The sequence below is a fragment of the Hydractinia symbiolongicarpus genome, chromosome 11 (assembly GCF_029227915.1).
Source record: "Hydractinia symbiolongicarpus strain clone_291-10 chromosome 11, HSymV2.1, whole genome shotgun sequence".
NCBI lineage: Eukaryota > Metazoa > Cnidaria > Hydrozoa > Anthoathecata > Hydractiniidae > Hydractinia > Hydractinia symbiolongicarpus.
In genome coordinates this window covers 92,937-165,025 of record NC_079885.1, presented here as the reverse complement: position 1 = coordinate 165,025, position 72,089 = coordinate 92,937, and positions in this window count along the sequence as shown.

The following is a 72,089-nucleotide window of genomic DNA, read 5'->3' as shown; positions in this document are numbered from 1 at the left end:
TCGTTCGGGAAATGAGTTTACACCCTGGGTACTTTCTTATTATACTTTTGACTATACGGGCCGAGTCCGGGATTTACGGGAAATCGCAGGGTTTCGTTTGCCGGCGATTAAACTTCTTTCATTCAGCGTCTCATCAAAAATGAAAACATTTTGAAAACTACAAGTCTCATGCGTTTTAGTGGTGAAAAAATAATTTAAAAAATCGTTCGGGAAATGAGTTTAATCCCTGGGTACTTTCTTTGTATACTTTTGATTATACGGGCCGAGTCCAGGGTTTACGGGAAATGGCGGGTTTTCGTTTGCCGGCGATTAAACTTCTTTTATTCAGCGTCTCATCAAAAATGAAAACATTTTTAAAAACTACAAGTCTCATGCGTTTTAGTGGTGAAAAAGTAATTTAAAAAATCGTTCGGGAAATGAGTTTACTCCCTGGGTACTTTCTTTGTATACCTTTGACTATACGGGCCGAGTCCGGGATTTACGGGAAATCACAGGTTTTCGTTTGCCGGCGATTAAACTTCTTTCATTCAGCGTCTCATCAAAAATGAAAACATTTTTGAAAACTACAAGTCTCATGCGTTTTAGTGGTGAAAAAATAATTTAAAAAATCGTTTGGGAAATGAGTTTACTCCCTGGGTACTTTCTTTGTATACTTTTGATTATACGGGCCGAGTCCAGGGTTTACGGGAAATGGCGGGTTTTCGTTTGCCGGCGATTAAACTTCTTTTATTCAGCGTCTCATCAAAAATGAAAACATTTTTAAAAACTACAAGTCTCATGCGTTTTAGTGGTGAAAAAGTAATTTAAAAAATCGTTCGGGAAATGAGTTTACTCCCTGGGTACTTTCTTTGTATACTTTTGACTATACGGGCCAAGCCCGGGATTTACGGAAAATCGCGGGTTTTCGTTTGCCGGCGATTAAACTTCTTTCATTCAGCGTCTCATCAAAAATGGAAACATTTTTGAAAACTACAAGTCTCATGCGTTTTAGTGGTAAAAAAATAATTTAAAAAATCGTTCGGGAAATGAGTTTACTCCCTGGGTACTTTCTTTGTATACTTTTGATTATACGGGCCGAGTCCAGGGTTTACGGGAAATGGCGGGTTTTCGTTTGCCGGCGATTAAACTTCTTTTATTCAGCGTCTCATCAAAAATGAAAATATCTTTAAAAACTACAAGTCTCATGCGTTTTAGTGGTGAAAAAGTAATTTAAAAAATCGTTCGGGAAATGAGTTTACTCCCTGGGTACTTTCTTTGTATAATTTTGACTATACGGGCCAAGCCCGGGATTTACGGGAAATCGCGGGTTTTCGTTTGCCGGCGATTAAACTTCTTTTATTCAGCGTCTCATCAAAAATGAAAACATTTTTAAAAACTACAAGTCTTATCCGTTTTAGTGGTGAAAAAATAATTTAAAAAATCGTTCTGGAAATGAGTTTACTCCCTTGGTACTTTCTTTGTATACTTTTGACTATACGGGCCGAGTCCAGGATTTACGGGAAATCGCAGGTTTTCGTTTGCCGGCAATTAAACTTCTTTTATTCACCGTCTCATCAAAAATGAAAACATTTTTAAAAACTACAAGTCTCATGCGTTTTAGTGCTGAAAAAATAATTTAAAAAATCGTTCGGGAAATGAGTTTACTCCCTGGGTACTTTCTTTGTATACTTTTGACTATGCGGGCCGAGTCTGGGGTTTACGGAAAATAGCGGGTTTTCGTTTGCCGGCGATTAAACGTCTTTTATTCAGCGTCTCATCAAAAATGAAAACATTTTTGAAAACTACAAGTGTCATGCGTTTTAGTGGTGAAAAAATAATTTAAAAAAACGTTCGGGAAATCAATTTACTCCCTGGGTACTTCCTTTGTATACTTTTGATTATACGGGCTGAGTCCAGGGTTTACGGGAAATGGCGGGTTTTCGTTTGCCGGCGATTTAACTTCTTTTATTCAGCGTCTCATCAAAAATGAAAACATTTTTATAAACTACAAGTCTCATGGGCTTCAGTGGTGAAATAATAATTTAAAAAATCGTTCGGGAAATGAGTTTACACCCTGGGTACTTTCTTATTATACTTTTGACTATACGGGCCGAGTCCAGGATTTACGGGAAATCGCAGGTTTTCGTTTGCCGGCGATTAAACTTCTTTCATTCAGCGTCTCATCAAAAATGAAAACATTTTTGAAAACTACAAGTCTCATGCGTTTTAGTGGTGAAAAAATAATTTAAAAAATCGTTCGGGAAATGAGTGTACTCCCTGGGTACTTTCTTTGTATACTTTTGATTATACGAGCCGAGTCCAGGGTTTACGGGAAATGGCGGGTTTTCGTTTGCCGGCGATTAAACTTCTTTTATTCAGCGTCTTATCAAAAATGAAAACATTTTTAAAAACTACAAGTCTCATGCGTTTTAGTGGTGAAAAAATAATTTAAAAAATCGTTCGGGAAATGAGTTTACTCCCTGGGTACTTTCTTTGTATACTTTTGATTATACGGGCCGAGTCCAGGGTTTACGGGAAATCGCGGGTTTTCGTTTGCCGGCGATTAAACTTCTTTTATTCAGCGTCTCATCAAAAATGAAAACATTTTTAAAAACTACAAGTTTTATGCGTTTTAGTGGTGAAAAAATAATTTAAAAAATCGTTCTGGAAATGAGTTTACTCCCTGGGTACTTTCTTTGTATACTTTTGACTATACGGGCCGAGTCCGGGATTTACGGGAAATCGCAGGTTTTCGTTTGCCGGCGATTAAACGTCTTTTATTCAGCGTCTCATCAAAAATGAAAACATTTTTAAAAACTACAAGTGTCTTGCGTTTTAGTGGTGAAAAAATAATTTAAAAAATCGTTCGGGAAATCAGTTTACTCCCTGGGTACTTTCTTTGTATACTTTTGATTATACGGGCTGAGTCCAGGGTTTACGGGAAATGGCGGGTTTTCGTTTGCCGGCGATTAAACTTCTTTCATTCAGCGTCTCATCAAAAATGAAAACATTTTTAAAAACTACAAGTCTCATGGGCTTTAGTGCTGAAAAAATAATTTAAAAAATCGTTCGGGAAATGAGTTTACTCCCTGGGTACTTTCTTTGTATACTTTTGACTATGCGGGCCGAGTCTGGGGTTTACGGAAAATAGCGGGTTTTCGTTTGCCGGCGATTAAACGTCTTTTATTCAGCGTCTCATCAAAAATGAAAACATTTTTGAAAACTACAAGTGTCATGCGTTTTAGTGGTGAAAAAATAATTTAAAAAAACGTTCGGGAAATCAATTTACTCCCTGGGTACTTCCTTTGTATACTTTTGATTATACGGGCTGAGTCCAGGGTTTACGGGAAATGGCGGGTTTTCGTTTGCCGGCGATTTAACTTCTTTTATTCAGCGTCTCATCAAAAATGAAAACATTTTTATAAACTACAAGTCTCATGGGCTTCAGTGGTGAAATAATAATTTAAAAAATCGTTCGGGAAATGAGTTTACACCCTGGGTACTTTCTTATTATACTTTTGACTATACGGGCCGAGTCCAGGATTTACGGGAAATCGCAGGTTTTCGTTTGCCGGCGATTAAACTTCTTTCATTCAGCGTCTCATCAAAAATGAAAACATTTTTGAAAACTACAAGTCTCATGCGTTTTAGTGGTGAAAAAATAATTTAAAAAATCGTTCGGGAAATGAGTTTACTCCCTGGGTACTTCCTTTGTATACTTTTGATTATACGGGCTGAGTCCAGGGTTTACGGGAAATGGCGGGTTTTCGTTTGCCGGCGATTTAACTTCTTTTATTCAGCGTCTCATCAAAAATGAAAACATTTTTATAAACTACAAGTCTCATGGGCTTCAGTGGTGAAATAATAATTTAAAAAATCGTTCGGGAAATGAGTTTACTCCCTGGGTACTTTCTTTGTATACTTTTGACTATGCGGGCCGAGTCTGGGGTTTACGGAAAATAGCGGGTTTTCGTTTGCCGGCGATTAAACGTCTTTTATTCAGCGTCTCATCAAAAATGAAAACATTTTTAAAAACTACAAGTCTCATGGGCTTCAGTGGTGAAATAATAATTTAAAAAATCGTTCGGGAAATGAGTTTACACCCTGGGTACTTTCTTATTATACTTTTGACTATACGGGCCGAGTCCGGGATTTACGGGAAATCGCAGGTTTTCGTTTGCCGGCGATTAAACTTCTTTCATTCAGCGTCTCATCAAAAATGAAAACATTTTTGAAAACTACAAGTCTCATGCGTTTTAGTGGTGAAAAAATAATTTAAAAAATCGTTCGGGAAATGAGTTTACTCCCTGGGTACTTTCTTTGTATACTTTTGATTATACGGGCCGAGTCCAGGGTTTACGGGAAATGGCGGGTTTTCGTTTGCCGGCGATTAAACTTCTTTTATTCAGCGTCTCATCAAAAATGAAAACATTTTTAAAAACTACAAGTCTCATGCGTTTTAGTGGTGAAAAAGTAATTTAAAAAATCGTTCGGGAAATGAGTTTACTCCCTGGGTACTTTCTTTGTATACCTTTGACTATACGGGCCGAGTCCGGGATTTACGGGAAATCACAGGTTTTCGTTTGCCGGCGATTAAACTTCTTTCATTCAGCGTCTCATCAAAAATGAAAACATTTTTGAAAACTACAAGTCTCATGCGTTTTAGTGGTGAAAAAATAATTTAAAAAATCGTTTGGGAAATGAGTTTACTCCCTGGGTACTTTCTTTGTATACTTTTGATTATACGGGCCGAGTCCAGGGTTTACGGGAAATGGCGGGTTTTCGTTTGCCGGCGATTAAACTTCTTTTATTCAGCGTCTCATCAAAAATGAAAACATTTTTAAAAACTACAAGTCTCATGCGTTTTAGTGGTGAAAAAGTAATTTAAAAAATCGTTCGGGAAATGAGTTTACACCCTGGGTACTTTCTTATTATACTTTTGACTATACGGGCCGAGTCCGGGATTTACGGGAAATCGCAGGGTTTCGTTTGCCGGCGATTAAACTTCTTTCATTCAGCGTCTCATCAAAAATGAAAACATTTTTGAAAACTACAAGTCTCATGCGTTTTAGTGGTGAAAAAATAATTTAAAAAATCGTTCGGGAAATGAGTTTAATCCCTGGGTACTTTCTTTGTATACTTTTGATTATACGGGCCGAGTCCAGGGTTTACGGGAAATGGCGGGTTTTCGTTTGCCGGCGATTAAACTTCTTTTATTCAGCGTCTCATCAAAAATGAAAACATTTTTAAAAACTACAAGTCTCATGCGTTTTAGTGGTGAAAAAGTAATTTAAAAAATCGTTCGGGAAATGAGTTTACTCCCTGGGTACTTTCTTTGTATACCTTTGACTATACGGGCCGAGTCCGGGATTTACGGGAAATCACAGGTTTTCGTTTGCCGGCGATTAAACTTCTTTCATTCAGCGTCTCATCAAAAATGAAAACATTTTTGAAAACTACAAGTCTCATGCGTTTTAGTGGTGAAAAAATAATTTAAAAAATCGTTTGGGAAATGAGTTTACTCCCTGGGTACTTTCTTTGTATACTTTTGATTATACGGGCCGAGTCCAGGGTTTACGGGAAATGGCGGGTTTTCGTTTGCCGGCGATTAAACTTCTTTTATTCAGCGTCTCATCAAAAATGAAAACATTTTTAAAAACTACAAGTCTCATGCGTTTTAGTGGTGAAAAAGTAATTTAAAAAATCGTTCGGGAAATGAGTTTACTCCCTGGGTACTTTCTTTGTATACTTTTGACTATACGGGCCAAGCCCGGGATTTACGGAAAATCGCGGGTTTTCGTTTGCCGGCGATTAAACTTCTTTCATTCAGCGTCTCATCAAAAATGGAAACATTTTTGAAAACTACAAGTCTCATGCGTTTTAGTGGTGAAAAAATAATTTAAAAAATCGTTCGGGAAATGAGTTTACTCCCTGGGTACTTTCTTTGTATACTTTTGATTATACGGGCCGAGTCCAGGGTTTACGGGAAATGGCGGGTTTTCGTTTGCCGGCGATTAAACTTCTTTTATTCAGCGTCTCATCAAAAATGAAAATATCTTTAAAAACTACAAGTCTCATGCGTTTTAGTGGTGAAAAAGTAATTTAAAAAATCGTTCGGGAAATGAGTTTACTCCCTGGGTACTTTCTTTGTATAATTTTGACTATACGGGCCAAGCCCGGGATTTACGGGAAATCGCGGGTTTTCGTTTGCCGGCGATTAAACTTCTTTTATTCAGCGTCTCATCAAAAATGAAAACATTTTTAAAAACTACAAGTCTTATCCGTTTTAGTGGTGAAAAAATAATTTAAAAAATCGTTCTGGAAATGAGTTTACTCCCTGGGTACTTTCTTTGTATACTTTTGACTATACGGGCCGAGTCCAGGATTTACGGGAAATCGCAGGTTTTCGTTTGCCGGCAATTAAACTTCTTTTATTCACCGTCTCATCAAAAATGAAAACATTTTTAAAAACTACAAGTCTCATGCGTTTTAGTGCTGAAAAAATAATTTAAAAAATCGTTCGGGAAATGAGTTTACTCCCTGGGTACTTTCTTTGTATACTTTTGACTATGCGGGCCGAGTCTGGGGTTTACGGAAAATAGCGGGTTTTCGTTTGCCGGCGATTAAACGTCTTTTATTCAGCGTCTCATCAAAAATGAAAACATTTTTGAAAACTACAAGTGTCATGCGTTTTAGTGGTGAAAAAATAATTTAAAAAAACGTTCGGGAAATCAATTTACTCCCTGGGTACTTCCTTTGTATACTTTTGATTATACGGGCTGAGTCCAGGGTTTACGGGAAATGGCGGGTTTTCGTTTGCCGGCGATTTAACTTCTTTTATTCAGCGTCTCATCAAAAATGAAAACATTTTTATAAACTACAAGTCTCATGGGCTTCAGTGGTGAAATAATAATTTAAAAAATCGTTCGGGAAATGAGTTTACACCCTGGGTACTTTCTTATTATACTTTTGACTATACGGGCCGAGTCCAGGATTTACGGGAAATCGCAGGTTTTCGTTTGCCGGCGATTAAACTTCTTTCATTCAGCGTCTCATCAAAAATGAAAACATTTTTGAAAACTACAAGTCTCATGCGTTTTAGTGGTGAAAAAATAATTTAAAAAATCGTTCGGGAAATGAGTGTACTCCCTGGGTACTTTCTTTGTATACTTTTGATTATACGGGCCGAGTCCAGGGTTTACGGGAAATGGCGGGTTTTCGTTTGCCGGCGATTAAACTTCTTTTATTCAGCGTCTTATCAAAAATGAAAACATTTTTAAAAACTACAAGTCTCATGCGTTTTAGTGGTGAAAAAATAATTTAAAAAATCGTTCGGGAAATGAGTTTACTCCCTGGGTACTTTCTTTGTATACTTTTGATTATACGGGCCGAGTCCAGGGTTTACGGGAAATCGCGGGTTTTCGTTTGCCGGCGATTAAACTTCTTTTATTCAGCGTCTCATCAAAAATGAAAACATTTTTAAAAACTACAAGTTTTATGCGTTTTAGTGGTGAAAAAATAATTTAAAAAATCGTTCTGGAAATGAGTTTACTCCCTGGGTACTTTCTTTGTATACTTTTGACTATACGGGCCGAGTCCGGGATTTACGGGAAATCGCAGGTTTTCGTTTGCCGGCGATTAAACGTCTTTTATTCAGCGTCTCATCAAAAATGAAAACATTTTTAAAAACTACAAGTGTCTTGCGTTTTAGTGGTGAAAAAATAATTTAAAAAATCGTTCGGGAAATCAGTTTACTCCCTGGGTACTTTCTTTGTATACTTTTGATTATACGGGCTGAGTCCAGGGTTTACGGGAAATGGCGGGTTTTCGTTTGCCGGCGATTAAACTTCTTTCATTCAGCGTCTCATCAAAAATGAAAACATTTTTAAAAACTACAAGTCTCATGGGCTTTAGTGCTGAAAAAATAATTTAAAAAATCGTTCGGGAAATGAGTTTACTCCCTGGGTACTTTCTTTGTATACTTTTGACTATGCGGGCCGAGTCTGGGGTTTACGGAAAATAGCGGGTTTTCGTTTGCCGGCGATTAAACGTCTTTTATTCAGCGTCTCATCAAAAATGAAAACATTTTTGAAAACTACAAGTGTCATGCGTTTTAGTGGTGAAAAAATAATTTAAAAAAACGTTCGGGAAATCAATTTACTCCCTGGGTACTTCCTTTGTATACTTTTGATTATACGGGCTGAGTCCAGGGTTTACGGGAAATGGCGGGTTTTCGTTTGCCGGCGATTTAACTTCTTTTATTCAGCGTCTCATCAAAAATGAAAACATTTTTATAAACTACAAGTCTCATGGGCTTCAGTGGTGAAATAATAATTTAAAAAATCGTTCGGGAAATGAGTTTACACCCTGGGTACTTTCTTATTATACTTTTGACTATACGGGCCGAGTCCAGGATTTACGGGAAATCGCAGGTTTTCGTTTGCCGGCGATTAAACTTCTTTCATTCAGCGTCTCATCAAAAATGAAAACATTTTTGAAAACTACAAGTCTCATGCGTTTTAGTGGTGAAAAAATAATTTAAAAAATCGTTCGGGAAATGAGTGTACTCCCTGGGTACTTTCTTTGTATACTTTTGATTATACGGGCCGAGTCCAGGGTTTACGGGAAATGGCGGGTTTTCGTTTGCCGGCGATTAAACTTCTTTTATTCAGCGTCTTATCAAAAATGAAAACATTTTTAAAAACTACAAGTCTCATGCGTTTTAGTGGTGAAAAAATAATTTAAAAAATCGTTCGGGAAATGAGTTTACTCCCTGGGTACTTTCTTTGTATACTTTTGATTATACGGGCCGAGTCCAGGGTTTACGGGAAATCGCGGGTTTTCGTTTGCCGGCGATTAAACTTCTTTTATTCAGCGTCTCATCAAAAATGAAAACATTTTTAAAAACTACAAGTTTTATGCGTTTTAGTGGTGAAAAAATAATTTAAAAAATCGTTCTGGAAATGAGTTTACTCCCTGGGTACTTTCTTTGTATACTTTTGACTATACGGGCCGAGTCCGGGATTTACGGGAAATCGCAGGTTTTCGTTTGCCGGCGATTAAACGTCTTTTATTCAGCGTCTCATCAAAAATGAAAACATTTTTAAAAACTACAAGTGTCTTGCGTTTTAGTGGTGAAAAAATAATTTAAAAAATCGTTCGGGAAATCAGTTTACTCCCTGGGTACTTTCTTTGTATACTTTTGATTATACGGGCTGAGTCCAGGGTTTACGGGAAATGGCGGGTTTTCGTTTGCCGGCGATTTAACTTCTTTTATTCAGCGTCTCATCAAAAATGAAAACATTTTTAAAAACTACAAGTCTCATGGGCTTTAGTGGTGAAATAATAATTTAAAAAATCGTTCGGGAAATGAGTTTACACCCTGGGTACTTTCTTATTATGCTTTTGACTATACGGGCTGAGTCCGGGATTTACGGGAAATCGCAGGTTTTCGTTTGCCGGCGATTAAACTTCTTTCATTCAGCGTCTCATCAAAAATGAAAACATTTTTGAAAACTACAAGTCTCATGCGTTTTAGTGGTGAAATAATAATTTAAAAAATCGTTCGGGAAATGAGTTTACACCCTGGATACTTTCTTTGTATACTTTTGACTATACGGGCCTAGTACGGGATTTACGGGAAATCACAGGTTTTTGTTTGCCGGCGATTAAACTTCTTTTATTCAGCGTCTCATCAAAAATGAAAACATTTTTGAAAACTACAAGTGTCATGCGTTTTAGTGGTGAAAAAATAATTTAAAAAATCGTTCGGGAAATGAGTTTACTCCCTGGGTACTTTCTTTGTATACTTTTGATTATACGGGCCGAGTCCAGGGTTTACGGGAAATGGCGGGTTTTCGTTTGCTGGCGATTAAACTTCTTTTATTCAGCGTCTCATCAAAAATGAAAACATTTTTAAAAACTACAAGTCTCATGGGCTTTAGTGGTGAAATAATAATTTAAAAAATCGTTCGGGAAATGAGTTTACACCCTGGGTACTTTCTTATTATACTTTTGATTATACGGGCCGAGTCCGGGATTTACGGGAAATCGCAGGTTTTCGTTTGCCGGCGATTAAACTTCTTTCATTCAGCGTCTCATCAAAAATGAAAACATTTTTGAAAACTACAAGTCTCATGCGTTTTAGTGGTGAAATAATAATTTAAAAAATCGTTCGGGAAATGAGTTTACACCCTGGATACTTTCTTTGTATACTTTTGACTATACGGGCCGAGTACGGGATTTACGGGAAATCACAGGTTTTCGTTTGCCGGCGATTAAACTTCTTTTATTCAGCGTCTCATCAAAAATGAAAACATTTTTGAAAACTACAAGTCTCATGCGTTTTAGTGGTGAAAAAATAATTTAAAAAATCGTTCAGGAAATGAGTTTACACCCTGGATACTTTCTTTGTATACTTTTGACTATACGGGCCGAGTACGGGATTTACGGGAAATCACAGGTTTTCGTTTGCCGGCGATTAAACTTCTTTTATTCAGCGTCTCATCAAAAATGAAAACATTTTTGAAAACTACAAGTCTCATGCGTTTTAGTGGTGAAAAAATAATTTAAAAAATCGTTCGGGAAATGAGTTTACACCCTGGGTACTTTCTTTGTATACTTTTGACTATACGGGCCGAGTCCGGGATTTACGGGAAATCGCAGGTTTCCGTTTGCCGGCGATTAAACTTCTTTTATTCAGCGTCTCATCAAAAATGAAAACATTTTTGAAAACTACAAGTCTCATACGTTTTAGTGGTGAAAAAATAATTTAAAAATTCGTTCGGGAAATGAGTTTACTCACTGGGTACTTTCCTTGTATACTTTTAACTATACGGGCCGAGTCCGGGATTTACGGGAAATCGCGGGTTTTCGTTTGCCGGCGATTAAACTTCTTTTATTCAGCGTCTCATCAAAAATGAAAACATTTTTAAAAACTACAAGTCTCATGGGCTTTAGTGGGGAAATAATAATTTAAAAAATCGTTTGGGAAATGAGTTTACTCCCTGGGTACTTTCTTTGTATACTTTTGACTATACGCGCCGAGTCCAGGATTTACGGGAAATCGCAGGTTTTCGTTTGCCGGCGATTAAACTTCTTTCATTCAGCGTCTCATCAAAAATGAAAACATTTTTAAAAACTACAAGTCTCATGCGTTTTAGTGGTGAAAAAGTAATTTAAAAAATCGTTCGGGAAATGAGTTTACTCCCTGGGTACTTTCTTTGTATACTTTTGACTATACGGCCAAGCCCGGGATTTACGGGAAATCGCGGGTTTTCGTTTGCCGGCGATTAAACTTCTTTTATTCAGCGTCTCATCAAAAATGAAAACATTTTTAAAAACTACAAGTCTTATGCGTTTTAGTGGTGAAAAAATAATTTAAAAAATTGTTCTGGAAATGAGTTTACTCCCTGGGTACTTTCTTTGTATACTTTTGACTATACGGGCCGAGTCCAGGATTTACGGGAAATCGCAGGTTTTCGTTTGCCGGCGATTAAACTGCTTTTATTCAGCGTCTCATCAAAAATGAAAACATTTTTGAAAACTACAAGTCTCATGCGTTTTAGTGGTGAAATAATAATTTAAAAAATCGTTCGGGAAATGAGTTTACACCCTGGATACTTTCTTTGTATACTTTTGACTATACGGGCCGAGTACGGGATTTACGGGAAATCACAGGTTTTCGTTTGCCGACGATTAAACTTCTTTTATTCAGCGTCTCATCAAAAATGAAAACATTTTTAAAAACTACAAGTCTCATGCGTTTTAGTGGTGAAAAAATAATTTAAAAAATCGTTCGGGAAATGAGTTTACACCCTGGGTACTTTCTTATTATACTTTTGACTATACGGGCCGAGACCGGGATTTACGGGAAATCGCAGGTTTTCGTTTGCCGGCGATTAAACTTCTTTCATTCAGCGTCTCATCAAAAATGAAAACATTTTTGAAAACTACAAGTCTCATGCGTTTTAGTGGTGAAAAAATAATTTAAAAAATTGTTCGGGAAATGAGTTTACTCCCTGGGTACTTTCTTTGTATACTTTTGATTATACGGGCCGAGTCCAGGGTTTACGGGAAATGGCGGGTTTTCGTTTGCCGGCGATTAAACTTCTTTTATTCAGCGTCTTATCAAAAATGAAAACATTTTTAAAAACTACAAGTGTCATGCGTTTTAGTGGTGAAATAATAATTTAAAAAATCGTTCGGGAAATGAGTTTACACCCTGGGTACTTTCTTATTATACTTTTGACTATACGGGCTAAGTCCGGGATTTACGGGAAATCGCAGGTTTTCGTTTGCCGGCGATTAAACTTCTTTCATTCAGCGTCTCATCAAAAATGAAAACATTTTTGAAAACTACAAGTCTCATGCGTTTTAGTGGTGAAATAATAATTTAAAAAATCGTTCGGGAAATGAGTTTACACCCTGGATACTTTCTTTGTATACTTTTGACTATACGGGCCTAGTACGGGATTTACGGGAAATCACAGGTTTTCGTTTGCCGGCGATTAAACTTCTTTTATTCAGCGTCTCATCAAAAATGAAAACATTTTTGAAAACTACAAGTGTCATGCGTTTTAGTGGTGAAAAAATAATTTAAAAAATCGTTCGGGAAATGAGTTTACTCCCTGGGTACTTTCTTTGTATACTTTTGATTATACTGGCCGAGTCCAGGGTTTACGGGAAATGGCGGGTTTTCGTTTGCTGGCGATTAAACTTCTTTGATTCAGCGTCTCATCAAAAATGAAAACATTTTTAAAAACTACAAGTCTCATGGGCTTTAGTGGTGAAATAATAATTTAAAAAATCGTTCGGGAAATGAGTTTACACCCTGGGTACTTTCTTATTATACTTTTGATTATACGGGCCGAGTCCGGGATTTACGGGAAATCGCAGGTTTTCGTTTGCCGGCGATTAAACTTCTTTCATTCAGCGTCTCATCAAAAATGAAAACATTTTTGAAAACTACAAGTCTCATGCGTTTTAGTGGTGAAATAATAATTTAAAAAATCGTTCGGGAAATGAGTTTACACCCTGGATACTTTCTTTGTATACTTTTGACTATACGGGCCTAGTACGGGATTTACGGGAAATCACAGGTTTTCGTTTGCCGGCGATTAAACTTCTTTTATTCAGCGTCTCATCAAAAATGAAAACATTTTTGAAAACTACAAGTGTCATGCGTTTTAGTGGTGAAAAAATAATTTAAAAAATCGTTCGGGAAATGAGTTTACTCCCTGGGTACTTTCTTTGTATACTTTTGATTATACGGGCCGAGTCCAGGGTTTACGGGAAATGGCGGGTTTTCGTTTGCTGGCGATTAAACTTCTTTTATTCAGCGTCTCATCAAAAATGAAAACATTTTTAAAAACTACAAGTCTCATGGGCTTTAGTGGTGAAATAATAATTTAAAAAATCGTTCGGGAAATGAGTTTACACCCTGGGTACTTTCTTATTATACTTTTGATTATACGGGCCGAGTCCGGGATTTACGGGAAATCGCAGGTTTTCGTTTGCCGGCGATTAAACTTCTTTCATTCAGCGTCTCATCAAAAATGAAAACATTTTTGAAAACTACAAGTCTCATGCGTTTTAGTGGTGAAATAATAATTTAAAAAATCGTTCGGGAAATGAGTTTACACCCTGGATACTTTCTTTGTATACTTTTGACTATACGGGCCGAGTACGGGATTTACGGGAAATCACAGGTTTTCGTTTGCCGGCGATTAAACTTCTTTTATTCAGCGTCTCATCAAAAATGAAAACATTTTTGAAAACTACAAGTCTCATGCGTTTTAGTGGTGAAAAAATAATTTAAAAAATCGTTCGGGAAATGAGTTTACACCCAGGGTACTTTCTTTGTATACTTTTGACTATACGGGCCGAGTCCGGGATTTACGGGAAATCGCAGGTTTTCGTTTGCCGGCGATTAAACTTCTTTCATTCAGCGTCTCATCAAAAATGAAAACATTTTTGAAAACTACAAGTCTCATGCGTTTTAGTGGTGAAATAATAATTTAAAAAATCGTTCGGGAAATGAGTTTACACCCTGGATACTTTCTTTGTATACTTTTGACTATACGGGCCGAGTACGGGATTTACGGGAAATCACAGGTTTTCGTTTGCCGGCGATTAAACTTCTTTTATTCAGCGTCTCATCAAAAATGAAAACATTTTTGAAAACTACAAGTCTCATGCGTTTTATTGGTGAAATAATAATTTAAAAAATCGTTCGGGAAATGAGTTTACACCCTGGATACTTTCTTTGTATACTTTTGACTATACGGGCCGAGTACGGGATTTACGGGAAATCACAGGTTTTCGTTTGCCGGCGATTAAACTTCTTTTATTCAGCGTCTCATCAAAAATGAAAACATTTTTGAAAACTACAAGTCTCATGCGTTTTAGTGGTGAAAAAATAATTTAAAAAATCGTTCGGGAAATGAGTTTACACCCTGGGTACTTTCTTTGTATACTTTTGACTATACGGGCCGAGTCCGGGATTTACGGGAAATCGCAGGTTTCCGTTTGCCGGCGATTAAACTTCTTTTATTCAGCGTCTCATCAAAAATGAAAACATTTTTGAAAACTACAAGTCTCATACGTTTTAGTGGTGAAAAAATAATTTAAAAATTCGTTCGGGAAATGAGTTTACTCACTGGGTACTTTCCTTGTATACTTTTAACTATACGGGCCGAGTCCGGGATTTACGGGAAATCGCGGGTTTTCGTTTGCCGGCGATTAAACTTCTTTTATTCAGCGTCTCATCAAAAATGAAAACATTTTTAAAAACTACAAGTCTCATGCGTTTTAGTGGTGAAATAATAATTTAAAAAATCGTTCGGGAAATGAGTTTACACCCTGGATACTTTCTTTGTATACTTTTGACTATACGGGCCTAGTACGGGATTTACGGGAAATCACAGGTTTTCGTTTGCCGGCGATTAAACTTCTTTTATTCAGCGTCTCATCAAAAATGAAAACATTTTTGAAAACTACAAGTGTCATGCGTTTTAGTGGTGAAAAAATAATTTAAAAAATCGCTCGCGAAATGAGTTTACTCCCTGGGTACTTTCTTTGTATACTTTTGATTATACGGGCCGAGTCCAGGGTTTACGGGAAATGGCGGGTTTTCGTTTGCTGGCGATTAAACTTCTTTTATTCAGCGTCTCATCAAAAATGAAAACATTTTTAAAAACTACAAGTCTCATGGGCTTTAGTGGTGAAATAATAATTTAAAAAATCGTTCGGGAAATGAGTTTACACCTTGGGTGCTTTCTTATTATACTTTTGATTATACGGGCCGAGTCCGTGATTTACGGGAAATCGCAGGTTTTCGTTTGCCGGCGATTAAACTTCTTTTATTCAGCGTCTCATCAAAAATGAAAACATTTTTGAAAACTACAAGTCTCATGCGTTTTAGTGGTGAAAAAATAATTTAAAAAATCGTTCGGGAAATGAGTTTACTCCCTGGGTACTTTCTTTGTATACTTTTGATTATACGGGCCGAGTCCAGGGTTTACGGGAAATGGCGGGTTTTCGTTTGCTGGCGATTAAACTTCTTTTATTCAGCGTCTCATCAAAAATGAAAACATTTTTAAAAACTACAAGTCTCATGGGCTTTAGTGGTGAAATAATAATTTAAAAAATCGTTCGGGAAATGAGTTTACACCCTGGGTACTTTCTTATTATACTTTTGATTATACGGGCCGAGTCCGGGATTTACGGGAAATCGCAGGTTTTCGTTTGCCGGCGATTAAACTTCTTTCATTCAGCGTCTCATCAAAAATGAAAACATTTTTGAAAACTACAAGTCTCATGCGTTTTAGTGGTGAAATAATAATTTAAAAAATCGTTCGGGAAATGAGTTTACACCCTGGATACTTTCTTTGTATACTTTTGACTATACGGGCCGAGTACGGGATTTACGGGAAATCACAGGTTTTCGTTTGCCGGCGATTAAACTTCTTTTATTCAGCGTCTCATCAAAAATGAAAACATTTTTGAAAACTACAAGTCTCATGCGTTTTATTGGTGAAATAATAATTTAAAAAATCGTTCGGGAAATGAGTTTACACCCTGGATACTTTCTTTGTATACTTTTGACTATACGGGCCGAGTACGGGATTTACGGGAAATCACAGGTTTTCGTTTGCCGGCGATTAAACTTCTTTTATTCAGCGTCTCATCAAAAATGAAAACATTTTTGAAAACTACAAGTCTCATGCGTTTTAGTGGTGAAAAAATAATTTAAAAAATCGTTCGGGAAATGAGTTTACACCCTGGGTACTTTCTTTGTATACTTTTGACTATACGGGCCGAGTCCGGGATTTACGGGAAATCGCAGGTTTTCGTTTGCCGGCGATTAAACTTCTTTCATTCAGCGTCTCATCAAAAATGAAAACATTTTTGAAAACTACAAGTCTCATGCGTTTTAGTGGTGAAATAATAATTTAAAAAATCGTTCGGGAAATGAGTTTACACCGTGGATACTTTCTTTGTATACTTTTGACTATACGGGCCGAGTACGGGATTTACGGGAAATCACAGGTTTTCGTTTGCCGGCGATTAAACTTCTTTTATTCAGCGTCTCATCAAAAATGAAAACATTTTTGAAAACTACAAGTCTCATGCGTTTTATTGGTGAAATAATAATTTAAAAAATCGTTCGGGAAATGAGTTTACACCCTGGATACTTTCTTTGTATACTTTTGACTATACGGGCCGAGTACGGGATTTACGGGAAATCACAGGTTTTCGTTTGCCGGCGATTAAACTTCTTTTATTCAGCGTCTCATCAAAAATGAAAACATTTTTGAAAACTACAAGTCTCATGCGTTTTAGTGGTGAAAAAATAACTTAAAAAATCGTTCGGGAAATGAGTTTACACCCTGGGTACTTTCTTTGTATACTTTTGACTATACGGGCCGAGTCCGGGATTTACGGGAAATCGCAGGTTTCCGTTTGCCGGCGATTAAACTTCTTTTATTCAGCGTCTCATCAAAAATGAAAACATTTTTGAAAACTACAAGTCTCATACGTTTTAGTGGTGAAAAAATAATTTAAAAATTCGTTCGGGAAATGAGTTTACTCACTGGGTACTTTCCTTGTATACTTTTAACTATACGGGCCGAGTCCGGGATTTACGGGAAATCGCGGGTTTTCGTTTGCCGGCGATTAAACTTCTTTTATTCAGCGTCTCATCAAAAATGAAAACATTTTTAAAAACTACAAGTCTCATGGGCTTTAGTGGGGAAATAATAATTTAAAAAATCGTTTGGGAAATGAGTTTACTCCCTGGGTACTTTCTTTGTATACTTTTGACTATACGCGCCGAGTCCAGGATTTACGGGAAATCGCAGGTTTTCGTTTGCCGGCGATTAAACTTCTTTCATTCAGCGTCTCATCAAAAATGAAAACATTTTTAAAAACTACAAGTCTCATGCGTTTTAGTGGTGAAATAATAATTTAAAAAATCGTTCGGGAAATGAGTTTACACCCTGGATACTTTCTTTGTATACTTTTGACTATACGGGCCTAGTACGGGATTTACGGGAAATCACAGGTTTTCGTTTGCCGGCGATTAAACTTCTTTTATTCAGCGTCTCATCAAAAATGAAAACATTTTTGAAAACTACAAGTGTCATGCGTTTTAGTGGTGAAAAAATAATTTAAAAAATCGTTCGGGAAATGAGTTTACTCCCTGGGTACTTTCTTTGTATACTTTTGATTATACGGGCCGAGTCCAGGGTTTACGGGAAATGGCGGGTTTTCGTTTGCTGGCGATTAAACTTCTTTTATTCAGCGTCTCATCAAAAATGAAAACATTTTTAAAAACTACAAGTCTCATGGGCTTTAGTGGTGAAATAATAATTTAAAAAATCGTTCGGGAAATGAGTTTACACCTTGGGTGCTTTCTTATTATACTTTTGATTATACGGGCCGAGTCCGTGATTTACGGGAAATCGCAGGTTTTCGTTTGCCGGCGATTAAACTTCTTTTATTCAGCGTCTCGTCAAAAATGAAAACATTTTTGAAAACTACAAGTCTCATGCGTTTTAGTGGTGAAAAAATAATTTAAAAAATCGTTCGGGAAATGAGTTTACACCCTGGGTACTTTCTTTGTATACTTTTGACTATACGGGCCGAGTCCGGGATTTACGGGAAATCGCAGGTTTCCGTTTGCCGGCGATTAAACTTCTTTTATTCAGCGTCTCATCAAAAATGAAAACATTTTTGAAAACTACAAGTCTCATACGTTTTAGTGGTGAAAAAATAATTTAAAAATTCGTTCGGGAAATGAGTGTACTCACTGGGTACTTTCCTTGTATACTTTTAACTATACGGGCCGAGTCCGGGATTTACGGGAAATCGCGGGTTTTCGTTTGCCGGCGATTAAACTTCTTTTATTCAGCGTCTCATCAAAAATGAAAACATTTTTAAAAACTACAAGTCTCATGGGGTTTAGTGGGGAAATAATAATTTAAAAAATCGTTTGGGAAATGAGTTTACTCCCTGGGTACTTTCTTTGTATACTTTTGACTATACGCGCCGAGTCCAGGATTTACGGGAAATCGCAGGTTTTCGTTTGCCGGCGATTAAACTTCTTTCATTCAGCGTCTCATCAAAAATGAAAACATTTTTAAAAACTACAAGTCTCATGCGTTTTAGTGGTGAAAAAGTAATTTAAAAAATCGTTCGGGAAATGAGTTTACTCCCTGGGTACTTTCTTTGTATACTTTTGACTATACGGCCAAGCCCGGGATATACGGGAAATCGCGGGTTTTCCTTTGCCGGCGATTAAACTTCTTTTATTCAGCGTCTCATCAAAAATGAAAACATTTTTAAAAACTACAAGTCTTATGCGTTTTAGTGGTGAAAAAATAATTTAAAAAATCGTTCTGGAAATGAGTTTACTCCCTGGGTACTTTCTTTGTATACTTTTGACTATACGGGCCGAGTACAGGATTTACGGGAAATCACAGGTTTTCGTTTGCCGACGATTAAACTTCTTTTATTCAGCGTCTCATCAAAAATGAAAACATTTTTGAAAACTACAAGTCTCATGCGTTTTAGTGGCGAAAAAATAATTTAAAAAATCGTTCGGGAAATGAGTTTACACTCTGGGTACTTTCTTTGTATACTTTTGACTATACGGGCCAAGTCCGGGATTTACGGGTAATCGCAGGTTTCCGTTTGCCGGCGATTGAACTTCTTTTATTCAGCGTCTCATCAAAAATGAAAACATTTTTGAAAACTACAAGTCTCATACGTTTTAGTGGTGAAAAAATAATTTAAAAATTCGTTCGGGAAATGAGTTTACTCACGGGGTACTTTCCTTGTATACTTTTAACTATACGGGCCGAGTCCGGGATTTACGGGAAATCGCGGGTTTTCGTTTGCCGGCGATTAAACTTCTTTTATTCAGCGTCTCATCAAAAATGAAAACATTTTTAAAAACTACAAGTCTCATGGGCTTTAGTGGTGAAATAATAATTTAAAAAATCGTTTGGGAAATGAGTTTACTCCCTGGGTACTTTCTTTGTATACTTTTGACTATACGGGCCGAGTCCAGGATTTACGGGAAATCGCAGGTTTTCGTTTGCCGGCGATTAAACTTCTTTTATTCAGCGTCTCATCAAAAATGAAAACATTTTTGAAAACTACAAGTCTCATGCGTTTTAGTGGTGAAAAAATAATTTAAAAAATCGTTCGGGAAATGAGTTTACACCCTGGGTACTTTCTTTGTATACTTTTGACTATACGGGACAAGTCCGGGATTTACGGGTAATCGCAGGTTTCCGTTTGCCGGCGATTGAACTTCTTTTATTCAGCGTCTCATCAAAAATGAAAACATTTTTAAAAACTACAAGTCTTATGCGTTTTAGTGGTGAAAAAATAATTTAAAAAATCGTTCTGGAAATGAGTTTACTCCCTGGGTACTTTCTTTGTATACATTTAACTATACGGGCCGAGTCCGGGATTTACGGGAAATCGCGGGTTTTCGTTTGCCGGCGATTAAACTTCTTTTATTCAGCGTCTCATCAAAAATGAAAACATTTTTAAAAACTACAAGTCTCATGGGCTTTAGTGGTGAAATAATAATTTAAAAAATCGTTTGGGAATTGAGTTTACTCCCTGGGTACTTTCTTTGTATACTTTTGACTATACGGGCCGAGTCCAGGATTTACGGGAAATCGCAGGTTTTCGTTTGCCGGCGATTAAACTTCTTTCATTCAGCGTCTCATCAAAAATGAAAACATTTTTAAAAACTACAAGTCTCATGCGTTTTAGTGGGGAAAAAGTAATTTAAAAAATCGTTCGGGAAATGAGTTTACTCCCTGGGTACTTTCTTTGTATACTTTTGACTATACGGCCAAGCCCGGGATTTACGGGAAATCGCGGGTTTTCGTTTGCCGGCGATTAAACTTCTTTTATTCAGCGGCCAAGCCCGGGATTTACGGGAAATCGCGTGTTTTCGTTTGCCGGCGATTAAACTTCTTTTATTCAGCGTCTCATCAAAAATGAAAACATTTTTAAAAACTACAAGTCTTATGCGTTTTATTGGTGAAAAAATAATTTAAAAAATCGTTCTGGAAATGAGTTTACTCCCTGGGTACTTTCTTTGTATACTATTGACTATACGGGCCGAGTCCGGGATTTACGGGAAATCGCAGGTTTTCGTTTGCCGGCGATTAAACTGCTTTTATTCAGTGTCTCATCAAAAATGAAAACATTCTTGAAAACTACAAGTCTCATGCGTTTTAGTGCTGAAAAAATAATTTAAAAAATCGTTCGGGAAATGAGTTTACTCCCTGGGGACTTTCTTTGTATACTTTTGACTATGCGGGCCGAGTCTGGGGTTTACAGGAAATGGCGGGTTTTCGTTTGCCGGCGATTAAACTTCTTTTATTCAGCGTCTCATCAAAAATGAAAACATTTTTGAAAACTACAAGTCTCATACGTTTTAGTGGTGAAAAAATAATTTAAAAATTCGTTCGGGAAATGAGTTTACTCACTGGGTACTTTCCTTGTATACTTTTAACTATACGGGCCGAGTCCGGGATTTACGGGAAATCGCGGGTTTTCGTTTGCCGGCGATTAAACTTCTTTTATTCAGCGTCTCATCAAAAATGAAAACTTTTTTAAAAACTACAAGTCTCATGGGCTTTAGTGGTGAAATAATAATTTAAAAAATCGTTTGGGAAATGAGTTTACTCCCTGGGTACTTTCTTTGTATACTTTTAACTATACGGGCCGAGTCCAGGATTTACGGGAAATTGCAGGTTTTCGTTTGCCGGCGATTAAACTTCTTTCATTCAGCGTCTCATCAAAAATGAAAACATTTTTAAAAACTACAAGTCTCATGCGTTTTTAGTGGTGAAAAAGTAATTTAAAAAATCGTTCGGTAAATGAGTTTACTCCCTGGGTACTTTCTTTGTATACTTTTGACTATACGGCCAAGCCCGGGATTTACGGGAAATGGCGGGTTTTCGTTTGCTGGCGATTAAACTTCTTTTATTCAGCGTCTCATCAAAAATGAAAACATTTTTAAAAACTACAAGTCTCATGGGCTTTAGTGGTGAAATAATAATTTAAAAAATCGTTCGGGAAATGAGTTTACACCCTGGATACTTTCTTTGTATACTTTTGACTATACGGGCCGAGTACGGGATTTACGGGAAATCACAGGTTTTCGTTTGCCGGCGATTAAACTTCTTTTATTCAGCGTCTCATCAAAAATGAAAACATTTTTGAAAACTACAAGTCTCATGCGTTTTAGTGGTGAAATAATAATTTAAAAAATCGTTCGGGAAATGAGTTTACACCCTGGATACTTTCTTTGTATACTTTTGACTATACGGGCCGAGTACGGGATTTACGGGAAATCACAGGTTTTCGTTTGCCGGCGATTAAACTTCTTTTATTCAGCGTCTCATCAAAAATGAAAACATTTTTGAAAACTACAAGTCTCATGCGTTTTAGTGGTGAAAAAATAATTTAAAAAATCGTTCGGGAAATGAGTTTACACCCTGGGTACTTTCTTTGTATACTTTTGACTATACGGGCCGAGTCCGGGATTTACGGGAAATCGCAGGTTTCCGTTTGCCGGCGATTAAACTTCTTTTATTCAGCGTCTCATCAAAAATGAAAACATTTTTGAAAACTACAAGTCTCATACGTTTTAGTGGTGAAAAAATAATTTAAAAATTCGTTCGGGAAATGAGTTTACTCACTGGGTACTTTCCTTGTATACTTTTAACTATACGGGCCGAGACCGGGATTTACGGGTAATCGCAGGTTTCCGTTTGCCGGCGATTGAACTTCTTTTATTCAGCGTCTCATCAAAAATGAAAACATTTTTGAAAACTACAAGTCTCATACGTTTTAGTGGTGAAAAAGTAATTTAAAAATTCGTTCGGGAAATGCGTTTACTCACTGGGTACTTTCCTTGTATACTTTTAACTATACGGGCCGAGTCCGGGATTTACGGGAAATCGCGGGTTTTCGTTTGCCGGCGATTAAACTTCTTTTATTCAGCGTGTCATCAAAAATGAAAACATTTTTAAAAACTACAAGTCTCATGGGCTTTAGTGGTGAAATAATAATTTAAAAAATCGTTCGGGAAATGAGTTTACTCCCTGCGTTCTTTCTTTGTATACTTTTGATTATACGGGCTAAGTCCAGGGTTTACGGGAAATGGCGGGTTTTCGTTTTCCGGCGATTTAACTTCTTTTATTCAGCGTCTCATCAAAAATGAAAACATTTTGAAAAACTACAAGTCTCATGGGCTTTAGTGGTGAAATAATAATTTAAAAAATATTTCGGGAAATGAGTTTACACCCTGGGTACTTTCTTATTATACTTTTGACTATACGGGCCGAGTACGGGATTTACGGGAAATCACAGGTTTTCGTTTGCCGGCGATTAAACTTCTTTTATTCAGCGTCTCATCAAAAATGAAAACATTTTTGAAAACTACAAGTCTCATGCGTTTTAGTGGTGAAAAAATAATTTAAAAAATCGTTCGGGAAATGAGTTTACACCCTGGGTACTTTCTTTGTATACTTTTGACTATACGGGCCGAGTCCGGGATTCACGGGAAATCGCAGGTTTTGGTTTGCCGGCGATTAAACTTCTTTTATTCAGCGTCTCATCAAAAATGAAAACATTTTTAAAAACTACAAGTCTCATGCGTTTTAGTGGTGAAAAAGTAATTTAAAAAATCGTTCGGGAAATGAGTTTACTCCCTGGGGACTTTCTTTGTATACTTTTGACTATACGGGCCGAGTCCGGGATTTACGGGAAATCGCGGGTTTTCGTTTGCCGGCGACTAAACTTCTTTTATTCAGCGTCTCATCAAAAATGAAAACATTTTTAAAAACAACAAGTCTCGTGCGTTTTAGTGGTGAAAAAGTAATTTAAAAAATCGTTCGGGAAATGAGTTTACTCCCTGGGGACTTTCTTTGTATACTTTTGACTATACGGGCCGAGTCCGGGATTTACGGGAAATCGCGGGTTTTCGTTTGCCGGCGATTAAACTTCTTTTATTCAGCGTCTCATCAAAAATGAAAACATTTTTGAAAACTACAAGTCTCATACGTTTTAGTGGTGAAAAAATAATTTAAAAATTCGTTCGGGAAATGAGTTTACTCACTGGGTACTTTCCTTGTATACTTTTAACTATACGGGCCGAGTCCGGGATTTACGGGAAATCGCGGGTTTTCGTTTGCCGGCGATTAAACTTCTTTTATTCAGCGTCTCATCAAAAATGAAAACATTTTTGAAAACTACAAGTCTCATGCGTTTTAGTGGTGAAAAAATAATTTAAAAAATCGTTCCGGAAATGAGTTTACACCCTGGGTACTTTCTTTGTATACTTTTGACTATACGGGCCGAGTCCGGGATTTGCGGGAAATCGCAGTTTTCCGTTTGCCGGCGATTAAACTTCTTTTATTCAGCGTCTCATCAAAAATTAAAACATTTTTGAAAACTACAAGTCTCATGCGTTTTAGTGGTGAAAAAATAATTTAAAAAATCGTTCGGGAAATGAGTTTACACCCTGGGTACTTTCTTTGTATACTTTTGACTATACGGGCCGAGTCCGGGATTTACGGGAAATCGCAGGTTTCCGTTTGCCGGCGATTAAACTTCTTTTATTCAGCGTCTCATCAAAAATGAAAACATTTTTGAAAACTACAAGTCTCATACGTTTTAGTGGTGAAAAAATAATTTAAAAATTCGTTCGGGAAATGAGTTTACTCACTGGGTACTTTCCTTGTATACTTTTAACTATACGGGCCGAGACCGGGATTTACGGGTAATCGCAGGTTTCCGTTTGCCGGCGATTGAACTTCTTTTATTCAGCGTCTCATCAAAAATGAAAACATTTTTGAAAACTACAAGTCTCATACGTTTTAGTGGTGAAAAAGTAATTTAAAAATTCGTTCGGGAAATGCGTTTACTCACTGGGTACTTTCCTTGTATACTTTTAACTATACGGGCCGAGTCCGGGATTTACGGGAAATCGCGGATTTTCGTTTGCCGGCGATTAAACTTCTTTTATTCAGCGTGTCATCAAAAATGAAAACATTTTTAAAAACTACAAGTCTCATGGGCTTTAGTGGTGAAATAATAATTTAAAAAATCGTTCGGGAAATGAGTTTACTCCCTGCGTTCTTTCTTTGTATACTTTTGATTATACGGGCTAAGTCCAGGGTTTACGGGAAATGGCGGGTTTTCGTTTTCCGGCGATTTAACTTCTTTTATTCAGCGTCTCATCAAAAATGAAAACATTTTGAAAAACTACAAGTCTCATGGGCTTTAGTGGTGAAATAATAATTTAAAAAATATTTCGGGAAATGAGTTTACACCCTGGGTACTTTCTTATTATACTTTTGACTATACGGGCCGAGTACGGGATTTACGGGAAATCACAGGTTTTCGTTTGCCGGCGATTAAACTTCTTTTATTCAGCGTCTCATCAAAAATGAAAACATTTTTGAAAACTACAAGTCTCATGCGTTTTAGTGGTGAAAAAATAATTTAAAAAATCGTTCGGGAAATGAGTTTACACCCTGGGTACTTTCTTTGTATACTTTTGACTATACGGGCCGAGTCCGGGATTCACGGGAAATCGCAGGTTTTGGTTTGCCGGCGATTAAACTTCTTTTATTCAGCGTCTCATCAAAAATGAAAACATTTTTAAAAACTACAAGTCTCATGCGTTTTAGTGGTGAAAAAGTAATTTAAAAAATCGTTCGGGAAATGAGTTTACTCCCTGGGGACTTTCTTTGTATACTTTTGACTATACGGGCCGAGTCCGGGATTTACGGGAAATCGCGGGTTTTCGTTTGCCGGCGACTAAACTTCTTTTATTCAGCGTCTCATCAAAAATGAAAACATTTTTAAAAACAACAAGTCTCGTGCGTTTTAGTGGTGAAAAAGTAATTTAAAAAATCGTTCGGGAAATGAGTTTACTCCCTGGGGACTTTCTTTGTATACTTTTGACTATACGGGCCGAGTCCGGGATTTACGGGAAATCGCGGGTTTTCGTTTGCCGGCGATTAAACTTCTTTTATTCAGCGTCTCATCAAAAATGAAAACATTTTTGAAAACTACAAGTCTCATACGTTTTAGTGGTGAAAAAATAATTTAAAAATTCGTTCGGGAAATGAGTTTACTCACTGGGTACTTTCCTTGTATACTTTTAACTATACGGGCCGAGTCCGGGATTTACGGGAAATCGCGGGTTTTCGTTTGCCGGCGATTAAACTTCTTTTATTCAGCGTCTCATCAAAAATGAAAACATTTTTGAAAACTACAAGTCTCATGCGTTTTAGTGGTGAAAAAATAATTTAAAAAATCGTTCCGGAAATGAGTTTACACCCTGGGTACTTTCTTTGTATACTTTTGACTATACGGGCCGAGTCCGGGATTTGCGGGAAATCGCAGTTTTCCGTTTGCCGGCGATTAAACTTCTTTTATTCAGCGTCTCATCAAAAATTAAAACATTTTTGAAAACTACAAGTCTCATACGTTTTAGTGGTGAAAAAATAATTTAAAAATTCGTTCGGGAAATGAGTTTACTCACTGGGTACTTTCCTTGTATACTTTTAACTATACGGGCCGAGTCCGGGATTTACGGGAAATCGCGGGTTTTCGTTTGCCGGCGATTAACTTCTTTTATTCAGCGTCTCATCAAAAATGAAAACATTTTTAAAAACTACAAGTCTCATGGCCTTTAGTGGTGAAATAATAATTTAAAAAATCGTTTGGGAAATGAGTTTACTCCCTTGGTACTTTCTTTGTATACTTTTGACTATACGGCCCGAGTCCAGGATTTACGGGAAATCGCAGGTTTTCGTTTGCCGGCGATTAAACTTCTTTCATTCAGCGTCTCATCAAAAATGAAAACATTTTTAAAAACTACAAGTCTCATGCGTTTTAGTGGTGAAAAAGTAATTTAAAAAATCGTTCGGGAAATGAGTTTACTCCCTGGGTACTTTCTTTGTATACTTTTGACTATACCGCCAAGCCCGGGATTTACGGGAAATCGCGGGTTTTCGTTTGCCGGCGATTAAACTTCTTTTATTCAGCGTCTCATCAAAAATGAAAACATTTTTAAAAACTACAAGTCTTATGCGTTTTAGTGGTGAAAAAATAATTTAAAAAATCGTTCTGGAAATGAGTTTACTCCCTGGGTACTTTCTTTGTATACTATTGACTATACGGGCCGAGTCCGGGATTTACGGGAAATCGCAGGTTTTCGTTTGCCGGCGATTAAACTGCTTTTATTCAGTGTCTCATCAAAAATGAAAACATTCTTGAAAACTACAAGTCTCATGCGTTTTAGTGCTGAAAAAATAATTTAAAAAATCGTTCGGGAAATGAGTTTACTCACTGGGTACTTTCCTTGTATACTTTTAACTATACGGCCGAGTCCGGGATTTACGGGAAATCGCGGGTTTTCGTTTGCCGGCGATTAACTTCTTTTATTCAGCGTCTCATCAAAAATGAAAACATTTTTAAAAACTACAAGTCTCATGGCCTTTAGTGGTGAAATAATAATTTAAAAAATCGTTTGGGAAATGAGTTTACTCCCTTGGTACTTTCTTTGTATACTTTTGACTATACGGCCCGAGTCCAGGATTTACGGGAAATCGCAGGTTTTCGTTTGCCGGCGATTAAACTTCTTTCATTCAGCGTCTCATCAAAAATGAAAACATTTTTAAAAACTACAAGTCTCATGCGTTTTAGTGGTGAAAAAGTAATTTAAAAAATCGTTCGGGAAATAAGTTTACTCCCTGGGTACTTTCTTTGTATACTTTTGACTATACGCCCAAGCCCGGGATTTACGGGAAATCGCGGGTTTTCGTTTGCCGCCGATTAAACTTCTTTTATTCAGCGTCTCATCAAAAATGAAAACATTTTTAAAAACTACAAGTCTTATGCGTTTTAGTGGTGAAAAAATAATTTAAAAAATCGTTCTGGAAATGAGTTTACTCCCTGGGTACTTTCTTTGTATACTATTGACTATACGGGCCGAGTCCGGGATTTACGGGAAATCGCAGGTTTTCGTTTGCCGGCGATTAAACTGCTTTTTTTCAGTGTCTCATCAAAAATGAAAACATTCTTGAAAACTACAAGTCTCATGCGTTTTAGTGCTGAAAAAATAATTTAAAAAATCGTTCGGGAAATGAGTTTACTCCCTGGGGACTTTCTTTGTATACTTTTGACTATGCGGCCGAGTCTGGGGTTTACAGGAAATGGCGGGTTTTCGTTTGCCGGCGATTAAACTTCTTTTATTCAGCGTCTTATCAAAAATGAAAACATTTTTGAAAACTACAAGTCTCATACGTTTTAGTGGTGAAAAAATAATTTAAAAATTCGTTCGGGAAAAGAGTTTACTCACTGGGTACTTTCCTTGTATACTTTTAACTATACGGGCCGAGTCCGGGATTTACGGGAAATTGCGGGTTTTCGTTTGCCGGCGATTAAACTTCTTTTATTCAGCGTCTCATCAAAAATGAAAACATTTTTAAAAACTACAAGTCTCATGGCCTTTAGTGGTAAAATAATAATTTAAAAAATCGTTTGGGAAATGAGTTTACTCCCTTGGTACTTTCTTTGTATACTTTTGACTATACGGCCCGAGTCCAGGATTTACGGGAAATCGCAGGTTTTCGTTTGCCGGCGATTAAACTTCTTTCATTCAGCGTCTCATCAAAAATGAAAACATTTTTAAAAACTACAAGTCTCATGCGTTTTAGTGGTGAAAAAGTAATTTAAAAAATCGTTCGGGAAATGAGTTTACTCCCTGGGTACTTTCTTTGTATACTTTTGACTATACGGCCAAGCCCGGGATTTACGGGAAATCGCGGGTTTTCGTTTGCCGGCGATTAAACTTCTTTTATTCAGCGTCTCATCAAAAATGAAAACATTTTTAAAAACTACAAGTCTTATGCGTTTTAGTGGTGAAAAAATAATTTAAAAAATCGTTCTGGAAATGAGTTTACTCCCTGGGTACTTTCTTTGTATACTATTGACTATACGGGCCGAGTCCGGGATTTACGGTAAATCGCAGGTTTTCGTTTGCCGGCGATTAAACTGCTTTTATTCAGTGTCTCATCAAAAATGAAAACATTCTTGAAAACTACAAGTCTCATGCGTTTTAGTGCTGAAAAAATAATTTAAAAAATCGTTCGGGAAATGAGTTTACTCCCTGGGGACTTTCTTTGTATACTTTTGACTATGCGGCCGAGTCTGGGGTTTACAGGAAATGGCGGGTTTTCGTTTGCCGGCGATTAAACTTCTTTTATTCAGCGTCTTATCAAAAATGAAAACATTTTTGAAAACTACAAGTCTCATACGTTTTAGTGGTGAAAAAATAATTTAAAAATTCGTTCGGGAAAAGAGTTTACTCACTGGGTACTTTCCTTGTATACTTTTAATTATACGGGCCGAGTCCGGGATTTACGGGAAATCGCGGGTTTTCGTTTGCCGGCGATTAAACTTCTTTTATTCAGCGTCTCATCAAAAATGAAAACATTTTTAAAAACTACAAGTCTCATGGGCTTTAGTGGTGAAATAATAATTTAAAAAATCGTTTGGGAAATGAGTTTACTCCCTGGGTACTTTCTTTGTATACTTTTGACTATACGGCCCGAGTCCAGGATTTACGGGAAATCGCAGGTTTTCGTTTGCCGGCGATTAAACTTCTTTCATTCAGCGTCTCATCAAAAATGAAAACTTTTTTAAAAACTACAAGTCTCATGCGTTTTAGTGGTGAAAAAGTAATTTAAAAAATCGTTCGGGAAATGAGTTTACTCCCTGGGTACTTTCTTTGTATACTTTTGACTATACGGCCAAGCCCGGGATTTACGGGAAATCGCGGGTTTTCGTTTGCCGGCGATTAAACTTCTTTTATTCAGCGTCTCATCAAAAATGAAAACATTTTTAAAAACTACAAGTCTTATGCGTTTTAGTGGTGAAAAAATAATTTAAAAAATCGTTCTGGAAATGAGTTTACTCCCTGGGTACGTTCTTTGTGTACTATTGACTATACGGGCCGAGTCCGGGATTTACGGGAAATCGCAGGTTTTCGTTTGCCGGCGATTAAACTGCTTTTATTCAGTGTCTCATCAAAAATGAAAACATTCTTGAAAACTACAAGTCTCATGCGTTTTAGTGCTGAAAAAATAATTTAAAAAATCGTTCGGGAAATGAGTTTACACCCTGGGTACTTTCTTTGTATACTTTTGACTATACGGGCCGAGTCCGGGATTTGCGGGAAATCGCAGGTTTCCGTTTGCCGGCGATTAAACTTCTTTTATTCAGCGTCTCATCAAAAATTAAAACATTTTTGAAAACTACAAGTCTCATACGTTTTAGTGGTGAAAAAATAATTTAAAAATTCGTTCGGGAAATGAGTTTACTCACTGGGTACTTTCCTTGTATACTTTTAACTATACGGGCCGAGTCCGGGATTTACGGGAAATCGCGGGTTTTCGTTTGCCGGCGATTAACTTCTTTTATTCAGCGTCTCATCAAAAATGAAAACATTTTTAAAAACTACAAGTCTCATGGCCTTTAGTGGTGAAATAATAATTTAAAAAATCGTTTGGGAAATGAGTTTACTCCCTTGGTACTTTCTTTGTATACTTTTGACTATACGGCCCGAGTCCAGGATTTACGGGAAATCGCAGGTTTTCGTTTGCCGGCGATTAAACTTCTTTCATTCAGCGTCTCATCAAAAATGAAAACATTTTTAAAAACTACAAGTCTCATGCGTTTTAGTGGTGAAAAAGTAATTTAAAAAATCGTTCGGGAAATGAGTTTACTCCCTGGGTACTTTCTTTGTATACTTTTGACTATACGGCCAAGCCCGGGATTTACGGGAAATCGCGGGTTTTCGTTTGCCGGCGATTAAACTTCTTTTATTCAGCGTCTCATCAAAAATGAAAACATTTTTTAAAACTACAAGTCTTATGCGTTTTAGTGGTGAAAAAATAATTTAAAAAATCGTTCTGGAAATGAGTTTACTCCCTGGGTACTTTCTTTGTATACTATTGACTATACGGGCCGAGTCCGGGATTTACGGGAAATCGCAGGTTTTCGTTTGCCGGCGATTAAACTGCTTTTATTCAGTGTCTCCTCAAAAATGAAAACATTCTTGAAAACTACAAGTCTCATGCGTTTCAGTGCTGAAAAAATAATTTAAAAAATCGTTCGGGAAATGAGTTTACTCCCTGGGGACTTTCTTTGTATACTTTTGACTATGCGGCCGAGTCTGGGGTTTACAGGAAATGGCGGGTTTTCGTTTGCTGGCGATTAAACTTCTTTTATTCAGCGTCTTATCAAAAATGAAAACATTTTTGAAAACTACAAGTCTCATACGTTTTAGTGGTGAAAAAATAATTTAAAAATTCGTTCGGGAAAAGAGTTTACTCACTGGGTACTTTCCTTGTATACTTTTAACTATACGGGCCGAGTCCGGGATTTACGGGAAATCGCGGGTTATCGTTTGCCGGCGATTAAACTTCTTTTATTCAGCGTCTCATCAAAAATGAAAACATTTTTAAAAACTACAAGTCTCATGGCCTTTAGTGGTGAAATAATAATTTAAAAAATCGTTTGGGAAATGAGTTTACTCCCTTGGTACTTTCTTTGTATACTTTTGACTATACGGCCCGAGTCCAGGATTTACGGGAAATCGCAGGTTTTCGTTTGCCGGCGATTAAACTTCTTTCATTCAGCGTCTCATCAAAAATGAAAACATTTTTAAAAACTACAAGTCTCATGCGTTTTAGTGGTGAAAAAGTAATTTAAAAAATCGTTCGGGAAATGAGTTTACTCCCTGGGTACTTTCTTTGTATACTTTTGACTATACGGCCAAGCCCGGGATTTACGGGAAATCGCGGGTTTTCGTTTGCCGGCGATTAAACTTCTTTTATTCAGCGTCTCATCAAAAATGAAAACATTTTTAAAAACTACAAGTCTTATGCGTTTTAGTGGTGAAAAAATAATTTAAAAAATCGTTCTGGAAATGAGTTTACTCCCTGGGTACTTTCTTTGTATACTATTGACTATACGGGCCGAGTCCGGGATTTACGGGAAATCGCAGGTTTTCGTTTGCCGGCGATTAAACTGCTTTTATTCAGTGTCTCATCAAAAATGAAAACATTCTTGAAAACTACAAGTCTCATGCGTTTTAGTGCTGAAAAAATAATTTAAAAAATCGTTCGGGAAATGAGTTTACTCCCTGGGGACTTTCTTTGTATACTTTTGACTATGCGGCCGAGTCTGGGGTTTACAGGAAATGGCGGGTTTTCGTTTGCCGGCGATTAAACTTCTTTTATTCAGCGTCTTATCAAAAATGAAAACATTTTTGAAAACTACAAGTCTCATACGTTTTAGTGGTGAAAAAATAATTTAAAAATTCGTTCGGGAAAAGAGTTTACTCACTGGGTACTTTCCTTGTATACTTTTAACTATACGGGCCGAGTCCGGGATTTACGGGAAATCGCGGGTTTTCGTTTGCCGGCGATTAAACTTCTTTTATTCAGCGTCTCATCAAAATTGAAAACATTTTTAAAAACTACAAGTCTCATGGCCTTTAGTGGTGAAATAATAATTTAAAAAATCGTTTGGGAAATGAGTTTACTCCCTTGGTACTTTCTTTGTATACTTTTGACTATACGGCCCGAGTCCAGGATTTACGGGAAATCGCAGGTTTTCGTTTGCCGGCGATTAAACTTCTTTCATTCAGCGTCTCATCAAAAATGAAAACATTTTTAAAAACTACAAATCTCATGCGTTTTAGTGGTGAAAAAGTAATTTAAAAAATCGTTCGGGAAATGAGTTTACTCCCTGGGTACTTTCTTTGTATACTTTTGACTATACGGCCAAGCCCGGGATTTACGGGAAATCGCGGGTTTTCGTTTGCCGGCGATTAAACTTCTTTTATTCAGCGTCTCATCAAAAATGAAAACATTTTTAAAAACTACAAGTCTTATGCGTTTTAGTGGTGAAAAAATAATTTAAAAAATCGTTCTGGAAATGAGTTTACTCCCTGGGTACTTTCTTTGTATACTATTGACTATACGGGCCGAGTCCGGGATTTACGGTAAATCGCAGGTTTTCGTTTGCCGGCGATTAAACTGCTTTTATTCAGTGTCTCATCAAAAATGAAAACATTCTTGAAAACTACAAGTCTCATGCGTTTTAGTGCTGAAAAAATAATTTAAAAAATCGTTCGGGAAATGAGTTTACTCCCTGGGGACTTTCTTTGTATACTTTTGACTATGCGGCCGAGTCTGGGGTTTACAGGAAATGGCGGGTTTTCGTTTGCCGGCGATTAAACTTCTTTTATTCAGCGTCTTATCAAAAATGAAAACATTTTTGAAAACTACAAGTCTCATACGTTTTAGTGGTGAAAAAATAATTTAAAAATTCGTTCGGGAAAAGAGTTTACTCACTGGGTACTTTCCTTGTATACTTTTAACTATACGGGCCGAGTCCGGGATTTACGGGAAATCGCGGGTTTTCGTTTGCCGGCGATTAAACTTCTTTTATTCAGCGTCTCATCAAAAATGAAAACATTTTTAAAAACTACAAGTCTCATGGGCTTTAGTGGTGAAATAATAATTTAAAAAATCGTTTGGGAAATGAGTTTACTCCCTGGGTACTTTCTTTGTATACTTTTGACTATACGGCCCGAGTCCAGGATTTACGGGAAATCGCAGGTTTTCGTTTGCCGGCGATTAAACTTCTTTCATTCAGCGTCTCATCAAAAATGAAAACTTTTTTAAAAACTACAAGTCTCATGCGTTTTAGTGGTGAAAAAGTAATTTAAAAAATCGTTCGGGAAATGAGTTTACTCCCTGGGTACGTTCTTTGTGTACTATTGACTATACGGGCCGAGTCCGGGATTTACGGGAAATCGCAGGTTTTCGTTTGCCGGCGATTAAACTGCTTTTATTCAGTGTCTCATCAAAAATGAAAACATTCTTGAAAACTACAAGTCTCATGCGTTTTAGTGCTGAAAAAATAATTTAAAAAATCGTTCGGGAAATGAGTTTACACCCTGGGTACTTTCTTTGTATACTTTTGACTATACGGGCCGAGTCCGGGATTTGCGGGAAATCGCAGGTTTCCGTTTGCCGGCGATTAAACTTCTTTTATTCAGCGTCTCATCAAAAATTAAAACATTTTTGAAAACTACAAGTCTCATACGTTTTAGTGGTGAAAAAATAATTTAAAAATTCGTTCGGGAAATGAGTTTACTCACTGGGTACTTTCCTTGTATACTTTTAACTATACGGGCCGAGTCCGGGATTTACGGGAAATCGCGGGTTTTCGTTTGCCGGCGATTAACTTCTTTTATTCAGCGTCTCATCAAAAATGAAAACATTTTTAAAAACTACAAGTCTCATGGCCTTTAGTGGTGAAATAATAATTTAAAAAATCGTTTGGGAAATGAGTTTACTCCCTTGGTACTTTCTTTGTATACTTTTGACTATACGGCCAAGCCCGGGATTTACGGGAAATCGCGGGTTTTCGTTTGCCGGCGATTAAACTTCTTTTATTCAGCGTCTCATCAAAAATGAAAACATTTTTAAAAACTACAAGTCTTATGCGTTTTAGTGGTGAAAAAATAATTTAAAAAATCGTTCTGGAAATGAGTTTACTCCCTGGGTACTTTCTTTGTATACTATTGACTATACGGGCCGAGTCCGGGATTTACGGGAAATCGCAGGTTTTCGTTTGCCGGCGATTAAACTGCTTTTATTCAGTGTCTCATCAAAAATGAAAACATTCTTGAAAACTACAAGTCTCATGCGTTTCAGTGCTGAAAAAATAATTTAAAAAATCGTTCGGGAAATGAGTTTACTCCCTGGGGACTTTCTTTGTATACTTTTGACTATGCGGCCGAGTCTGGGGTTTACAGGAAATGGCGGGTTTTCGTTTGCCGGCGATTAAACTTCTTTTATTCAGCGTCTTATCAAAAATGAAAACATTTTTGAAAACTACAAGTCTCATACGTTTTAGTGGTGAAAAAATAATTTAAAAATTCGTTCGGGAAAAGAGTTTACTCACTGGGTACTTTCCTTGTATACTTTTAACTATACGGGCCGAGTCCGGGATTTACGGGAAATCGCGGGTTTTCGTTTGCCGGCGATTAAACTTCTTTTATTCAGCGTCTCATCAAAAATGAAAACATTTTTAAAAACTACAAGTCTCATGGCCTTTAGTGGTGAAATAATAATTTAAAAAATCGTTTGGGAAATGAGTTTACTCCCTTGGTACTTTCTTTGTATACTTTTGACTATACGGCCCGAGTCCAGGATTTACGGGAAATCGCAGGTTTTCGTTTGCCGGCGATTAAACTTCTTTCATTCAGCGTCTCATCAAAAATGAAAACATTTTTAAAAACTACAAGTCTCATGCGTTTTAGTGGTGAAAAAGTAATTTAAAAAATCGTTCGGGAAATGAGTTTACTCCCTGGGTACTTTCTTTGTATACTTTTGACTATACGGCCAAGCCCGGGATTTACGGGAAATCGCGGGTTTTCGTTTGCCGGCGATTAAACTTCTTTTATTCAGCGTCTCATCAAAAATGAAAACATTTTTAAAAACTAAAAGTCTTATGCGTTTTAGTGGTGAAAAAATAATTTAAAAAATCGTTCTGGAAATGAGTTTACTCCCTGGGTACTTTCTTTGTATACTATTGACTATACGGGCCGAGTCCGGGATTTACGGGAAATCGCAGGTTTTCGTTTGCCGGCGATTAAACTGCTTTTATTCAGTGTCTCATCAAAAATGAAAACATTCTTGAAAACTACAAGTCTCATGCGTTTTAGTGCTGAAAAAATAATTTAAAAAATCGTTCGGGAAATGAGTTTACTCCCTGGGGACTTTCTTTGTATACTTTTGACTATGCGGCCGAGTCTGGGGTTTACAGGAAATGGCGGGTTTTCGTTTGCCGGCGAATAAACTTCTTTTATTCAGCGTCTTATCAAAAATGAAAACATTTTTGAAAACTACAAGTCTCATACGTTTTAGTGGTGAAAAAATAATTTAAAAAATCGTTTGGGAAATGAGTTTACTCCCTGGGTACTTTCTTTGTATACTTTTGACTATACGGCCCGAGTCCAGGATTTACGGGAAATCGCAGGTTTTCGTTTGCCGGCGATTAAACTTCTTTCATTCAGCGTCTCATCAAAAATGAAAACTTTTTTAAAAACTACAAGTCTCATGCGTTTTAGTGGTGAAAAAGTAATTTAAAAAATCGTTCGGGAAATGAGTTTACTCCCTGGGTACTTTCTTTGTATACTTTTGACTATACGGCCAAGCCCGGGATTTACGGGAAATCGCGGGTTTTCGTTTGCCGGCGATTAAACTTCTTTTATTCAGCGTCTCATCAAAAATGAAAACATTTTTAAAAACTACAAGTCTTATGCGTTTTAGTCGTGAAAAAATAATTTAAAAAATCGTTCTGGAAATGAGTTTACTCCCTGGGTACGTTCTTTGTGTACTATTGACTATACGGGCCGAGTCCGGGATTTACGGGAAATCGCAGGTTTTCGTTTGCCGGCGATTAAACTGCTTTTATTCAGTGTCTCATCAAAAATGAAAACATTCTTGAAAACTACAAGTCTCATGCGTTTTAGTGCTGAAAAAATAATTTAAAAAATCGTTCGGGAAATGAGTTTACTCCCTGGGGACATTCTTTGTATACTTTTGACTATGCGGGCCGAGTCTGGGGTTTACAGGAAATGGCGGGTTTTCGTTTGCCGGCGATTAAACTTCTTTTATTCAGCGTCTCATCAAAAATGAAAACATTTTTGAAAACTACAAGTCTCATGCGTTTTAGTGGTGAAATAATAATTTAAAAAATCGTTCGGGAAATGAGTTTACACCCTGGATACTTTCTTTGTATACTTTTGACTATACGGACCGAGTACGGGATTTACGGGAAATCACAGGTTTTCGTTTGCCGGCGATTAAACTTCTTTTATTCAGCGTCTCATCAAAAATGAAAACATTTTTGAAAACTACAAGTCTCATGCGTTTTAGTGGTGAAAAAATAATTTAAAAAATCGTTTGGGAAATGAGTTTACACCCTGGGTACTTTCCTTGTATACTTTTGACTATACGGGCCGAGTCCGAGATTTACGGGAAATCGCAGGTTTTCGTTTGCCGGCGATTAAACTTCTTTTATTCAGCGTCTCATCAAAAATGAAAACATTTTTAAAAACTAAAAGTCTCATGGGCTTTAGTGGTGAAATAATAATTTAGAAAATCGTTTGGGAAATGAGTTTACTCCCTGGGTACTTTCTTTGTATACTTTTAACTATACGGGCCGAGTCCAGGATTTACGGGAAACCGCAGGTTTTCGTTTGCCGGCAATTAAACTTCTTTCATTCAGCGTCTCATCAAAAATGAAAACATTTTTAAAAACTACAAGTCTCATGCGTTTTAGTGGTGAAAAAGTAATTTAAAAAATCGTTCGGGAAATGAGTTTACTCCCTGGGTACTTTCTTTGTATACTTTTGACTATGCGGGCCGAGTCTGGGGTTTACAGGAAATGGCGGGTTTTCGTTTGCCGGCGATTAAACTTCTTTTATTCAGCGTCTCATCAAAAATGAAAACATTTTTGAAAACTACAAGTCTCATGCGTTTTAGTGGTGAAATAATAATTTAAAAAATCGTTCGGGAAATGAGTTTACACCCTGGATACTTTCTTTGTATACTTTTGACTATACGGACCGAGTACGGGATTTACGGGAAATCACAGGTTTTCGTTTGCCGGCGATTAAACTTCTTTTATTCAGCGTCTCATCAAAAATGAAAACATTTTTGAAAACTACAAGTCTCATGCGTTTTAGTGGTGAAAAAATAATTTAAAAAATCGTTTGGGAAATGAGTTTACACCCTGGGTACTTTCCTTGTATACTTTTGACTATACGGGCCGAGTCCGAGATTTACGGGAAATCGCAGGTTTTCGTTTGCCGGCGATTAAACTTCTTTTATTCAGCGTCTCATCAAAAATGAAAACATTTTTAAAAACTAAAAGTCTCATGGGCTTTAGTGGTGAAATAATAATTTAGAAAATCGTTTGGGAAATGAGTTTACTCCCTGGGTACTTTCTTTGTATACTTTTAACTATACGGGCCGAGTCCAGGATTTACGGGAAATCGCAGGTTTTCGTTTGCCGGCAATTAAACTTCTTTCATTCAGCGTCTCATCAAAAATGAAAACATTTTTAAAAACTACAAGTCTCATGCGTTTTAGTGGTGAAAAAGTAATTTAAAAAATCGTTCGGGAAATGAGTTTACTCCCTGGGTACTTTCTTTGTATACTTTTGACTATACGGCCAAGCCCGGGATTTACGGGAAATCGCGGGTTTTCGTTTGCCGGCGATTAACTTCTTTTATTCAGCGTCTCATCAAAAATGAAAACATTATTAAAAACTACAAGTCTTATGCGTTTTAGTGGTGAAAAAATAATTTAAAAAATCGTTCTGGAAATGAGTTTACTCCCTGGGTACTTTCTTTGTATACTATTGACTATACGGGCCGAGTCCGGGATTTACGGGAAATCGCAGGTTTTCGTTTGCCGGCGATTAAACTGCTTTTATTCAGCGTCTCATCAAAAATGAAAACATTTTTAAAAACTACAAGTCTTATGCGTTTTAGTGGTGAAAAAATAATTTAAAAAATCGTTCTGGAAATGAGTTTACTCCCTGGGTACTTTCTTTGTATACTATTGACTATACGGGCCGAGTCTGGGGTTTACAGGAAATGGCGGGTTTTCGTTTGCCGGCGATTAAACTTCTTTTATTCAGCGTCTCATCAAAAATGAAAACATTTTTGAAAACTACAAGTCTCATGCGTTTTAGTGGTAAAATAATAATTTAAAAAATCGTTCGGGAAATGAGTTTACACCCTGGATACTTTCTTTGTATACTTTTGACTATACGGACCGAGTACGGGATTTACGGGAAATCACAGGTTTTCGTTTGCCGGCGATTAAACTTCTTTTATTCAGCGTCTCATCAAAAATGAAAACATTTTTGAAAACTACAAGTCTCATGCGTTTTAGTGGTGAAAAAATAATTTAAAAATCGTTCGGGAAATAAGTTTACACCCTGGGTACTTTCTTTGTATACTTTTGACTATACGGGCCGAGTCGGGGATTTACGGGAAATCGCAGGTTTCCGTTTGCCGGCGATTAAACTTCTTTTATTCAGCGTCTCATCCAAAATGAAAACATTTTTGAAAACTACAAGTCTCATACGTTTTAGTGGTGAAAAAATAATTTAAAAATTCGTTCGGGAAATGAGTTTACTCACTGGGTACTTTCCTTGTATACTTTTAACTATACGGGCCGAGTCCGGGATTTACGGGAAATCGCGGGTTTTCGTTTGCCGGCGATTAAATTTCTTTTATTCAGCGTCTCATCAAAAATGAAAACATTTTTGAAAACTACAAGTCTCATGCGTTTTAGTGGTGAAAAAATAATTTAAAAAATCGTTCGGGAAATGAGTTTACACCCTGGGTACTTTCTTTGTATACTTTTGACTATACGGGCCGAGTCGGGGATTTACGGGAAATCGCAGGTTTCCGTTTGCCGGCGATTAAACTTCTTTTATTCAGCGTCTCATCCAAAATGAAAACATTTTTGAAAACTACAAGTCTCATACGTTTTAGTGGTGAAAAAATAATTTAAAAATTCGTTCGGGAAATGAGTTTACTCACTGGGTACTTTCCTTGTATACTTTTAACTATACGGGCCGAGTCCGGGATTTACGGGAAATCGCAGGTTTTCGTTTGCCGGCGATTAAATTTCTTTTATTCAGCGTCTCATCAAAAATGAAAACATTTTTAAAAACTACAAGTCTCATGGGCTTTAGTGGTGAAATAATAATTTAAAAAATCGTTTGGGAAATGAGTTTACTCCCTGGGTACTTTCTTTGTATACTTTTGACTATACGGGCCGAGTCCAGGATTTACGGGAAATCGCAGGTTTTCGTTTGCCGGCGATTAAACTTCTTTCATTCAGTGTCTCATCAAAAATGAAAACATTTTTAAAAACTACAAGTCTCATGCGTTTTAGTGGTGAAAAAGTAATTTAAAAAATCGTTCGGGAAATGAGTTTACTCCCTGGGTACTTTCTTTGTATACTTTTGACTATACGGCCAAGCCCGGGATTTACGGGAAATCGCGGGTTTTCGTTTGCCGGCGATTAAACTTCTTTTATTCAGCGTCTCATCAAAAATGAAAACATTTTTAAAAACTACAAGTCTTATGCGTTTTATTGGTGAAAAAATAATTTAAAAAATCGTTCTGGAAATGAGTTTACTCCCTGGGTACTTTCTTTGTATACTTTTGACTATACGGGCCGAGTCCGGGATTTACGGGAAATCGCAGGTTTTCGTTTGCCGGCGATTAAATTTCTTTTATTCAGCGTCTCATCAAAAATGAAAACATTTTTAAAAACTACAAGTCTCATGGGCTTTAGTGGTGAAATAATAATTTAAAAAATCGTTTGGGAAATGAGTTTACTCCCTGGGTACTTTCTTTGTATACTTTTGACTATACGGGCCGAGTCCAGGATTTACGGGAAATCGCAGGTTTTCGTTTGCCTGCGATTAAACTTCTTTCATTCAGTGTCTCATCAAAAATGAAAACATTTTTGAAAACTACAAGTCTCATGCGTTTTAGTGGTGAAAAAATAATTTAAAAAATCGTTCCGGAAATGAGTTTACACCCTGGGTACTTTCTTTGTATACTTTTGACTATACGGGCCGAGTCCGGGATTTGCGGGAAATCGCAGGTTTCCGATTGCCGGCGATTAAACTTCTTTTATTCAGCGTCTCATCAAAAATTAAAACATTTTTGAAAACTACAAGTCTCATACGTTTTAGTGGTGAAAAAATAATTTAAAAATTCGTTCGGGAAATGAGTTTACTCACTGGGTACTTTCCTTGTATACTTTTAACTATACGGGCCGAGTCCGGGATTTACGGGAAATCGCGGGTTTTCGTTTGCCGGCGATTAACTTCTTTTATTCAGCGTCTCATCAAAAATGAAAACATTTTTAAAAACTACAAGTCTCATGGCCTTTAGTGGTGAAATAATAATTTAAAAAATCGTTTGGGAAATGAGTTTACTCCCTTGGTACTTTCTTTGTATACTTTTGACTATACGGCCCGAGTCCAGGATTTACGGGAAATCGCAGGTTTTCGTTTGCCGGCGATTAAACTTCTTTCATTCAGCGTCTCATCAAAAATGAAAACATTTTTAAAAACTACAAGTCTCATGCGTTTTAGTGGTGAAAAAGTAATTTAAAAAATCGTTCGGGAAATGAGTTTACTCCCTGGGTACTTTCTTTGTATACTTTTGACTATACGGCCAAGCCCGGGATTTACGGGAAATCGCGGGTTTTCGTTTGCCGGCGATTAAACTTCTTTTATTCAGCGTCTCATCAAAAATGAAAACATTTTTAAAAACTACAAGTCTTATGCGTTTTAGTGGTGAAAAAATAATTTAAAAAATCGTTCTGGAAATGAGTTTACTCCCTGGGTACTTTCTTTGTATACTATTGACTATACGGGCCGAGTCCGGGATTTACGGGAAATCGCAGGTTTTCGTTTGCCGGCGATTAAACTGCTTTTATTCAGTGTCTCATCAAAAATGAAAACATTCTTGAAAACTACAAGTCTCATGCGTTTTAGTGCTGAAAAAATAATTTAAAAAATCGTTCGGGAAATGAGTTTACTCACTGGGTACTTTCCTTGTATACTTTTAACTATACGGGCCGAGTCCGGGATTTACGGGAAATCGCGGGTTTTCGTTTGCCGGCGATTAACTTCTTTTATTCAGCGTCTCATCAAAAATGAAAACATTTTTAAAAACTACAAGTCTCATGGCCTTTAGTGGTGAAATAATAATTTAAAAAATCGTTTGGGAAATGAGTTTACTCCCTTGGTACTTTCTTTGTATACTTTTGACTATACGGCGCGAGTCCAGGATTTACGGGAAATCGCAGGTTTTCGTTTGCCGGCGATTAAACTTCTTTCATTCAGCGTCTCATCAAAAATGAAAACATTTTTAAAAACTACAAGTCTCATGCGTTTTAGTGGTGAAAAAGTAATTTAAAAAATCGTTCGGGAAATGAGTTTACTCCCTGGGTACTTTCTTTGTATACTTTTGACTATACGGCCAAGCCCAGGATTTACGGGAAATCGCGGGTTTTCGTTTGCCGCCGATTAAACTTCTTTTATTCAGCGTCTCATCAAAAATGAAAACATTTTTAAAAACTACAAGTCTTATGCGTTTTAGTGGTGAAAAAATAATTTAAAAAATCGTTCTGGAAATGAGTTTACTCCCTGGGTACTTTCTTTGTATACTATTGACTATACGGGCCGAGTCCGGGATTTACGGGAAATCGCAGGTTTTCGTTTGCCGGCGATTAAACTGCTTTTATTCAGTGTCTCATCAAAAATGAAAACATTCTTGAAAACTACAAGTCTCATGCGTTTTAGTGCTGAAAAAATAATTTAAAAAATCGTTCGGGAAATGAGTTTACTCCCTGGGGACTTTCTTTGTATACTTTTGACTATGCGGCCGAGTCTGGGGTTTACAGGAAATGGCGGGTTTTCGTTTGCCGGCGATTAAACTTCTTTTATTCAGCGTCTTATCAAAAATGAAAACATTTTTGAAAACTACAAGTCTCATACGTTTTAGTGGTGAAAAAATAATTTAAAAATTCGTTCGGGAAAAGAGTTTACTCACTGGGTACTTTCCTTGTATACTTTTAACTATACGGGCCGAGTCCGGGATTTACGGGAAATCGCGGGTTTTCGTTTGCCGGCGATTAAACTTCTTTTATTCAGCGTCTCATCAAAAATGAAAACATTTTTAAAAACTACAAGTCTCATGGCCTTTAGTGGTGAAATAATAATTTAAAAAATCGTTTGGGAAATGAGTTTACTCCCTTGGTACTTTCTTTGTATACTTTTGACTATACGGCCCGAGTCCAGGATTTACGGGAAATCGCAGGTTTTCGTTTGCCGGCGATTAAACTTCTTTCATTCAGCGTCTCATCAAAAATGAAAACATTTTTAAAAACTACAAGTCTCATGCGTTTTAGTGGTGAAAAAGTAATTTAAAAAATCGTTCGGGAAATGAGTTTACTCCCTGGGTACTTTCTTTGTATACTTTTGACTATACGGCCAAGCCCGGGATTTACGGGAAATCGCGGGTTTTCGTTTGCCGGCGATTAAACTTCTTTTATTCAGCGTCTCATCAAAAATGAAAACATTTTTAAAAACTACAAGTCTTATGCGTTTTAGTGGTGAAAAAATAATTTAAAAAATCGTTCTGGAAATGAGTTTACTCCCTGGGTACTTTCTTTGTATACTATTGACTATACGGGCCGAGTCCGGGATTTACGGGAAATCGCAGGTTTTCGTTTGCCGGCGATTAAACTGCTTTTATTCAGTGTCTCATCAAAAATGAAAACATTCTTGAAAACTACAAGTCTCATGCGTTTTAGTGCTGAAAAAATAATTTAAAAAATCGTTCGGGAAATGAGTTTACTCCCTGGGGACTTTCTTTGTATACTTTTGACTATGCGGCCGAGTCTGGGGTTTACAGGAAATGGCGGGTTTTCGTTTGCCGGCGATTAAACTTCTTTTATTCAGCGTCTTATCAAAAATGAAAACATTTTTGAAAACTACAAGTCTCATACGTTTTAGTGGTGAAAAAATAATTTAAAAATTCGTTCGGGAAAAGAGTTTACTCACTGGGTACTTTCCTTGTATACTTTTAACTATACGGGCCGAGTCCGGGATTTACGGGAAATCGCGGGTTTTCGTTTGCCGGCGATTAAACTTCTTTTATTCAGCGTCTCATCAAAAATGAAAACATTTTTAAAAACTACAAGTCTCATGGGCTTTAGTGGTGAAATAATAATTTAAAAAATCGTTTGGGAAATGAGTTTACTTCCTGGGTACTTTCTTTGTATACTTTTGACTATACGGCCCGAGTCCAGGATTTACGGGAAATCGCAGGTTTTCGTTTGCCGGCGATTAAACTTCTTTCATTCAGCGTCTCATCAAAAATGAAAACTTTTTTAAAAACTACAAGTCTCATGCGTTTTAGTGGTGAAAAAGTAATTTAAAAAATCGTTCGGGAAATGAGTTTACTCCCTGGGTACTTTCTTTGTATACTTTTGACTATACGGCCAAGCCCGGGATTTACGGGAAATCGCGGGTTTTCGTTTGCCGGCGATTAAACTTCTTTTATTCAGCGTCTCATCAAAAATGAAAACATTTTTAAAAACTACAAGTCTTATGCGTTTTAGTGGTGAAAAAATAATTTAAAAAATCGTTCTGGAAATGAGTTTACTCCCTGGGTACGTTCTTTGTGTACTATTGACTATACGGGCCGAGTCCGGGATTTACGGGAAATCGCAGGTTTTCGTTTGCCGGCGATTAAACTGCTTTTATTCAGTGTCTCATCAAAAATGAAAACATTCTTGAAAACTACAAGTCTCATGCGTTTTAGTGCTGAAAAAATAATTTAAAAAATCGTTCGGGAAATGAGTTTACACCCTGGGTACTTTCTTTGTATACTTTTGACTATACGGGCCGAGTCCGGGATTTGCGGGAAATCGCAGGTTTCCGTTTGCCGGCGATTAAACTTCTTTTATTCAGCGTCTCATCAAAAATTAAAACATTTTTGAAAACTACAAGTCTCATACGTTTTAGTGGTGAAAATATAATTTAAAAATTCGTTCGGGAAATGAGTTTACTCACTGGGTACTTTCCTTGTATACTTTTAACTATACGGGCCGAGTCCGGGATTTACGGGAAATCGCGGGTTTTCGTTTGCCGGCGATTAACTTCTTTTATTCAGCGTCTCATCAAAAATGAAAACATTTTTAAAAACTACAAGTCTCATGGCCTTTAGTGGTGAAATAATAATTTAAAAAATCGTTTGGGAAATGAGTTTACTCCCTTGGTACTTTCTTTGTATACTTTTGACTATACGGCCCGAGTCCAGGATTTACGGGAAATCGCAGGTTTTCGTTTGCCGGCGATTAAACTTCTTTCATTCAGCGTCTCATCAAAAATGAAAACATTTTTAAAAACTACAAGTCTCATGCGTTTTAGTGGTGAAAAAGTAATTTAAAAAATCGTTCGGGAAATGAGTTTACTCCCTGGGTACTTTCTTTGTATACTTTTGACTATACGGCCAAGCCCGGGATTTACGGGAAATCGCGGGTTTTCGTTTGCCGGCGATTAAACTTCTTTTATTCAGCGTCTCATCAAAAATGAAAACATTTTTAAAAACTACAAGTCTTATGCGTTTTAGTGGTGAAAAAATAATTTAAAAAATCGTTCTGGAAATGAGTTTACTCCCTGGGTACTTTCTTTGTATACTATTGACTATACGGGCCGAGTCCGGGATTTACGGGAAATCGCAGGTTTTCGTTTGCCGGCGATTAAACTGCTTTTATTCAGTGTCTCATCAAAAATGAAAACATTCTTGAAAACTACAAGTCTCATGCGTTTCAGTGCTGAAAAAATAATTTAAAAAATCGTTCGGGGAATGAGTTTACTCCCTGGGGACTTTCTTTGTATACTTTTGACTATGCGGCCGAGTCTGGGGTTTACAGGAAATGGCGGGTTTTCGTTTGCCGGCGATTAAACTTCTTTTATTCAGCGTCTTATCAAAAATGAAAACATTTTTGAAAACTACAAGTCTCATACGTTTTAGTGGTGAAAAAATAATTTAAAAATTCGTTCGGGAAAAGAGTTTACTCACTGGGTACTTTCCTTGTATACTTTTAACTATACGGGCCGAGTCCGGGATTTACGGGAAATCGCGGGTTTTCGTTTGCCGGCGATTAAACTTCTTTTATTCAGCGTCTCATCAAAAATGAAAACATTTTTAAAAACTACAAGTCTCATGGCCTTTAGTGGTGAAATAATAATTTAAAAAATCGTTTGGGAAATGAGTTTACTCCCTTGGTACTTTCTTTGTATACTTTTGACTATACGGCCCGAGTCCAGGATTTACGGGAAATCGCAGGTTTTCGTTTGCCGGCGATTAAACTTCTTTCATTCAGCGTCTCATCAAAAATGAAAACATTTTTAAAAACTACAAGTCTCATGCGTTTTAGTGGTGAAAAAGTAATTTAAAAAATCGTTCGGGAAATGAGTTTACTCCCTGGGTACTTTCTTTGTATACTTTTGACTATACGGCCAAGCCCGGGATTTACGGGAAATCGCGGGTTTTCGTTTGCCGGCGATTAAACTTCTTTTATTCAGCGTCTCATCAAAAATGAAAACATTTTTAAAAACTACAAGTCTCATGCGTTTTAGTGGTGAAAAAGTAATTTAAAAAATCGTTCGGGAAATGAGTTTACTCCCTGGGTACTTTCTTTGTATACTTTTGACTATACGGCCAAGCCCGGGATTTACGGGAAATCGCGGGTTTTCGTTTGCCGGCGATTAAACTTCTTTTATTCAGCGTCTCATCAAAAATGAAAACATTTTTAAAAACTACAAGTCTTATGCGTTTTAGTGGTGAAAAAATAATTTAAAAAATCGTTCTGGAAATGAGTTTACTCCCTGGGTACTTTCTTTGTATACTTTTGACTATACGGGCCGAGTCCGGGATTCAGGGAAATCGCAGGTTTTCGTTTGCCGGCGGTTAAACTGCTTTTATTCAGCGTCTCATCAAAAATGAAAACTTTTTTAAAAACTACAAGTCTCATGCGTTTTAGTGGTGAAAAAGTAATTTAAAAAATCGTTCGGGAAATGAGTTTACTCCCTGGGTACTTTCTTTGTATACTTTTGACTATACGGCCAAGCCCGGGATTTACGGGAAATCGCGGGTTTTCGTTTGCCGGCGATTAAACTTCTTTTATTCAGCGTCTCATCAAAAATGAAAACATTTTTAAAAACTACAAGTCTTATGCGTTTTAGTGGTGAAAAAATAATTTAAAAAATCGTTCTGGAAATGAGTTTACTCCCTGGGTACTTTCTTTGTATACTTTTGACTATACGGCCCGAGTCCGGGATTCAGGGAAATCGCAGGTTTTCGTTTGCCGGCGGTTAAACTGCTTTTATTCAGCGTCTCATCAAAAATGAAAACTTTTTTAAAAACTACAAGTCTCATGCGTTTTAGTGGTGAAAAAGTAATTTAAAAAATCGTTCGGGAAATGAGTTTACTCCCTGGGTACTTTCTTTGTATACTTTTGACTATACGGCCAAGCCCGGGATTTACGGGAAATCGCGGGTTTTCGTTTGCCGGCGATTAAACTTCTTTTATTCAGCGTCTCATCAAAAATGAAAACATTTTTAAAAACTACAAGTCTTATGCGTTTTAGTGGTGAAAAAATAATTTAAAAAATCGTTCTGGAAATGAGTTTACTCCCTGGGTACGTTCTTTGTGTACTATTGACTATACGGGCCGAGTCCGGGATTTACGGGAAATCGCAGGTTTTCGTTTGCCGGCGATTAAACTGCTTTTATTCAGTGTCTCATCAAAAATGAAAACATTCTTGAAAACTACAAGTCTCATGCGTTTTAGTGCTGAAAAAATAATTTAAAAAATCGTTCGGGAAATGAGTTTACACCCTGGGTACTTTCTTTGTATACTTTTGACTATACGGGCCGAGTCCGGGATTTGCGGGAAATCGCAGGTTTCCGTTTGCCGGCGATTAAACTTCTTTTATTCAGCGTCTCATCAAAAATTAAAACATTTTTGAAAACTACAAGTCTCATACGTTTTAGTGGTGAAAATATAATTTAAAAATTCGTTCGGGAAATGAGTTTACTCACTGGGTACTTTCCTTGTATACTTTTAACTATACGGGCCGAGTCCGGGATTTACGGGAAATCGCGGGTTTTCGTTTGCCGGCGATTAACTTCTTTTATTCAGCGTCTCATCAAAAATGAAAACATTTTTAAAAACTACAAGTCTCATGGCCTTTAGTGGTGAAATAATAATTTAAAAAATCGTTTGGGAAATGAGTTTACTCCCTTGGTACTTTCTTTGTATACTTTTGACTATACGGCCCGAGTCCAGGATTTACGGGAAATCGCAGGTTTTCGTTTGCCGGCGATTAAACTTCTTTCATTCAGCGTCTCATCAAAAATGAAAACATTTTTAAAAACTACAAGTCTCATGCGTTTTAGTGGTGAAAAAGTAATTTAAAAAATCGTTCGGGAAATGAGTTTACTCCCTGGGTACTTTCTTTGTATACTTTTGACTATACGGCCAAGCCCGGGATTAACGGGAAATCGCGGGTTTTCGTTTGCCGGCGATTAAACTTCTTTTATTCAGCGTCTCATCAAAAATGAAAACATTTTTAAAAACTACAAGTCTTATGCGTTTTAGTGGTGAAAAAATAATTTAAAAAATCGTTCTGGAAATGAGTTTACTCCCTGGGTACTTTCTTTGTATACTATTGACTATACGGGCCGAGTCCGGGATTTACGGGAAATCGCAGGTTTTCGTTTGCCGGCGATTAAACTGCTTTTATTCAGTGTCTCATCAAAAATGAAAACATTCTTGAAAACTACAAGTCTCATGCGTTTCAGTGCTGAAAAAATAATTTAAAAAATCGTTCGGGGAATGAGTTTACTCCCTGGGGACTTTCTTTGTATACTTTTGACTATGCGGCCGAGTCTGGGGTTTACAGGAAATGGCGGGTTTTCGTTTGCCGGCGATTAAACTTCTTTTATTCAGCGTCTTATCAAAAATGAAAACATTTTTGAAAACTACAAGTCTCATACGTTTTAGTGGTGAAAAAATAATTTAAAAATTCGTTCGGGAAAAGAGTTTACTCACTGGGTACTTTCCTTGTATACTTTTAACTATACGGGCCGAGTCCGGGATTTACGGGAAATCGCGGGTTTTCGTTTGCCGGCGATTAAACTTCTTTTATTCAGCGTCTCATCAAAAATGAAAACATTTTTAAAAACTACAAGTCTCATGGCCTTTAGTGGTGAAATAATAATTTAAAAAATCGTTTGGGAAATGAGTTTACTCCCTTGGTACTTTCTTTGTATACTTTTGACTATACGGCCCGAGTCCAGGATTTACGGGAAATCGCAGGTTTTCGTTTGCCGGCGATTAAACTTCTTTCATTCAGCGTCTCATCAAAAATGAAAACATTTTTAAAAACTACAAGTCTCATGCGTTTTAGTGGTGAAAAAGTAATTTAAAAAATCGTTCGGGAAATGAGTTTACTCCCTGGGTACTTTCTTTGTATACTTTTGACTATACGGCCAAGCCCGGGATTTACGGGAAATCGCGGGTTTTCGTTTGCCGGCGATTAAACTTCTTTTATTCAGCGTCTCATCAAAAATGAAAACATTTTTAAAAACTACAAGTCTCATGCGTTTTAGTGGTGAAAAAGTAATTTAAAAAATCGTTCGGGAAATGAGTTTACTCCCTGGGTACTTTCTTTGTATACTTTTGACTATACGGCCAAGCCCGGGATTTACGGGAAATCGCGGGTTTTCGTTTGCCGGCGATTAAACTTCTTTTATTCAGCGTCTCATCAAAAATGAAAACATTTTTAAAAACTACAAGTCTTATGCGTTTTAGTGGTGAAAAAATAATTTAAAAAATCGTTCTGGAAATGAGTTTACTCCCTGGGTACTTTCTTTGTATACTATTGACTATACGGGCCGAGTCCGGGATTTACGGGAAATCGCAGGTTTTCGTTTGCCGGCGATTAAACTGCTTTTATTCAGTGTCTCATCAAAAATGAAAACATTCTTGAAAACTACAAGTCTCATGCGTTTCAGTGCTGAAAAAATAATTTAAAAAATCGTTCGGGGAATGAGTTTACTCCCTGGGGACTTTCTTTGTATACTTTTGACTATGCGGCCGAGTCTGGGGTTTACAGGAAATGGCGGGTTTTCGTTTGCCGGCGATTAAACTTCTTTTATTCAGCGTCTTATCAAAAATGAAAACATTTTTGAAAACTACAAGTCTCATACGTTTTAGTGGTGAAAAAATAATTTAAAAATTCGTTCGGGAAAAGAGTTTACTCACTGTGTACTTTCCTTGTATACTTTTAACTATACGGGCCGAGTCCGGGATTTACGGGAAATCGCGGGTTTTCGTTTGCCGGCGATTAAACTTCTTTTATTCAGCGTCTCATCAAAAATGAAAACATTTTTAAAAACTACAAGTCTCATGGCCTTTAGTGGTGAAATAATAATTTAAAAAATCGTTTGGGAAATGAGTTTACTCCCTTGGTACTTTCTTTGTATACTTTTGACTATACGGCCCGAGTCCAGGATTTACGGGAAATCGCAGGTTTTCGTTTGCCGGCGATTAAACTTCTTTCATTCAGCGTCTCATCAAAAATGAAAACATTTTTAAAAACTACAAGTCTCATGCGTTTTAGTGGTGAAAAAGTAATTTAAAAAATCGTTCGGGAAATGAGTTTACTCCCTGGGTACTTTCTTTGTATACTTTTGACTATACGGCCAAGCCCGGGATTTACGGGAAATCGCGGGTTTTCGTTTGCCGGCGATTAAACTTCTTTTATTCAGCGTCTCATCAAAAATGAAAACATTTTTAAAAACTACAAGTCTTATGCGTTTTAGTGGTGAAAAAATAATTTAAAAAATCGTTCTGGAAATGAGTTTACTCCCTGGGTATTTTCTTTGTATACTATTGACTATACGGGCCGAGTCCGGGATTTACGGGAAATCGCAGGTTTTCGTTTGCCGGCGATTAAACTGCTTTTATTCAGTGTCTCATCAAAAATGAAAACATTCTTGAAAACTACAAGTCTCATGCGTTTTAGTGCTGAAAAAATAATTTAAAAAATCGTTCGGGAAATGAGTTTACTCCCTGGGGACTTTCTTTGTATACTTTTGACTATGCGGCCGAGTCTGGGGTTTACAGGAAATGGCGGGTTTTCGTTTGCCGGCGATTAAACTTCTTTTATTCAGCGTCTTATCAAAAATGAAAACATTTTTGAAAACTACAAGTCTCATACGTTTTAGTGGTGAAAAAATAATTTAAAAATTCGTTCGGGAAAAGAGTTTACTCACTGGGTACTTTCCTTGTATACTTTTAACTATACGGGCCGAGTGCGGGATTTACGGGAAATCGCGGGTTTTCGTTTGCCGGCGATTAAACTTCTTTTATTCAGCGTCTCATCAAAAATGAAAACATTTTTAAAAACTACAAGTCTCATGGGCTTTAGTGGTGAAATAATAATTTAAAAAATCGTTTGGGAAATGAGTTTACTCCCTGGGTACTTTCTTTGTATACTTTTGACTATACGGCCCGAGTCCAGGATTTACGGGAAATCGCAGGTTTTCGTTTGCCGGCGATTAAACTTCTTTCATTCAGCGTCTCATCAAAAATGAAAACTTTTTTAAAAACTACAAGTCTCATGCGTTTTAGTGGTGAAAAAGTAATTTAAAAAATCGTTCGGGAAATGAGTTTACTCCCTGGGTACTTTCTTTGTATACTTTTGACTATACGGCCAAGCCCGGGATTTACGGGAAATCGCGGGTTTTCGTTTGCCGGCGATTAAACTTCTTTTATTCAGCGTCTCATCAAAAATGAAAACATTTTTAAAAACTACAAGTCTTATGCGTTTTAGTCGTGAAAAAATAATTTAAAAAATCGTTCTGGAAATGAGTTTACTCCCTGGGTACGTTCTTTGTGTACTATTGACTATACGGGCCGAGTCCGGGATTTACGGGAAATCGCAGGTTTTCGTTTGCCGGCGATTAAACTGCTTTTATTCAGTGTCTCATCAAAAATGAAAACATTCTTGAAAACTACAAGTCTCATGCGTTTTAGTGCTGAAAAAATAATTTAAAAAATCGTTCGGGAAATGAGTTTACTCCCTGGGGACATTCTTTGTATACTTTTGACTATGCGGGCCGAGTCTGGGGTTTACAGGAAATGGCGGGTTTTCGTTTGCCGGCGATTAAACTTCTTTTATTCAGCGTCTCATCAAAAATGAAAACATTTTTGAAAACTACAAGTCTCATGCGTTTTAGTGGTGAAATAATAATTTAAAAAATCGTTCGGGAAATGAGTTTACACCCTGGATACTTTCTTTGTATACTTTTGACTATACGGACCGAGTACGGGATTTACGGGAAATCACAGGTTTTCGTTTGCCGGCGATTAAACTTCTTTTATTCAGCGTCTCATCCAAAATGAAAACATTTTTGAAAACTACAAGTCTCATACGTTTTAGTGGTGAAAAAATAATTTAAAAATTCGTTCGGGAAATGAGTTTACTCACTGGGTACTTTCCTTGTATACTTTTAACTATACGGGCCGAGTCCGGGATTTACGGGAAATCGCGGGTTTTCGTTTGCCGGCGATTAAATTTCTTTTATTCAGCGTCTCATCAAAAATGAAAACATTTTTGAAAACTACAAGTCTCATGCGTTTTAGTGGTGAAAAAATAATTTAAAAAATCGTTCGGGAAATGAGTTTACACCCTGGGTACTTTCTTTGTATACTTTTGACTATACGGGCCGAGTCGGGGATTTACGGGAAATCGCAGGTTTCCGTTTGCCGGCGATTAAACTTCTTTTATTCAGCGTCTCATCAAAAATGAAAACATTTTTGAAAACTACAAGTCTCATGCGTTTTAGTGGTGAAAAAATAATTTAAAAAATCGTTCGGGAAATGAGTTTACACCCTGGGTACTTTCTTTGTATACTTTTGACTATACGGGCCGAGTCGGGGATTTACGGGAAATCGCAGGTTTCCGTTTGCCGGCGATTAAACTTCTTTTATTCAGCGTCTCATCCAAAATGAAAACATTTTTGAAAACTACAAGTCTCATACGTTTTAGTGGTGAAAAAATAATTTAAAAATTCGTTCGGGAAATGAGTTTACTCACTGGGTACTTTCCTTGTATACTTTTAACTATACGGGCCGAGTCCGGGATTTACGGGAAATCGCAGGTTTTCGTTTGCCGGCGATTAAATTTCTTTTATTCAGCGTCTCATCAAAAATGAAAACATTTTTAAAAACTACAAGTCTCATGGGCTTTAGTGGTGAAATAATAATTTAAAAAATCGTTTGGGAAATGAGTTTACTCCCTGGGTACTTTCTTTGTATACTTTTGACTATACGGGCCGAGTCCAGGATTTACGGGAAATCGCAGGTTTTCGTTTGCCGGCGATTAAACTTCTTTCATTCAGTGTCTCATCAAAAATGAAAACATTTTTAAAAACTACAAGTCTTATGCGTTTTAGTGGTGAAAAAATAATTTAAAAAATCGTTCTGGAAATGAGTTTACTCCCTGGGTACTTTCTTTGTATACTTTTGACTATACGGGCCGAGTCCGGGATTTACGGGAAATCGCAGGTTTTCGTTTGCCGGCGATTAAATTTCTTTTATTCAGCGTCTCATCAAAAATGAAAACATTTTTAAAAACTACAAGTCTCATGGGCTTTAGTGGTGAAATAATAAATTAAAAAATCGTTTGGGAAATGAGTTTACTCCCTGGGTACTTTCTTTGTATACTTTTGACTATACGGGCCGAGTCCAGGATTTACGGGAAATCGCAGGTTTTCGTTTGCCGGCGATTAAACTTCTTTCATTCAGTGTCTCATCAAAAATGAAAACATTTTTAAAAACTACAAGTCTCATGCGTTTTAGTGGTGAAAAAGTAATTTAAAAAATCGTTCGGGAAATGAGTTTACTCCCTGGGTACTTTCTTTGTAAACTTTTGACTATACGGCCAAGCCCGGGATTTACGGGAAATCGCGGGTTTTCGTTTGCCGGCGATTAAACTTCTTTTATTCAGCCACTCATCAAAAATGAAAACATTTTTAAAAACTACAAGTCTTATGCGTTTTAGTGGTGAAAAAATAATTTAAAAAATCGTTCTGGAAATGAGTTTACTCCCTGGGTACTTTCTTTGTATACTTTTGACTATACGGGCCGAGTCCGGGATTTACGGGAAATCGCAGGTTTTCGTTTGCCCGCGATTAAACTGCTTTTATTCAGCGTCTCATCAAAAATGAAAACATTCTTGAAAACTACAAGTCTCCTGCGTTTTAGTGGTGAAAAAATAATTTAAAAAATCGTGCGGGAAATGAGTTTACTCCCTGGGGACTTTCTTTGTATACTTTTGACTATGCGGGCCGAGTCTGGGGTTTACGGGAAATGGCGGGTTTTTGTTTGCCGGCGATTAAACTTCTTTTATTCAGCGTCTCATCAAAAATGAAAACATTTTTGAAAACTACAAGTGTCATGCGTTTTAGTGGTGAAAAAATAATTTAAAAAATCGTTCGGGAAATGAGTTTACTCCCTGGGTACTTTCTTTGTATACTTTTTATTATACGGGCTGAGTCCAGGGTTTACGGGAAATGGCGGGTTTTTGTTTGCCGGCGATTTAACTTCTTTTATTCAGCGTCTCATCAAAAATGAAAACATTTTTAAAAACTACAAGTCTCATGGGCTTTAGTGGTGAAATAATAATTTAAAAAATCGTTCGGGAAATGAGTTTACACCCTGGGTACTTTCTTTGTATACTTTTGACTATACGGGCCGAGTCCGGGATTTACGGGAAATCGCAGGTTTTCGTTTGCCGGCGATTAAACTTCTTTTATTCAGCGTCTCATCAAAAATGAAAACATTTTTAAAAACTACAAGTCTCATGCGTTTTAGTGGTGAAAAAGTAATTTAAAAAATCGTTCGGGAAATGAGCTTACTCCCTGGGTACTTTCTTTGTATACTTTTGACTATGCGGGCCGAGTCTGGGGTTTATGGGAAATGGCGGGTTTTTGTTTGCCGGCGATTAAACTTCTTTTATTCAGCGTCTCATCAAAAATGAAAACATTTTTGAAAACTACAAGTGTCATGCGTTTTAGTGGTGAAAAAATAATTTAAAAAATCGTTCGGGAAATGAGCTTACTCCCTGGGTACTTTCTTTGTATGCTTTTTATTATACGGGCTGAGTCCAGGGTTTACGGGAAATGGCGGGTTTTCGTTTGCCGGCGATTTAACTTCTTTTATTCAGCGTCTCATCAAAAATGAAAACATTTTTAAAAACTACAAGTCTCATGGGCTTTAGTGGTGAAATAATAATTTAAAAAATCGTTCGGGAAATGAGTTTACACCCTAGGTACTTTCTTATTATACTTTTGACTATACGGGCCGAGTACGGGATTTACGGGAAATCACAGGTTTTCGTTTGCCGGCGATTAAACTTCTTTTATTCACCGTCTCATCAAAAATGAAAACATTTTTGAAAACTACAAGTCTCATGCGTTTTAGTGGTGAAAAAATAATTTAAAAAATCGTTCGGGAAATGAGTTTACACCCTGGGTACTTTCTTTGTATACTTTTGACTATACGGGCCGAGTCCGGGATTTACGGGAAATCGCAGGTTTTCGTTTGCCGGCGATTAAACTTCTTTTATTCAGCGTCTCATCAAAAATGAAAACATTTTTAAAAACTACAAGTCTCATGCGTTTTAGTGGTGAAAAAGTAATTTAAAAAATCGTTCGGGAAATGAGCTTACTCCCTGGGTACTTTCTTTGTATACTTTTGACTATACGGGCCGAGTCCGGGATTTACGGGAAATCGCGGGTTTTCGTTTGCCGGCGATTAAACTTCTTTTATTCAGCGTCCCATCAAAAATGAAAACATTTTTGAAAACTACAAGTCTCATGCGTTTTAGTGGTGAAAAAATAATTTAAAATATCGTTCGGGAAATGAGTTTACACCCTGGGTACTTTCTTTGTATACTTTTGACTATACGGGCCGAGTCCGGGATTCACGGGAAATCGCAGGTTTCCGTTTGCCGGCGATTAAACTTCTTTTATTCAGCGTCTCATGAAAAATGAAAACATTTTTAAAAACTACAAGTCTCATGGGCTTTAGTGGTGAAATAATAATTTAAAAAATCGTTTGGGAAATGAGTTTACTCCCTAGGTACTTTCTTTGTATACTTTTGACTATACGGGCCGAGTCCAGGATTTACGGGAAATCGCAGGTTTTCGTTTGCCGGCGATTAAACTTCTTTCATTCAGCGTCTCATCAAAAATGAAAACATTTTTAAAAACTACAAGTCTCATGCGTTTTAGTGGTGAAAAAGTAATTTAAAAAATCGTTCTGGAAATGAGTTTACTCCCTGGGTACTTTCTTTGTATACTTTTGACTATACGGGCCGATTCTGGGGTTTACGGAAAATAGCGGGTTTTCGTTTGCCGGCGATTAAACGTCTTTTATTCAGCGTCTCATCAAAAATGAAAACATTTTTGAAAACTACAAGTCTCATGCGTTTTAGTGGTGAAAAAATAATTTAAAAAATCGTTCGGGAAATGAGTTTACTCCCTGGGGACTTTCTTTGTATACTTTTGACTATGCGGGCCGAGTCTGGGGTTTACGGGAAATGGCGGGTTTTTGTTTGCCGGCGATTAAACTTCTTTTATTCAGCGTCTCATCAAAAATGAAAACATTTTTGAAAACTACAAGTGTCATGCGTTTTAGTGGTGAAAAAATAATTTAAAAAATCGTTCGGGAAATGAGTTTACTCCCTGGGTACTTTCTTTGTATACTTTTTATTATACGGGCTGAGTCCAGGGTTTACGGGAAATGGCGGGTTTTCGTTTGCCGGCGATTTAACTTCTTTTATTCAGCGTCTCATCAAAAATGAAAACATTTTTAAAAACTACAAGTCTCATGGGCTTTAGTGGTGAAATAATAATTTAAAAAATCGTTCGGGAAATGAGTTTACACCCTGGGTACTTTCTTTGTATACTTTTGACTATACGGGCCGAGTCCGGGATTTACGGGAAATCGCAGGTTTTCGTTTGCCGGCGATTAAACTTCTTTTATTCAGCGTCTCATCAAAAATGAAAACATTTTTAAAAACTACAAGTCTCATGCGTTTTAGTGGTGAAAAAGTAATTTAAAAAATCGTTCGGGAAATGAGCTTACTCCCTGGGTACTTTCTTTGTATACTTTTGACTATGCGGGCCGAGTTTGGGGTTTATGGGAAATGGCGGGTTTTTGTTTGCCGGCGATTAAACTTCTTTTATTCAGCGTCTCATCAAAAATGAAAACATTTTTGAAAACTACAAGTGTCATGCGTTTTAGTGGTGAAAAAATAATTTAAAAAATCGTTCGGGAAATGAGCTTACTCCCTGGGTACTTTCTTTGTATGCTTTTTATTATACGGGCTGAGTCCAGGGTTTACGGGAAATGGCGGGTTTTCGTTTGCCGGCGATTTAACTTCTTTTATTCAGCGTCTCATCAAAAATGAAAACATTTTTAAAAACTACAAGTCTCATGGGCTTTAGTGGTGAAATAATAATTTAAAAAATCGTTCGGGAAATGAGTTTACACCCTGGGTACTTTCTTATTATACTTTTGACTATACGGGCCGAGTACGGGATTTACGGGAAATCACAGGTTTTCGTTTGCCGGCGATTAAACTTCTTTTATTCACCGTCTCATCAAAAATGAAAACATTTTTGAAAACTACAAGTCTCATGCGTTTTAGTGGTGAAAAAATAATTTAAAAAATCGTTCGGGAAATGAGTTTACACCCTGGGTACTTTCTTTGTATACTTTTGACTATACGGGCCGAGTCCGGGATTTACGGGAAATCGCAGGTTTTCGTTTGCCGGCGATTAAACTTCTTTTATTCAGCGTCTCATCAAAAATGAAAACATTTTTAAAAACTACAAGTCTCATGCGTTTTAGTGGTGAAAAAGTAATTTAAAAAATCGTTCGGGAAATGAGCTTACTCCCTGGGTACTTTCTTTGTATACTTTTGACTATACGGGCCAAGCCCGGGATTTACGGGAAATCGCGGGTTTTCGTTTGCCGGCGATTAAACTTCTTTTATTCAGCGTCTCATCAAAAATGAAAACATTTTTAAAAACTACAAGTCTTATGCGTTTTAGTGGTGAAAAAATAATTTAAAAAATCGTTCTGGAAATGAGTTTACTCCCTGGGTACTTTCTTTGTATACTTTTGACTATACGGGCCGAGTCCGGGATTTACGGGAAATCGCGGGTTTTCGTTTGCCGGCGATTAAACTTCTTTTATTCAGCGTCTCATCAAAAATGAAAACATTTTTAAAAACTACAAGTCTCATGGGCTTTAGTGGTGAAATAATAATTTAAAAAATCGTTTGTGAAATGAGTTTACTCCCTGGGTACTTTCTTTGTATACTTTTGACTATACGGGCCGAGTCCGGGATTTACGGGAAATCGCAGGTTTTCGTTTGCCGGCGATTAAACTGCTTTTATTCAGCGTCTCATCAAAAATGAAAACATTCTTGAAAACTACAAGTCTCATGCGTTTTAGTGCTGAAAAAATAATTTAAAAAATCGTTCGGGAAATGAGTTTACTCCCTGGGGACTTTCTTTGTATACTTTTGACTATGCGGGCCGAGTCTGGGGTTTACGGGAAATGGCGGGTTTTCGTTTGCCGGCGATTAAACTTCTTTTATTCAGCGTCTCATCAAAAATGAAAACATTTTTGAAAACTACAAGTCTCATGCGTTTTAGTGGTGAAACAATAATTTAAAAAATCGTTCGGGAAATGAGTTTACACCCTGGATACTTTCTTTGTATACTTTTGACTATACGGGCCGAGTACGGGGGTTTACGGGAAATCACAGGTTTTCGTTTGCCGACGATTAAACTTCTTTTATTCAGCGTCTCATCAAAAATGAAAACATTTTTGAAAACTACAAGTCTCATGCGTTTTAGTGGTGAAAAAATAATTTAAAATATCGTTCGGGAAATGAGTTTACACCCTGGGTACTTTCTTTGTATACTTTTGACTATACGGGCCGAGTCCGGGATTCACGGGAAATCGCAGGTTTCCGTTTGCCGGCGATTAAACTTCTTTTATTCAGCGTCTCATCAAAAATGAAAACATTTTTGAAAACTACAAGTCTCATACGTTTTAGTGGTGAAAAAATAATTTAAAAATTCGTTCGGAAAATGAGTTTACTCACTGAGTACTTTCCTTGTATACTTTTAACTATACGGGCCGAGTCCGGGATTTACGGGAAATCGCGGGTTTTCGTTTGCCGGCGATTAAACTTCTTTTATTCAGCGTCTCATCAAAAATGAAAACATTTTTAAAAACTACAAGTCTCATGGGCTTTAGTGGTGAAATAATAATTTAAAAAATCGTTTGGGAAATGAGTTTACTCCCTGGGTACTTTCTTTGTATACTTTTGACTATACGGGCCGAGTCCAGGATTTACGGGAAATCGCAGGTTTTCGTTTGCCGGCGATTAAACTTCTTTCATTCAGCGTCTCATCAAAAATGAAAACATTTTTAAAAACTACAAGTCTCATGCGTTTTAGTGGTGAAAAAGTAATTTAAAAAATCGTTCGGGAAATGAGTTTACTCCCTGGGTACTTTCTTTGTATACTTTTGACTATACGGCCAAGCCCGGGATTTACGGGAAATCGCGGGTTTTCGTTTGCCGGCGATTAAACTTCTTTCATTCAGCGTCTCATCAAAAATGAAAACATTTTTAAAAACTACAAGTCTCATGCGTTTTAGTGGTGAAAAAGTAATTTAAAAAATCGTTCGGGAAATGAGTTTACTCCCTGGGTACTTTCTTTGTATACTTTTGACTATACGGCCAAGCCCGGGATTTACGGGAAATCGCGGGTTTTCGTTTGCCGGCGATTAAACTTCTTTTATTCAGCGTCTCATCAAAAATGAAAACATTTTTAAAAACTACAAGTCTTATGCGTTTTAGTGGTGAAAAAATAATTTAAAAAATCGTTCTGGAAATGAGTTTACTCCCTGGGTACTTTCTTTGTATACTTTTGACTATACGGGCCGAGTCCGGGATTTACGGGAAATCGCAGGTTTTCGTTTGCCGGCGATTTAACTTCTTTTATTCAGCGTCTCATCAAAAATGAAAACATTTTTAAAAACTACAAGTCTCATGGGCTTTAGTGGTGAAATAATAATTTAAAAAATCGTTTGGGAAATGAGTTTACTCCCTGGGTACTTTCTTTGTATACTTTTGACTATACGGGCCGAGTCCAGGATTTACGGGAAATCGCAGGTTTTCGTTTGCCGGCGATTAAACTTCTTTCATTCAGCGTCTCATCAAAAATGAAAACATTTTTAAAAACTACAAGTCTCATGCGTTTTAGTGGTGAAAAAGTAATTTAAAAAATCGTTCGGGAAATGAGTTTACTCCCTGGGTACTTTCTTTGTATACTTTTGACTATACGGCCAAGCCCGGGATTTACGGGAAATCGCGGGTTTTCGTTTGCCGGCGATTAAACTTCTTTTATTCAGCGTCTCATCAAAAATGAAAACATTTTTAAAAACTACAAGTCTTATGCGTTTTAGTGGTGAAAAAATAATTTAAAAAATCGTTCTGGAAATGAGTTTACTCCCTGGGTACTTTCTTTGTATACTTTTGACTATACGGGCCGAGTCCGGGATTTACGGGAAATCGCAGGTTTTCGTTTGCCGGCGATTTAACTTCTTTTATTCAGCGTCTCATCAAAAATGAAAACATTTTTAAAAACTACAAGTCTCATGGGCTTTAGTGGTGAAATAATAATTTAAAAAATCGTTCGGGAAATGAGTTTACACCCTGGGTACTTTCTTATTATACTTTTGACTATACGGGCCGAGTACGGGATTTACGGGAAATCACAGGTTTTCGTTTGCCGGCGATTAAACTTCTTTTATTCACCGTCTCATCAAAAATGAAAACATTTTTGAAAACTACAAGTCTCATGCGTTTTAGTGGTGAAAAAATAATTTAAAAAATCGTTCGGGAAATGAGTTTACACCCTGGGTACTTTCTTTGTATACTTTTGACTATACGGGCCGAGTCCGGGATTTACGGGAAATCGCAGGTTTTCGTTTGCCGGCGATTAAACTTCTTTTATTCAGCGTCTCATCAAAAATGAAAACATTTTTAAAAACTACAAGTCTCATGCGTTTTAGTGGTGAAAAAGTAATTTAAAAAATCGTTCGGGAAATGAGCTTACTCCCTGGGTACTTTATTTGTATACTTTTGACTATACGGGCCAAGCCCGGGATTTACGGGAAATCGCGGGTTTTCGTTTGCCGGCGATTAAACTTCTTTTATTCAGCGTCTCATCAAAAATGAAAACATTTTTAAAAACTACAAGTCTTATGCGTTTTAGTGGTGAAAAAATAATTTAAAAAATCGTTCTGGAAATGAGTTTACTCCCTGGGTACTTTCTTTGTATACTTTTGACTATACGGGCCGAGTCCGGGATTTACGGGAAATCGCGGGTTTTCGTTTGCCGGCGATTAAACTTCTTTTATTCAGCGTCTCATCAAAAATGAAAACATTTTTAAAAACTACAAGTCTCATGGGCTTTAGTGGTGAAATAATAATTTAAAAAATCGTTTGTGAAATGAGTTTACTCCCTGGGTACTTTCTTTGTATACTTTTGACTATACGGGCCGAGTCCGGGATTTACGGGAAATCGCAGGTTTTCGTTTGCCGGCGATTAAACTGCTTTTATTCAGCGTCTCATCAAAAATGAAAACATTCTTGAAAACTACAAGTCTCATGCGTTTTAGTGCTGAAAAAATAATTTAAAAAATCGTTCGGGAAATGAGTTTACTCCCTGGGGACCTTCTTTGTATACTTTTGACTATGCGGGCCGAGTCTGGGGTTTACGGGAAATGGCGGGTTTTCGTTTGCCGGCGATTAAACTTCTTTTATTCAGCGTCTCATCAAAAATGAAAACATTTTTGAAAACTACAAGTCTCATGCGTTTTAGTGGTGAAAAAGTAATTTAAAAAATCGTTCGGGAAATGAGCTTACTCCCTGGGTACTTTCTTTGTATACTTTTGACTATACGGGCCAAGCCCGGGATTTACGGGAAATCGCGGGTTTTCGTTTGCCGGCGATTAAACTTCTTTTATTCAGCGTCTCATCAAAAATGAAAACATTTTTAAAAACTACAAGTCTTATGCGTTTTAGTGGTGAAAAAATAATTTAAAAAATCGTTCTGGAAATGAGTTTACTCCCTGGGTACTTTCTTTGTATACTTTTGACTATACGGGCCGAGTCCGGGATTTACGGGAAATCGCGGGTTTTCGTTTGCCGGCGATTAAACTTCTTTTATTCAGCGTCTCATCAAAAATGAAAACATTTTTAAAAACTACAAGTCTCATGGGCTTTAGTGGTGAAATAATAATTTAAAAAATCGTTTGTGAAATGAGTTTACTCCGTGGGTACTTTCTTTGTATACTTTTGACTATACGGGCCGAGTCCGGGATTTACGGGAAATCGCAGGTTTTCGTTTGCCGGCGATTAAACTGCTTTTATTCAGCGTCTCATCAAAAATGAAAACATTCTTGAAAACTACAAGTCTCATGCGTTTTAGTGCTGAAAAAATAATTTAAAAAATCGTTCGGGAAATGAGTTTACTCCCTGGGGACTTTCTTTGTATACTTTTGACTATGCGGGCCGAGTCTGGGGTTTACGGGAAATGGCGGGTTTTCGTTTGCCGGCGATTAAACTTCTTTTATTCAGCGTCTCATCAAAAATGAAAACATTTTTGAAAACTACAAGTCTCATGCGTTTTAGTGGTGAAACAATAATTTAAAAAATCGTTCGGGAAATGAGTTTACACCCTGGATACTTTCTTTGTATACTTTTGACTATACGGGCCGAGTACGGGATTTACGGGAAATCACAGGTTTTCGTTTGCCGACGATTAAACTTCTTTTATTCAGCGTCTCATCAAAAATGAAAACATTTTTGAAAACTACAAGTCTCATGCGTTTTAGTGGTGAAAAAATAATTTAAAATATCGTTCGGGAAATGAGTTTACACCCTGGGTACTTTCTTTGTATACTTTTGACTATACGGGCCGAGTCCGGGATTCACGGGAAATCGCAGGTTTCCGTTTGCCGGCGATTAAACTTCTTTTATTCAGCGTCTCATCAAAAATGAAAACATTTTTGAAAACTACAAGTCTCATACGTTTTAGTGGTGAAAAAATAATTTAAAAATTCGTTCGGAAAATGAGTTTACTCACTGAGTACTTTCCTTGTATACTTTTAACTATACGGGCCGAGTCCGGGATTTACGGGAAATCGCGGGTTTTCGTTTGCCGGCGATTAAACTTCTTTTATTCAGCGTCTCATCAAAAATGAAAACATTTTTAAAAACTACAAGTCTCATGGGCTTTAGTGGTGAAATAATAATTTAAAAAATCGTTTGGGAAATGAGTTTACTCCCTGGGTACTTTCTTTGTATACTTTTGACTATACGGGCCGAGTCCAGGATTTACGGGAAATCGCAGGTTTTCGTTTGCCGGCGATTAAACTTCTTTCATTCAGCGTCTCATCAAAAATGAAAACATTTTTAAAAACTACAAGTCTCATGCGTTTTAGTGGTGAAAAAGTAATTTAAAAAATCGTTCGGGAAATGAGTTTACTCCCTGGGTACTTTCTTTGTATACTTTTGACTATACGGCCAAGCCCGGGATTTACGGAAAATCGCGGGTTTTCGTTTGCCGGCGATTAAACTTCTTTTATTCAGCGTCTCATCAAAAATGAAAACATTTTTAAAAACTACAAGTCTTATGCGTTTTAGTGGTGAAAAAATAATTTAAAAAATCGTTCTGGAAATGAGTTTACTCCCTGGGTACTTTCTTTGTATACTTTTGACTATACGGGCCGAGTCCGGGATTTACGGGAAATCGCAGGTTTTCGTTTGCCGGCGATTTAACTTCTTTTATTCAGCGTCTCATCAAAAATGAAAACATTTTTAAAAACTACAAGTCTCATGGGCTTTAGTGGTGAAATAATAATTTAAAAAATCGTTCGGGAAATGAGTTTACACCCTGGGTACTTTCTTATTATACTTTTGACTATACGGGCCGAGTACGGGATTTACGGGAAATCACAGGTTTTCGTTTGCCGGCGATTAAACTTCTTTTATTCAGCGTCCCATCAAAAATAAAAACATTTTTGAAAACTACAAGTCTCATGCGTTTTAGTGGTGAAAAAATAATATAAAAAATCGTTCGGGAAATGAGTTTACTCCCTGGGTACTTTCTTTGTATACTTTTGACTATACGGGCCAAGCCCGGGATTTACGGGAAATGGCGGGTTTTCGTTTGCCGGCGATTTAACTTCTTTTATTCAGCGTCTCATCAAAAATGAAAACATTTTTAAAAACTACAAGTCTCATGCGTTTTAGTGGTGAAAAAGTAATTTAAAAAATCGTTCGGGAAATGAGCTTACTCCCTGGGTACTTTCTTTGTATACTTTTGACTATACGGGCCAAGCCCGGGATTTACGGGAAATAGCGGGTTTTCGTTTGCCGGCGATTAAACTTCTTTTATTCAGCGTCTCATCAAAAATGAAAACATTTTTAAAAACTACAAGTCTTATGCGTTTTAGTGGTGAAAAAATAATTTAAAAAATCGTTCTGGAAATGAGTTTACTCCCTGGGTACTTTCTTTGTATACTTTTGACTATACGGGCCGAGTCCGGGATTTACGGGAAATCGCAGGTTTCCGTTTGCCGGCGATTAAACTTCTTTTATTCAGCGTCTCATCAAAAATGAAAACATTTTTGAAAACTACAAGTCTCATACGTTTTAGTGGTGAAAAAATAATTTAAAAATTCGTTCGGAAAATGAGTTTACTCACTGAGTACTTTCCTTGTATACTTTTAACTATACGGGCCGAGTCCGGGATTTACGGGAAATCGCTGGTTTTCGTTTGCCGGCGATTAAACTTCTTTTATTCAGCGTCTCATCAAAAATGAAAACATTTTTAAAAACTACAAGTCTCATGGGCTTTAGTGGTGAAATAATAATTTAAAAAATCGTTTGGGAAATGAGTTTACTCCCTGGGTACTTTCTTTGTATACTTTTGACTATACGGGCCAAGTCCAGGATTTACGGGAAATCGCAGGTTTTCGTTTGCCGGCGATTAAACTTCTTTCATTCAGCGTCTCATCAAAAATGAAAACATTTTTAAAAACTACAAGTCTCATGCGTTTTAGTGGTGAAAAAGTAATTTAAAAAATCGTTCGGGAAATGAGTTTACTCCCTGGGTACTTTCTTTGTATACTTTTGACTATACGGGCCGAGTCCGGGATTCACGGGAAATCGCAGGTTTCCGTTTGCCGGCGATTAAACTTCTTTTATTCAGCGTCTCATCAAAAATGAAAACATTTTTGAAAACTACAAGTCTCATACGTTTTAGTGGTGAAAAAAATAATTTAAAAATTCGTTCGGAAAATGAGTTTACTCACTGAGTACTTTCCTTGTATACTTTTAACTATACGGGCCGAGTCCGGGATTTACGGGAAATCGCGGGTTTTCGTTTGCCGGCGATTAAACTTCTTTTATTCAGCGTCTCATCAAAAATGAAAACATTTTTAAAAACTACAAGTCTCATGGGCTTTAGTGGTGAAATAATAATTTAAAAAATCGTTTGGGAAATGAGTTTACTCCCTGGGTACTTTCTTTGTATACTTTTGACTATACGGGCCGAGTCCAGGATTTACGGGAAATCGCAGGTTTTCGTTTGCCGGCGATTAAACTTCTTTCATTCAGCGTCTCATCAAAAATGAAAACATTTTTAAAAACTACAAGTCTCATGGGCTTTAGTGGTGAAATAATAATTTAAAAAATCGTTCGGGAAATGAGTTTACACCCTGGGTACTTTCTTATTATACTTTTGACTATACGGGCCGAGTACGGGATTTACGGGAAATCACAGGTTTTCGTTTGCCGGCGATTAAACTTCTTTTATTCAGCGTCCCATCAAAAATAAAAACATTTTTGAAAACTACAAGTCTCATGCGTTTTAGTGGTGAAAAAATAATATAAAAAATCGTTCGGGAAATGAGTTTACTCCCTGGGTACTTTCTTTGTATACTTTTGACTATACGGGCCAAGCCCGGGATTTACGGGAAATGGCGGGTTTTCGTTTGCCGGCGATTTAACTTCTTTTATTCAGCGTCTCATCAAAAATGAAAACATTTTTAAAAACTACAAGTCTCATGCGTTTTAGTGGTGAAAAAGTAATTTAAAAAATCGTTCGGGAAATGAGCTTACTCCCTGGGTACTTTCTTTGTATACTTTTGACTATACGGGCCAAGCCCGGGATTTACGGGAAATCGCGGGTTTTCGTTTGCCGGCGATTAAACTTCTTTTATTCAGCGTCTCATCAAAAATGAAAACATTTTTAAAAACTACAAGTCTTATGCGTTTTAGTGGTGAAAAAATAATTTAAAAAATCGTTCTGGAAATGAGTTTACTCCCTGGGTACTTTCTTTGTATACTTTTGACTATACGGGCCGAGTCCGGGATTTACGGGAAATCGCAGGTTTCCGTTTGCCGGCGATTAAACTTCTTTTATTCAGCGTCTCATCAAAAATGAAAACATTTTTGAAAACTACAAGTCTCATACGTTTTAGTGGTGAAAAAATAATTTAAAAATTCGTTCGGAAAATGAGTTTACTCACTGAGTACTTTCCTTGTATACTTTTAACTATACGGGCCGAGTCCGGGATTTACGGGAAATCGCTGGTTTTCGTTTGCCGGCGATTAAACTTCTTTTATTCAGCGTCTCATCAAAAATGAAAACATTTTTAAAAAATACAAGTCTCATGGGCTTTAGTGGTGAAATAATAATTTAAAAAATCGTTTGGGAAATGAGTTTACTCCCTGGGTACTTTCTTTGTATACTTTTGACTATACGGGCCAAGTCCAGGATTTACGGGAAATCGCAGGTTTTCGTTTGCCGGCGATTAAACTTCTTTCATTCAGCGTCTCATCAAAAATGAAAACATTTTTAAAAACTACAAGTCTCATGCGTTTTAGTGGTGAAAAAGTAATTTAAAAAATCGTTCGGGAAATGAGTTTACTCCCTGGGTACTTTCTTTGTATACTTTTGACTATACGCCAAGCCCGGGATTTACGGGAAATCGCGGGTTTTCGTTTGCCGGCGATTAAACTTCTTTTATTCAGCGTCTCATCAAAAATGAAAACATTTTTAAAAACTACAAGTCTTATGCGTTTTAGTGGTGAAAAAATAATTTAAAAAATCGTTCTGGAAATGAGTTTACTCCCTGGGTACTTTCTTTGTATACTTTTGACTATACGGGCCGAGTCCGGGATTTACGGGAAATCGCAGGTTTTCGTTTGCCGGCGATTTAACTTCTTTTATTCAGCGTCTCATCAAAAATGAAAACATTTTTAAAAACTACAAGTCTCATGGGCTTTAGTGGTGAAATAATAATTTAAAAAATCGTTCGGGAAATGAGTTTACACCCTGGGTACTTTCTTATTATACTTTTGACTATACGGGCCGAGTACGGGATTTACGGGAAATCACAGGTTTTCGTTTGCCGGCGATTAAACTTCTTTTATTCACCGTCTCATCAAAAATGAAAACATTTTTAAAAACTACAAGTCTCATGCGTTTTAGTGGTGAAAAAATAATTTAAAAAATCGTTCGGGAAATGAGTTTACACCCTGGGTACTTTCTTTGTATACTTTTGACTATACGGGCCGAGTCCGGGATTTACGGGAAATCGCAGGTTTTCGTTTGCCGGCGATTAAACTTCTTTTATTCAGCGTCTCATCAAAAATGAAAACATTTTTAAAAACTACAAGTCTCATGCGTTTTAGTGGTGAAAAAGTAATTTAAAAAATCGTTCGGGAAATGAGCTTACTCCCTGGGTACTTTCTTTGTATACTTTTGACTATACGGGCCAAGCCCGGGATTTACGGGAAATCGCGGGTTTTCGTTTGCCGGCGATTAAACTTCTTTTATTCAGCGTCTCATCAAAAATGAAAACATTTTTAAAAACTACAAGTCTTATGCGTTTTAGTGGTGAAAAAATAATTTAAAAAATCGTTCTGGAAATGAGTTTACTCCCTGGGTACTTTCTTTGTATACTTTTGACTATACGGCCAAGCCCGGGATTTACGGGAAATCGCGGGTTTTCGTTTGCCGGCGATTAAACTTCTTTTATTCAGCGTCTCATCAAAAATGAAAACATTTTTAAAAACTACAAGTCTTATGCGTTTTAGTGGTGAAAAAATAATTTAGAAAATCGTTCTGGAAATGAGTTTACTCCCTGGGTACTTTCTTTGTATACTTTTGACTATACGGGCCGAGTCCGGGATTTACGGGAAATCGCAGGTTTTCGTTTGCCGGCGATTTAACTTCTTTTATTCAGCGTCTCATCAAAAATGAAAACATTTTTAAAAACTACAAGTCTCATGGGCTTTAGTGGTGAAATAATAATTTAAAAAATCGTTCGGGAAATGAGTTTACACCCTGGGTACTTTCTTATTATACTTTTGACTATACGGGCCGAGTACGGGATTTACGGGAAATCACAGGTTTTCGTTTGCCGGCGATTAAACTTCTTTTATTCAGCGTCCCATCAAAAATAAAAACATTTTTGAAAACTACAAGTCTCATGCGTTTTAGTGGTGAAAAAATAATATAAAAAATCGTTCGGGAAATGAGTTTACTCCCTGGGTACTTTCTTTGTATACTTTTGACTATACGGGCCAAGCCCGGGATTTACGGGAAATGGCGGGTTTTCGTTTGCCGGCGATTTAACTTCTTTTATTCAGCGTCTCATCAAAAATGAAAACATTTTTAAAAACTACAAGTCTCATGCGTTTTAGTGGTGAAAAAGTAATTTAAAAAATCGTTCGGGAAATGAGCTTACTCCCTGGGTACTTTCTTTGTATACTTTTGACTATACGGGCCAAGCCCGGGATTTACGGGAAATCGCGGGTTTTCGTTTGCCGGCGATTAAACTTCTTTTATTCAGCGTCTCAACAAAAATGAAAACATTTTTAAAAACTACAAGTCTTATGCGTTTTAGTGGTGAAAAAATAATTTAAAAAATCGTTCTGGAAATGAGTTTACTCCCTGGGTACTTTCTTTGTATACTTTTGACTATACGGGCCGAGTCCGGGATTTACGGGAAATCGCAGGTTTCCGTTTGCCGGCGATTAAACTTCTTTTATTCAGCGTCTCATCAAAAATGAAAACATTTTTGAAAACTACAAGTCTCATACGTTTTAGTGGTGAAAAAATAATTTAAAAATTCGTTCGGAAAATGAGTTTACTCACTGAGTACTTTCCTTGTATACTTTTAACTATACGGGCCGAGTCCGGGATTTACGGGAAATCGCTGGTTTTCGTTTGCCGGCGATTAAACTTCTTTTATTCAGCGTCTCATCAAAAATGAAAACATTTTTAAAAACTACAAGTCTCATGGGCTTTAGTGGTGAAATAATAATTTAAAAAATCGTTCGGGAAATGAGTTTACACCCTGGGTACTTTCTTATTATACTTTTGACTATACGGGCCGAGTCCGGGATTTACGGGAAATCGCAGGTTTTCGTTTGCCGGCGATTTAACTTCTTTTATTCAGCGTCTCATCAAAAATGAAAACATTTTTAAAAACTACAAGTCTCATGGGCTTTAGTGGTGAAATAATAATTTAAAAAATCGTTCGGGAAATGAGTTTACACCCTGGGTACTTTCTTATTATACTTTTGACTATACGGGCCGAGTACGGGATTTACGGGAAATCACAGGTTTTCGTTTGCCGGCGATTAAACTTCTTTTATTCAGCGTCCCATCAAAAATAAAAACATTTTTGAAAACTACAAGTCTCATGCGTTTTAGTGGTGAAAAAATAATATAAAAAATCGTTCGGGAAATGAGTTTACTCCCTGGGTACTTTCTTTGTATACTTTTGACTATACGGGCCAAGCCGGGATTTACGGGAAATGGCGGGTTTTCGTTTGCCGGCGATTTAACTTCTTTTATTCAGCGTCTCATCAAAAATGAAAACATTTTTAAAAACTACAAGTCTCATGCGTTTTAGTGGTGAAAAAGTAATTTAAAAAATCGTTCGGGAAATGAGCTTACTCCCTGGGTACTTTCTTTGTATACTTTTGACTATACGGGCCAAGCCCGGGATTTACGGGAAATCGCGGGTTTTCGTTTGCCGGCGATTAAACTTCTTTTATTCAGCGTCTCATCAAAAATGAAAACATTTTTAAAAACTACAAGTCTTATGCGTTTTAGTGGTGAAAAAATAATTTAAAAAATCGTTCTGGAAATGAGTTTACTCCCTGGGTACTTTCTTTGTATACTTTTGACTATACGGGCCGAGTCCGGGATTTACGGGAAATCGCAGGTTTCCGTTTGCCGGCGATTAAACTTCTTTTATTCAGCGTCTCATCAAAAATGAAAACATTTTTGAAAACTACAAGTCTCATACGTTTTAGTGGTGAAAAAATAATTTAAAAATTCGTTCGGAAAATGAGTTTACTCACTGAGTACTTTCCTTGTATACTTTTAACTATACGGGCCGAGTCCGGGATTTACGGGAAATCGCTGGTTTTCGTTTGCCGGCGATTAAACTTCTTTTATTCAGCGTCTCATCAAAAATGAAAACATTTTTAAAAACTACAAGTCTCATGGGCTTTAGTGGTGAAATAATAATTTAAAAAATCGTTTGGGAAATGAGTTTACTCCCTGGGTACTTTCTTTGTATACTTTTGACTATACGGGCCAAGTCCAGGATTTACGGGAAATCGCAGGTTTTCGTTTGCCGGCGATTAAACTTCTTTCATTCAGCGTCTCATCAAAAATGAAAACATTTTTAAAAACTACAAGTCTCATGCGTTTTAGTGGTGAAAAAGTAATTTAAAAAATCGTTCGGGAAATGAGTTTACTCCCTGGGTACTTTCTTTGTATACTTTTGACTATACGGCCAAGCCCGGGATTTACGGAAAATCGCGGGTTTTCGTTTGCCGGCGATTAAACTTCTTTTATTCAGCGTCTCATCAAAAATGAAAACATTTTTAAAAACTACAAGTCTTATGCGTTTTAGTGGTGAAAAAATAATTTAAAAAATCGTTCTGGAAATGAGTTTACTCCCTGGGTACTTTCTTTGTATACTTTTGACTATACGGGCCGAGTCCGGGATTTACGGGAATTCGCAGGTTTTCGTTTGCCGGCGATTTAACTTCTTTTATTCAGCGTCTCATCAAAAATGAAAACATTTTTAAAAACTACAAGTCTCATGGGCTTTAGTGGTGAAATAATAATTTAAAAAATCGTTCGGGAAATGAGTTTACACCCTGGGTACTTTCTTATTATACTTTTGACTATACGGGCCGAGTACGGGATTTACGGAAAATCACAGGTTTTCGTTTGCCGGCGATTAAACTTCTTTTATTCACTGTCTCATCAAAAATGAAAACATTTTTGAAAACTACAAGTCTCATGCGTTTTAGTGGTGAAAAAATAATTTAAAAAATCGTTCGGGAAATGAGTTTACACCCTGGGTACTTTCTTTGTATACTTTTGACTATACGGGCCGAGTCCGGGATTTACGGGAAATCGCAGGTTTTCGTTTGCCGGCGATTAAACTTCTTTTATTCAGCGTCTCATCAAAAATGAAAACATTTTTAAAAACTACAAGTCTCATGCGTTTTAGTGGTGAAAAAGTAATTTAAAAAATCGTTCGGGAAATGAGCTTACTCCCTGGGTACTTTCTTTGTATACTTTTGACTATACGGGCCAAGCCCGGGATTTACGGGAAATCGCGGGTTTTCGTTTGCCGGCGATTAAACTTCTTTTATTCAGCGTCTCATCAAAAATGAAAACATTTTTAAAAACTACAAGTCTTATGCGTTTTAGTGGTGAAAAAATAATTTAAAAAATCGTTCTGGAAATGAGTTTACTCCCTGGGTACTTTCTTTGTATACTTTTGACTATACGGCCAAGCCCGGGATTTACGGGAAATCGCGGGTTTTCGTTTGCCGGCGATTAAACTTCTTTTATTCAGCGTCTCATCAAAAATGAAAACATTTTTAAAAACTACAAGTCTTATGCGTTTTAGTGGTGAAAAAATAATTTAAAAAATCGTTCTGGAAATGAGTTTACTCCCTGGGTACTTTCTTTGTATACTTTTGACTATACGGGCCGAGTCCGGGATTTACGGGAAATCGCAGGTTTTCGTTTGCCGGCGATTTAACTTCTTTTATTCAGCGTCTCATCAAAAATGAAAACATTTTTAAAAACTACAAGTCTCATGGGCTTTAGTGGTGAAATAATAATTTAAAAAATCGTTCGGGAAATGAGTTTACACCCTGGGTACTTTCTTATTATACTTTTGACTATACGGGCCGAGTACGGGATTTACGGGAAATCACAGGTTTTCGTTTGCCGGCGATTAAACTTCTTTTATTCACCGTCTCATCAAAAATGAAAACATTTTTGAAAACTACAAGTCTCATGCGTTTTAGTGGTGAAAAAATAATTTAAAAAATCGTTCGGAAAATGAGTTTACACCCTGGGTACTTTCTTTGTATACTTTTGACTATACGGGCCGAGTCCGGGATTTACGGGAAATCGCAGGTTTTCGTTTGCCGGCGATTAAACTTCTTTTATTCAGCGTCTCATCAAAAATGAAAACATTTTTAAAAACTACAAGTCTCATGCGTTTTAGTGGTGAAAAAGTAATTTAAAAAATCGTTCGGGAAATGAGCTTA